A 72089-nucleotide genomic window follows, 5' to 3' on the forward strand; every position below is an offset into this window, starting at 1 on the left:
TGGGATATGCTATCCCACCACTCTGTTGAAGTATTTGGAGAAATATTTATACAGTGCTTGGTATTTGGAGTTAGACAGTGTAATATACCAGTGCCACTCCACTGGGAGTGTGACATTTACAAATTACTTAACTTCTTAAACCTCTGTTTCCTCATCTCTAAAATGGGAAATAGTAAGAGTGTCTACCTTTTAGGGTTCTTGTGAAGAATAAATACAAGTAAATGTTTAGTGCTGTACTAAAGGCTGCTGCGGCTATTCTTTCCCCCTCCTCCTCCTTGTCATTGTTATATTCACTCCACTCTACTACTTTACCAGGCACCCTTTATTTAGTAGGAGTTATCATGAAATAGAGAACAGAAGAACGACTGACTTTCTTAATTCAGTATAGCAAAATTAAAGAATAGTCAAGCTATCACTGGAAAATGTATGTAGTTCACATTTCTGAAGAATTCTCACATCTCTGCAAAAGGCTATGCTGACAGCAGGCAGATGATGTCCAGTGTGGGTCAGGTCTACAAGAGAGTGCTGCCTTGTAAATTAATAATTCTTACAAAATTACTCTTCACCCCGTTGGTCTTGGGAAGTTGCCTTGCTAAGTGGATTATTGTACAGAACCTGACGAATCTAGCCATGGCATCTTTTTTTTTTTTAAAGATTTATTTTTTTATTTATTTCTCTCCCCTTCCCCCCACCCCCACCCCGGTTGTCTGTTCTCTGTGTCTATTTGCTACATGTTCTTCTTTGTCTGCTTCTGTTGTTGTCAGTGGCACAGGAATCTGTGTTTCTTTTTGTTGTGTCATCTTGCTGTGTCAGCTCTCCGTGTGGGCGGCGCCATTCCTGGGCAGGCTGCACTTTCTTTTGCGCTGGGTGGCTCTCCTTACGGGGCACACTCCTTGCGTGTGGGGCTCCCCTGTGCGGGGACACCCCTAGGTGGCAGGGCACTCCTTGCGCGCATCAGCACTGCGCATGGGCCAGCTCCACACAGGTCAAGGAGGCCCGCGGTTTGAACCGCGGACCTCTCATGTGGTAGACGGACGCCCTAACCACTGGGCCAAGTCTGCTTCCCATAGCCATGGCATCTTGAGGCCCTCGAGCTTAGTTTAATGGTAAAAGTTTCAGGCCAGCCTGAGGAAGAGCTCCACTTTCAACCATTGGGATCCTCGGGCAATTGAAATTACACAGAAAGAGCTGCATCTAAATGAATAAATGTCCTTGGTAGGGTTTCAGAATGGCTGTCACAAAGGCTCTACATTAAAATGAACAAACTTAAGATTTAAAATAAGAGTATAATTTACCAGGAAGAGCTGCATATAATCTGTAACCAGAAAGAAAAGACAACATTTCTTGTGGCCTAATGTTATCTCAATCATAGTGCATATTAAAAATAATGATTACAGGCCAAATAGAACATCAGCTATTCATCACGTAGATGATACAGCATATCTAAAGTCCCTCTCAGAAAATCATCTTTTAAAAAATAATCTGGTAAGCAAAAGCAAAACTTTGTTATCAACATTAAGAAAACATTTGCCATAAGCAAAGCTGTTTTATGCTTGTTAATTTATAATAATAATTAGTAAAAACAATACATGAAGATAGATAAACTAATTAAATTTTACTTATGAGAATAATAATTAAACAGATCAATGGAACAAAGTTGAAGTTTGAGATGTAAATGCTAGTGTTATACCTTGTATAAGACATTAATATGTTAGATTTGGCACTTCAAGTTAATGGAAATTTTTTATTATTTAACAGTATTGAAACATTGATTTGTTAAAAAAATAAATTAGATAATTTTTTCACGATGCATCAATGAATGCCACACAGATTATAGTTACTTTTAAATGGTTCCATAATGATAGGGAAGAAAACCATGCATATTTATTGGATCTTGGTTTTGGAGATTCTTTCAAAATATGGATGGATAATATTTTGGGGTATTATCCTTCCCCCCCATCTCTGTGTTTTTATTTTTTCACTAAAAATATTATAGTCTATTTCATTATTACTGGGACAGTCTATGGTACATCAGAACATAGACGATGTCTATAACCTCTTTGTTTTTTGGCTTTTTTTTTTTTTTCCTTTTCTAAGGCCAAATCCCTAGAGAGAATACAGACAATTTATGGAAGGGGAAAAGGGAAGATGGGTTCATCGTACTCAACTGCTGCCCGTGTGACACCACTCTGGAGAGCTTGGTGAACTGTACAAAGTAGGAGAGCAGAGTATACAAGTGAATTAGGCAATTGAAGCAAACAGACACCAAAAGGAAATGAATACCATATTTCCCTAGCTAAAGTTGGGGAAAATTAAGTAAATACTTTCTTAATTATTGAATGATATTTTATCATATAATTACTATATTTTATTTAATCATATACCTATTTTTGAAATTGTAATGGGTTTCCAATTTTTATTACAGAAAGCACTACTTTAAGAAATAGTTTATATTTTTATTTAAAACACAACCTCAGTATTTACTTAAATTGAATTTCTGTCTTTGAGAATCCAGAGTAAAATGGTATACACATTTTAAGGATCTTGATATACATGGACATATTGCTTTCTGAAGAAGTTTTTCCAATTTACAATCCCACACCAAGTGTGTGAGGGTGGCTACCTCATCATGCCGTCGCTACCATTGCCTTTCCCCCATTTTTTTGCCAATGTGATAGGCAAAAGTGTATACTGTTATTTTAATTTGTGGTCTTACTACTACAGAGATGCACATTTTTAAAAGTTTATTGTTAATTTGCAATGACTTCTCTTTTTAAAGAAATGTCCATGTTTTTTCTAATGTGTTTAAGTGTTTGTAGGGCCTTGTAGGCACCTTATAGGCATGCATAGCTTTATATATGTTAAGGATGTGGTTTGTTCATCAAATTTGTTACAAAAGTTTATCTTTATTTTTAGTTTTAGCGTATCTTTTTATTTTATTTTTTTGTTTTTAATGTTTTTTATTAGAGAAGTTGTGGGCTTACAGAACAATCATGTATAAAATACAGGATTCTCACATATCACTCTATTATTAACACCTTGCCTTGATACAGTACATTTATTACAATGATGAAAGCAAATTTTTATAATTATACTATTAACTATAGTCCGTGGTTTAACGCAGGGGTCACTGTTTGTATTGTGCAGTTCCATGGACTTTTTTTAACAGTAAAATTTTTAATTGTCTTTTTTTAAAAGATACATAGATCACACAAAATGTTACATTAAAAAATATGAGGTTCCCATATACACCACTCCCTACCCCACTGCTAGTCCTCCCACATCAACATCCTCTTTCATTAGTGTGGCAAATTGTGTCTTTTTAAATGGACGTTCATTTTAAAGTTTAATGTAACCCATTCTATCTTTCTTCCCCTTGTGTTCTTTTATATTGATATGCTTTTCTGATATTTCCATAGAGAATTGTTTTAAAAGCCATATATATCTTGTTCTATTTCTTTTTCTTGTTTTCTGTTTTTAATACTAACACTAATTAATCTGGGACTTAGGTTATACAATATACAATTATGGTCTAAAATAATTTTCTTCATTTATTCAATATTTCTCTACTGACAACAATTGTGGGTCACCCAGTGTGCTGCATCCTGGAGAAAATGGTGTTTAAGATGTGGTAAATGCCTTCAAACATTTTAGTCCTTTAAGCATGTCATGAAGAAGCAAGAATGAAATTACAATATAATATAAATGCTATGATAGTGCTAAACATAGTGTGCTATTGGGAGAAGAAAGTATTGAGTGGGGTGAGGAAGTCCTTTCTGGAATCCTATATGATTCAGCTGAATCATATAAGATTGTTTTATCCTGATAAAATGACAGAGAAGAATAAATACTCATGAGAAAGCCTGAAGTTTTGCATGACATTGAGAAACCTGAAGATATATGAGAAAGCATAACCAGATCAGGAGATGGAAGTAGGGCAATATGGAGGAACAAAGACGATGAGAAGGAGAGTCAGGATAAGAGTTAGGAAAGATAATCGAAAGCCAGGTCACAAAGGACTTCGTAAGAGACATTAAGGAGATTGAACTCATTTACTAAGGGCAAGGAAGTCATGAAGCATGTTGAAGCAGAGAAAGGACATGATGAGAGTTGGCATCAACGTGAATCTTGAACAAGTGTGAAGCTAAAGTATCACATCCCGTCAGCAAGCAGTTACACCCATATTGGGTTCCCTGTGAATGAGAAACATGCTTGTTCTATTAAACCATTGAAACGTGAGGGTTTTTATTATGGAGGAAGCAGTTTGCTGTCCATATACAGTAATGAAGAATATCTTTATTGTTGAAGTACAAATTATCTATTTATAATTCGTATTTAATGTCTGATTCCAAAATAAAAATCCACATTTTAACCCTCTGCGGTTAAAATAAATAAATAAATAAGATGGTGTCTGCCTTCTAGATATATGATGGGTCCTTTAGCAATTTTTGTTGAATATGTATATCAATATATACATATTATGTATAAATACATATACATGCACATATGTAAATATAAATACAAATATAAACATACATGCATATATATATGTAATAGTTGTGTTGAATAGGTGTTTCAACTTTGTGTACACAAAAGAATAAACAGATTATAAGGATGCATGCTTATACACAGATAATGGGTTTAAATTAAAGATTTCTGAACTTACTAGGAATACTAGTTATCTAGAGTATTGGTTCAGTTTGGTGGAAATGTGAGATTGCTTAAAATCAAAAATATTTTTGACTGAATTTCTTCCACTTCTCTCTATATCTCTTCCAAAAATTGAAGGAAATCATAAAGGACCCAAACATAAAATGACACTGTTATAAAATTGCACAAAAAGTCTTAATTTATTGATGACAAGTAATCTAGATATCAACTATGTACATTTTAAAAGAAGTAGCTGAGAACATACTTAAAAAACTAAAATTCCTACTTTTCTATGTAAGTTTTTTGGTGGGGTATTAATGTTCAATGTTTGTGTTTATACCAGCTAATAAATGCAGTTATAAAAATAATTGTGTTATGAGACTAAACCCTATCTGTTATCACAATGCCTTTAATTACATGGCATGGCAATGTATTTCAATAGACTGCATTATTTTTAGAAGGTTCTTGTACAATATGTTCAGTTGTTGGTTGAATATAGAGTTTCCCTTTTTAGTGTCTAATAATAGGCAATGTAAACAGAGAAGTCAATTGAGGTTGGCAAATCGGGGGAGCAGGATTGGAGTTTATTCTATTATCTGAAGAAGCAAATTGAACAGGCAAAAGCAATCTACATAGATCAATTTAGCCTGTGGAGTTGAGTTTCTGGTAAAATGTTGCTCTACATTCCACCTCCATTTATACTTGCCCTACAGGTTATTATTTATTATTGAACGTTATTACAAATTCTTAAGGGAAAATAGTGTAATTCATTTTAAGTGAAGCTACACTATTGTGCATGCAGTATACTCAAATTCTTGCAATTACTCCTCTGACTTATAGGGTAAATGGCTGTTATTCAAGAATTACTTTTTGTGGTTACAACTTCAATGGATTCATTAATATTTGTTAACATTACTCATATTTATAATCAACTGGAAAATGCATTTAATTAAATAAACTCTAAGAATCATTACCTGTGAATAATTTGTATGTTCTTTGTAAAAGGGACTAAAGTGCTTAGCTTTATATAACATGGAAAAGTCATGAAATATTATGAGCTATTAACTGAGTGAGTTTTCATCTGGATCAGATTTCTGTAGTTACAATACACTTGAACCCATATTTTATACTTTCTTTCATGTCATACGATATGACTATTATGGGAATCGTGACCTGATATTTATTTTGTCTTACAAAATGACTTGCACATGCAAAATACATATTACTGTCATTAAATATTGTGCTATTTATGAAAATATTAACTTAAAAGTTAAAGAAACTATGGAATAGTCACTAGGAATTCACTGAATACCTATGATATAAATTACATTAAACAAGGAGTTATGGGCTATACAAGTTGGGTACAACATTTTGTTGCTTATAGTTGGGGGAAAAAGTAATGCATGAAAAATTATTACAAAGAAAAGAATTCCTAGTACAAGAACTGGAACTTGGTGAGAGGGAAATAAATAAAACAAAAGCAAATAAGAACAATAACAAACAAAACCAATACATCTCCATGGTTCATTTGTTGTCTGGCAAATGCGTAGGATAATATTTAATTGTAATTCTGCAATTAATTTGATTATTTGTTACAGGAATTACATAAAATATATCTTCTTATTAGTTGTGTTTGTACATACAGATTATTCTCTATGGATTTTAACCAAATATCACCTCTAAAGAATCACTGTTATTACCAATTGCTTTAGGCAATTAATATTGTTTTAGACAGAGAAAAATATTTTATAATGTATGGAATTATAATTCATTGTAACAGAATGGCATCTTTTTTCTTGCATTAATTTATTAAAATTAATATTCAAAAGGTATGATATTTGGCTAAGACATTATGCACAATTGCAAGAAGCATAACATTATACATCAGAAGCCTCTGGTGCCCTATGTCAAATAGCTTTCCCCTACCTGAGACTTCCTCTATAGTTGTGGTGTACAGTTCCTTGTGAGGTCAACTCATCTCTAGCTTATAAGGCATAGCACAAATTTCTTTCTGCTGTAAAGTCTTTGGCTGTTCAACTTTCACTCAAGCACATTTCCTCTTTTCCTGGCTCATCTCTTAAAACTGCAATTTGGGATTACCACTCAAATAAACTACCTGTGCAAGAATCTGTGATTCATGCTTAACTTTCTATGGAAACAAAACTAAAACAAGAACTAGAACAATTTATGAGAAAGAAAAGGTAATGGGAGTGTGTTAAAAACCACAGGATGCATTCAGAAAAATCCAGACAGTGTAGACTCTGTAAGACAACTTGTTTGCTTTTGATTTCAAAACAAAACAAAACAAAACAATTGCAAGGAAAAAAAAAAGAGGTCAAGTGGAAATATTCTTCAGAGTCATTGTATCAGTCCCTGGTGATGTCCCCTATCCAAATTCAGCACCAACTGGCTTAATTCCAACTATCTCTTTCCTTAGGGTTTTCTCTATCTGTAGGAGTGAGCTTTGCCATGCACAGCAGGTTGGAGTACCAGAAATTCATGCTTACGTGAACCAATATTTAACCAATAACTGATGAGAATTGGTGTATAAATACCCTAGCACTCTAACCCCCTTGAGTAGGATAACTCCAAGTATCTCAGAGTACCCCAGTGAGATTAAGCTCCAGATATGCCTGGTTGTAAAAGACTTGTTAGACGCCATTTATTGGTTGCCTTCTGCCTTGCAGTGTTTGCTGAAATCATCTGCAGAATAAACTTCTGATACTTAAATCCTTGTCTTGATATCTGCTTCTGGGGTAATCCAAATGAAGATTGATGTATCAGCCAATGACAATCCATAGTTCTTCACTGAATTCTGATTTCAGCAGCAGCTGTGGTAGACAGTTCTGTCAGACTTTTAACATATCTCATGATCATAGTGTCTATACTCAAGCCCCACTTCAAGCACATGTAACAAATATCTCAACTTCCTTCCCTCGGTCTTTCTCTGATTCTATAGGATCCTTCTTGGCTCCCACATAAATGCAGCCTGAAAGAGTGGGAGAGTTAATGCCTCTGAGAGTTACAGCACCAATGGGGAACAGGAGCCAGTGATAAAATGTTTTAGCCTCCCAACTTTTAAGTGAATAACTTTCATAGGCATTCTGTATATATTATTAGGAGATCTTGGTGGAATTGAACTTCTGATGCCTACAACAACAACAACAATGACCTATAACTACCATGTGGCTTTCTCTATGTATTGGTTGGGGTTTATTGCACTTTTTAGATCTGTGTTTTTTTTTTTTTGAGGTACCAGAGATTGAACCCAGGACCTCAAACATAGGAAGCAGACACTCAACCACTGACCTATTTCCACTCTTCTTACTTGTGTATTTATATTGTCTTCAAATTTAGAAAAAAATTTACACCAGCATTTCTCCCATTATTTTACTCTGTTCCAATCCTTCTCCCTTCACTTTGATAGTCATGTATACAAGGTTTTCAGGTGATTTTGTTCCACATGTCATAGAGACAGGCTTTTAATTCAACCTTTCTCTCTACTTCAGCTTGGATAGTTGTTATTGCCCTGTCTTCAAGTTCCCTGATTTTTTCTTCTCCTCTGTCTAATCTGTTGTTAAGCCCATCCAGATATATTTTTAAAATTTCAAATATTTATGTTTATGGTCTAGAAATGACATTTGTTTCCAGTTTATATTTTTGATTATTTCACTGAGATTTAGTATTTTAAGAAAATTAGTCATGTTTTCCTTAACAATAGAACACACACACATATTCTTTCATAATCTCTATCAGCTACTTCCATCATCTCTATCATTGTAGGGCCTGTTTCTAATGATTGATTTTTCCCTTCATTACAAGTCACATTTTTTATGAATCTAGTGTTCATAAAGTATCTATTAGTTCATGTATCTTTCACTGCATAATGTAATATCCCAAAACTTAGTGGCTTTGAACAATAATAATTGTATTATTTCTCATATTTTTGTGGGCCACTATTTCAGGCAAAACTCAGGTGGGTGATTCTTATTTTCTCTGTGGTATCAACTAATGTCACTCATGATTTTCAGCTGGCAACTGTGCTTATGAAGGGAGCAAGACAGCATCACTCAGAAAAATGGAATCTTTTGAGGCTGGGTCTTTGGTCCTTCTCTCTCTCCATGTATTCTCAATGCCTCTCCTCATGGTCTCTCAGGAGAATAATCAGGCTTTGATTTGACAGCTGGAGGCTTCACTAAACCAAGGCAGAGGATGGCTGTTCATTTAAAAAGAACTAATGTCCTTTTTTTATTGTTGTTGCATTCATGTTGTTGACATCAGTTGATACTTTATTTTTATCTTTTTGTATTTTGTTTTTTTATAATAGATTTTTTTATTTTTATAAAGATACATAGATCACACAAAATGTTACATTAAAAAATATAAGGATCCTATATACTCCCAGTCCCCACCCCCCACTTCTCCCACATCACCAAATTCTTTCGTCAGTGTGGCACATTCATTGCATTTGATAAATACATTTTGGAGCACTGCTACACAGCATGGATTATAGTTTACATTGTAGTTTACACTCTCTCCCAGTCCATTCAGTAGGTTATGACAGGATATATAATGTCCTGCTTCTGTCCCTGCAATATCATTCAGGACAACTCCAAGTTCTGAAAATGCCTCCGTATCACACCTCCTTTTCCCTCTCCCTGCCCTTAGCAACTCCTGTGACCACTGTCTCCACATCAAGGATACAGTTTCTTCCATTGCTAGGGTCACAATAATTCTATAGCAGACTACCAGTCAGTCCACTCTAATCCATATTTTTTTCCTCTGAGGACCCTGGGATGGTGATGCCCACTTCGCCTCTAACTTGAAGGGGGCTTAGATTCCACTTGGCTGATGGATGGAATTCTCTTGCTTGCAGTTTTAGACTCTCTTGGTTCCCTGGTGTGGTGGTTGGTCAACCCCACCTTGTTAGCTGACATGGGCAAGTCCAATACCCTGGAGAGTTGGTGCTGCAATTCTGTTGAGGCTTATGGCCCAGCTGGCACACAGTCCAGAGATTCAAGTCTCCAGAGCATACACCAACCCCAGCACCAACCACAGGTTCAGTAAAAGTGACAGAAGAGCCTTGTGTAGAGAGGTCACATCTGAGTCCAACTCCATTACACTGAGGAGCACAAATTCCAAAGTAGGATCCACTGCAAGGCACTGAACTCCAGGGCCATATGTCATGAGCATAGTACCTGGGTGTCTCCATAGCCCTCAGAGTACCACTACTTGAGGTTGTATCTCCTTTGGTTATCTCTGAGATCCTGCTGAGATGTACATAAGTGCAACCCCTCTGATGACCTCCCGACTCATTTTGAAGTCTCTTAGTCATATAAATTCATTTGTCTTAGTGTTTTCCCCTTTTATTCAAGGTCTTTTTCTAGTTGCATCACAAGCTGGTGCTTGGTAGAGATCGCTCGGGCTAGGAAGGCTCATCCTCAGGAGTCATGTCCCACACTGAGGGGAAGGTAATGCATTTACATGCTGAATTTGGCTAAGAAAGTGGCCACATTTGAGTAACATGGAGGATCTCAGGAGGTAACTCCTAGGCACCCTGCAGCTCCAGGCTTAGTCGAAATTTCCATCACACAGGCTTCTAAGCATAGTCATCAGAATCAAGGGCCCATCATTGGACCATCCTTCTTCACTGGTCTTTGCCCTTGCACTTGGGGGTTTGTTGCTGCTCCATTTGGGAGTGCAACTGAGTTCCCTGAAATGGGAATTCAGCACTCTCTCAGTTGTTTGGTGAAACTCTACCTATTATGTTAAAACCCAGTGAACATCCGAACATATCTATATACCCTATATGTATGCTGTGGAGAACCCCCCTCCCACCCGTGCATCCCCCATCAATGACACCCCCCCATCCGTGCTCCTCCCCTGACATAGTTGAGCCCCTCTGTGATCCAAAACGTCTTAAAAAATGAAGTCTAATTTATTGCCAAATTCAATTGATAGGAAAATGAAATAGTAATGGTAGTTGAAGAGTAGAAATAGAATACATAATAATTTAGAGAAAATAAAATAAAAAATAAATTGGGGTATTAAAAATATCATAATAAATTTTTAAAAATATTTTGCTTTTCATCACTGTAATAGGTGTTGCCCTGTGTGTACAGTGGCAAGGCAATCTCTTCCATTTCTTCCTCAGTGTCTAGTGTCCTTTTAAACACTAGTCTAGGACTGATATAGCCTTAATTTTGTTGTACTCTGTAGCTAAAGTAGTCAAAGGTCAACTTAGATTTAAGGAGATGGGACTGAGTCCCCCCGTTAGTGCAGGAAAGTGGATTTTGACAGAGTTTGCTTTACTCTATGGCTAGATTATCTCTGCTTATAAAGAAAGAAACATAAAGCATGGTCTTCTTTTGTCTCTCCTGAATGACCAGAATGTTCATTGAGGACTCTTCAAACTGGCTGATCAGAATATTCCTGTAGTTCCTCAGTTCCAAGTTCCTTGCTGGTGGTTTCTCTTCTGGCCCCATGGTGTTTAATCTGCAGGTGTGTTGCTTAGTAACCTACCAGATACTCTCGAGGATCCTGTGAAAATTTTGGTGATCCTCTTCAATACAGTTCCCTAATCTCCAGTACCCGATGCCACAATTACAATCATCAAAGTATCTCTGAACTTCTGTTTCTTTCTCCTCAACATAGAGTTCCAACTTCTGTTGTGGCTCTCTTCAATTGCCAGTATATGGAAAGTACCTTTGGGCAGAAAGCTGGTGAAATCAGAGCACTCACCTCATTTTTTTCACTTTTCTCAAGGATCACAGTTTTGTGCAGCCTGTTGTCCAACATCTGAAAACAGTTTAATATACATATACATATTTATATACATATTTTATATATATACATATTATATATACATGTATATAAATATGTATATGAACATACACATACACATAAAAGTGTCAAAAGAGTGGTGAAAATAAAATATGACAGATAAAACTCAAATAGTCAGATATAAACTTTACCAACAAAGCACTTGTATTCAGAAAACTGCAACTCAAAGTTAAAAGAAATAAAAAAAGGCCTAAATAATTGGAAAAACATTCCATGCTCACGAATTGGAAGACTAAATATCATTAAGATGTCAATTCTAATCAAATTGATATATAGATTCAATGCAATCCCAATACAAAGTCCACCAGCATTTTTTAAAAATTGAAAACACAATTATCAAATTTATTTGGAAGGTAAGTGTTCCTGAATAGTCAGAAACATCTTAAAAAGGAAAAGCAATCTCTCCTCTCTAGACTTTAAATTATATTACCTAGTTATAGTGGTACAAACAGCATGGTACTGGCATAAAGAGAGACACATAGAGCAATGGAACCAAATTGATGGTTCAGAAACAGACCCACTACCAACATCTTGCATTGTTGTGAAATGTTTGTTACAAATTATGAAAGAATATTGTGAAAATCTTACTACTAATTATAGTCCTTACCTTATATTTGGTGAATTTTTTTCCCTAACCCACCCTATTATTATTTTTAAATATATTTTTTATGACAGTAGATGTGAACTTATAAAACAATCATGCACATGTGCAGAATCCCCAAATAACACCCCTCCTTCAACATACCACACTGTGGGAAAATATTTTTTACAAATAATATGATATCATCCTATTGTTAACACACTCATTGTGTACATTTGGCACACAGCCATAATCTGTGGAGGATCAAGCTGCCCTCATTACCCCAGGGACTGATTTAGCTTCTCCCAACTTTTTCCTTTGCCAGGGGTAAGGACAGTGTCACATCTGTGTGGAATAGTTCAACTCGTGCAGGCCTAGACTCTAGTTACCCAGAGAGACTGATGAAGCTTCATGTCCCTTTCTCTCCTGCCTGGGGTAGGGATGGAGCTGCAGGTGTGGGCCTGTCAAGCTCAGGCAGAACAGTCCATTCAACAAATGGTGCACCACCTAATCTAGGTTGATTCAAATAGATTTTCTCATGATAAAAATTTGATCCAAGATTCATAGAGACCAATTCAGGTGATGATGATAATTGGATTAAAAGTGATGAAGAGGTGAAGTTACGACATGTTTCAAATGAAAATTATGTGGAAGCAGACAATAAAACTTTACAGAGGAAGCAAGTCCCAGGGATGAAAAAGAAGCAGATGTGGACTGAAAATCGAAGGCATGCTGAGTAGGTGTCTTTGTATGCCTGAAAATACCGTTATTAGATCCTCTTGCTTGAATAAGCATAGACTCTAGGTTCCAAATCCTTTTCTCATTGCAAGTTTTAGATTTTACATTATTTTACACCATCTCATGGTGCAGATGAAAAGCTGCAATCTAGGTAATTTTTATTCCTTTTAAGCATCTCAGTTTTTCTTAGTGGAAGCATGAAAGTTTTGTTGTTTGTTTTTGTTGTTGTTGCTGAAGGCAAATATTTCAATTAATTACTCTAACTTAGGTATGAAAAAATTACATGTTTCTTTAGTGTTGTTTGATATAACTCCGGTCTAATAATTTTCAATTCAAAAAGATATATAACAGACATAAATAATTGAAATGCATAAACTATATTGATCAGAAATAAATTAATATTTTTCCTTCTTTGCAAAAGGCCATAACAGTAAAATAATTTAAATCAAAGATTTTACTTGCCTCAAGTAAGTAGGAAAGTCACTATTATTTCCAAGGATGTTATAGACAGCTATCACGTGTGTATATTGTAAAACAATATCAATTCAGTTTATAACATTTATATACAGTGAATCTAATGCAGCTAGGTAATAATTCAAGAGTCATAGTATGAAGCCATGACTAATTTTGCATTCTCTGTTTGTAATGAATTATTTCTATAGTATTAATATGAAATATGATGGTAATTTTTGAGAATGTCTTATTGTAAAAATTCAAATAAAAATATTGAATAGGGTATCTGGAAGGGGGCATAGGATTTTTCCTCTGACATTGTAATATGGCAAGGTTAGAAACATTTTGGAAAATAGATAAAAATTTCTCTGGCCATTTTTCTCATGTGTCTGCTTTCAAAGATATTTCATGCAAAGGTAGAAAATTGCATAGAACAAGAATATTGCTTGCATGCTTTAGGGATTATTCTGCAGATGTTTTAAGATGTTTTTTTGATCCCCTTGTCCACATAGAAAGGAGGCAATTTTTCTTCTCTCTAAGCAAAATTAGCCCATAATTCAAGTGACAAGGGACTACCTATAGGAGATAGTAGAAGGCATTGGAAATAATAGCATGCTTCTATGGACCTGAAAGATTCTAGTGAATCAAATTTTTAAACCACAGTTTCTTCCCTTAACAAATATTTATTTGGAATGCCTTTTGTGTGCAAGGTACTCTTCTAGGTATATGGAATATATTAGTGAACCATCTAAACAAATATCTCTGTCTTGGTAAGCTTAGTCCTTTTCATTCATACATTTGTTTTTACCTAATTAAAATGCATTATAAATATGTGGCATCTTTCACCATGAAGGTGCAAACTTTGATGCATTCATGTTTCTTCTTTGTATCGACTTATTTATTCAGTTTTCTTGCTCTCTCAAATATTAAGTACAGAAAGCCTATAAATATCCACATTGCTCGGTGTATGGCCACTTACAAAGACAAAAGTCTACTTTATTCCAGAGAAATAAGAGACTATCATAAAAGTGTTGACCTCTGCATGGTGCTAGTTTTTTTCAAAATATAAACTACTTGTAAACTCAGGCCACTCATACAGGTTTTTTTTTTTTTTGCGTATATAATTGGGGAAGTATGAGACAATTATGGAATTCCATTTGTATACTTTACTTTCTCTGAAGGATGACAGCAGACTGCATAGTAAGATAAATGTGGGGTTGTTGTGAAAGCTCTACAAAATCTCAATCTAGAAATTGTTACTAGGTTATTGCTGATTCTACAGAGACTTGAGAAGATTTGAGAAGGCTAAGGGGATAGGAAATATCACTGCGTTAAAGAATATCAATGAACCAGCATCTACAATACAAAAGGAGTCCGAGGTAAGAATATATTGTATCATTATATGCTGTTTTTTTTTAAAAGATTTATTTATTTATTTATTTCTCTCCCCTTCCCCCCTCACCCCGGTTTTCTGTTCTCTGTGTCTATTTACTGCTTCTTCTTTGTCCGCCTCTGTTGTTGTCAGCGGCACAGGAATCTGTTTCTTTTTGTTGTGTCATCTTGTTGTGTCAGTGCTCTGTGTGTGGCGCCACTCCTGGGCAGGCTGCACTTTCTTTCGCGCTGGGCGGCTCTCCTTACGGGGTGCACTCCTTGTGTGTGGGGCTCCCCTACACAGGGGACACCCCTGCATGGCAGGTCACTCCTTGTGTGCATCAGCGCTGCACATGGACCAGGTTCACATGGGTCAAGGAGGCCTGGGGTTTGAACCGCGGACCTCCCATGTGGTAGACGGACGCCCTAACCACTGGGCCAAGTCTGCCGCCTTGATGTACTCTTAAAGGATCTGAAATAAATGCATGGCACGGTACTTTTCCCTAGAAACTACAGGCTAGAGAGGATGCAGTAAGAACTGGCATTGGACAGTCAACCCAGGGGAAATGTACTGCTTCATGTGGCTGAAGACAAGAAAAAACAAGTCCCTAAAAGTGCTATTGCTGTAATAAACTATAGGGAGTTCTCGGAAGCCACTGTCCTTGGTAAGAGAAGAGCTACAAAGAACCAGCAAGATGGTGGCAGAGTGAGGCGCTCCTAGAGTCAGCTCCTGATGCAGGGCAGTTAGCAAACACCCAGAACTCTCTGGAGCTAGCTGAAGCATCTGTTTGGGGGTCCCAGGAGACCAGAAGAGCATCCTGCAACATCCTTGAAGAAGTGGAAAGAGGAGATGCCCATCTGCAGAGAAGACTAGTAGGTAGAACGCTCCACATCCCAGAGGTTGGTGCCCATCCTCCACTGGAGGCACAAGTTGACTCCGGAGCTGTTCAGCGGCTGGAATTGAAAGCTCCAGTTCTCTAAAATGGGGGAGGAAGAGAGGGCTGGGCACCAATTTCAGCAAATGATGAGTAAATTCAGCAGGCTAAAGTACAATCCTGAGAACAACTAAAGTTTGAGCCTGTCCAGGTCAGAAAGAGGTGGGAGCCAATATCTTAACTCCCCGCCTGGCACGAGGGGAAGCGGGGCAGACTGAAAATCCCAGTGCTGGTGGGGACCAGCTTCTTCCCATCCAGATTAGATTGCAGCTCTAGCCTGCATCCCAGTGCCACCTCCAGCAGGGAGTTAGCTGCGGGGACCTGTGTCAGCCTCTCTGGGAAATTACCAGCCAAATCACAGAGGCTGGTGATTATCCTACTCTGGTGGCATGAGCCGCCCCAGGAGCGGCTCTGTGACTGGAATTGGAGGCTCCATTTCCCAGAAACAGGGGAGGAGGAGACGGCTGGCTGCCGATTTCAGCTACAGATTGGTAGACTTGGCTGGCTAAGCGATAACCCTGGGAAAGCTGGAGTGTGAACCAGCCCAAATCAGAAAGAGGCCAGTAGCTGCCATTCTGACTCCGCCCCCAGCCTGAGGGGAAGCTGGACTGACTGAAACTCTGTGTCAGCAGGAACCAGTTTCTTTCACACTGATCAGCCTACTGTAGTACACCTAGGCTTCAGCACCGCCTCTGGCAGGGAGGAGACTTCGGAGCCCTGCACCAGCCTGTACAGGTAACTGCAGGTAACTTTGGCTGGCATAGATTGAAAATCAAAAGTCTCCCAGGGCATCTGTGGTCATCTTGGACCCACACTGCATAGATTGCTGCCCATACCTGCAGCTCCATCCCCACCCCAGGCAGGGGAGAAAGGAATGTGAAGCTTCATCAGTCTGGGCAACTACAGTTTAAGCCTGCACTTGGATTATTCCATGCAGCTGTGACTCTATCCCTACCCCTGGCAAAGGAGAAAGTTGGAAGAAGCTTCATTGGTCCTTGGCACAATGAGGGCAGCTTGAGCCTCCACAGTTTACAGCACCGACTACATGCTTGGCTCCTACTGCACAACCAGCAAGGGAGAAAGGCTAGGAAGCCCTAAACTAAAGAGAAAAACTGCACCCAGAAAAAATACTCTATTAAGCCAGATGCAAAGACACCAACAAAAAGTTACAATCCACACCAAGAAACAAGAAGCTATGGCCTAGTTAAAAGAACAAAATAAGTCTCCAGATGACATAAAGGAGTTGAGACAACTTATCAAAGATATTCAAATAAATCTCCTTAATAAAGTCAATGAGATGGCTAAAAGAGATTAAGGATATTAAGAAGACATTGGATGAGCACAAAGAAGAATTTGAAAGTATGCATGGAAAAATAGCAGATCTTATGGGAATGAAAGGTACAATCAATGAAATTTAAAAAAACATTGGAATCCTACAATAGCAGATTTGAGGAGGCAGAAGAAAGGATTGGTGAGCTTGAAAAAATGGTCTCTGAGAGTGAGCATACAAAGAAAAGATGAAGAAAAGAATGAAAAAAATTGAACAAGGTCTCAGGGAACTAAATGACAGCAAAAGGTGTACATAACATACATGTCATGGGTGTCCCAGAAGGAGAAGAGAAAGGAAAAAGGGCAGAAGGAATATTTGAAGAAATAATGGTAGAAAATTTCTCAACCCTATTGAAGGACACAGATACCCCTGTCCAAGAAGCACAACGTACTCCCTTCTGAACAAATCTGGATAGACCAACTCATCAGAATGTCAAATGACAAAGACAAGGAGAGAATTCTGAGAGCAGCAAGAGAAAAACAATGCATAACATATAAGGGATATTGAGTAAGATTAAGTGCTGATTTCTCACTGGAAACCATGGAGGCAAGAAGACAGTGGTCTGATATGTTTAAGATACTACAAGAGAAAAACTTCCAGCCAAGAATCTTATATCTGCCAAGAATCTTATATCCAGCAAGACTCTCTTTCAAATATGAGGGTAAATTAGAATAGTCACAAATAAACAGAAACTGAGAATTTGTAAGCCAGAGACCAGATTTTCAGGAAATACTAATGGGTGTGTTAGGGCCTGAAAAGAAAAGACAGGAGAGAGGGGCCTGGAAGAGAGTCTAGAAATGAAGATCGTGAGTGAAAGTGTCAAAGGAGTTGTGAAAATAAAATATGACAGATAAAACTCAAATAGGAATAAACTTAACCAAAGATGTAGAGCACTTGAATTCAGAAAACTGCAAACCAATGTTAAAACAAATCAATTTTTAAAGCCCTAAATAACTGGAAGAACATTCCATGCTCATGGATTAGAAGACTAAATATCATTAAGATGTCAATTCTATTCAAATTGATATACAGATTTGGTGCAAACCTGATAAAAATTCCACTAGCATTAAAGAAAAAATTGAAAACATGATCATTAAATTTATTTGGAAGAGTAAGGAGTCCTGAATAGCCAGAAACATCATAAAAAGGAAATGTGAATCCTCATCTCCAAACTTTAAATCATAATACCTACCTATAGTGGTAAAAACAGCATGGTACTGGCCACAGACACAATAGACCAATGGAACCAAATTTATGGTTCAGAATCAGACCCTCACAGGTATGGTCAAGTGATTTTTGACCAGCCTGTCAAACCCACACAGCTCAGGCAGGTCAATCCATTCAACAATTGGTGCTGAAAGGATTGGATATCTATAGCTGAAAGAAAGAAAGAGGACCCCTCTCTCACACCTTATCCAAAAATTAACTCAAAATGGATCAAAAAACTGAAAATAAAAGCAAGAGCCATAACACTTCTAGAAGAAATTATTGGAAAATATCTTGAAGACCTGGTGGTAGGTGGTGGATTCTTAAAGGAGATAAGAGGAGGACTGAGTGGACTACTGATGTTTAATGTATGTAAAAGATTTAATTAGCTTTACTGTAAAGATGTGGAAATGTATGAAGTGGATGGTAACACACAGTAACAGCTGGTTTATAAGTGGGGATGGGACCTCACATATATATTTTTAATGTAATATTATTAGAAAGTCAATAAAAAATAAAAAAATAAAAAAAAATAAAAAAAAAATGGTAGTCTAGTTATGTAAATACCAATTGACAGAATGCTTGAGAATAGTCTAGGAGCTGGATAGTATAGTAAACGAAGATGTGGATGAGAATTGTGGTTGATGGTACAGATGCAAGTGTCCTTTGTTAGCTAGAGCAAATGTATGTCACTACTGCCGGGTATTTAGAATGTGGAAAAGCATGGGAAAAATACAGTTGGAGTGACCTATGGACTGTAGTTAGTAGTAATAATAAAATATTCTTGCATCCATGCGAAAGATGTACTGTGTTGGTACTGAGGCAGTATGGAAAATGTGAGCCAAATGTACACTATGGACATGGTAACAATCAGATGATATCATTTTATCTGTAGCAAATGACACACCACATTGTGGTGTGTTGATGGAGGGGTGTTGTTTGGGAATTCTGCACATGTGCATGATTGTTTTATAAGTTTACAAACCTCTGTCACAATAAAATATATTTTAAAAATAATAATAGGGTGGGTTGGGGGAAAAACACACCAAATGTAAGATAAGAACTATGATTAGTAGTAAGATTTTGACAATATTCTTTCATAATTTGTAACAAACATCTCATGACAATGTAAGGTGTTGGTGGAGGGTTGATGTATGGGACCCCTATATAATGTTATGCATGTTTGCTTTGTAAGTTCATAATTTTTACTATATACTTAATTGTTTATGTATGTTCATATATAAATGATATATAAAGATAATAATAGGATTGGCTAGGGGAAAACACTTTGTTTAGTAGTAGTAATATTTTGGCAATGCTCCTCAATCATTAGTTATAAAGGTTTAACAACAATGCAAGTTATTGGTGGTAGGGTGAGTTATGAAAGTCCGGTATGGTGTTATATATGTTTGTTTTGTAAGTTCACAACTATTATACACTTATTGTTTATGTATGTTTATGTGTGGGTAATACACTTCAATAGAAAAAAAAAAGAGAGAAGAGCTACAGCGTCCTGCCACCACACAACCAAAGAGCTATTGCCAACAGCTAGCCACCAGGAGCCAATGTTGCACGGAGCCATTCCTACTAAGGAATATTTTACGGAATCTGCAACTAACATGGGGAAGAGGTTGCAATATAATGGCAAATGAAAACATACAAAGCACAACATTATATAAACTATAGTACCAATATGTAAAAATATATACATTATATATGTACATATGTGGAAAACAAAGAAAGGAAATGTGTATTTTCTTCAATGAGTATGATTTAGTAATTTTATGAACAGATAAAATAATTTAATTGTCTAATTACTATCAATTTTTATATAACACAAACTCCATTTCTGATTTAAGTCCATCTTAATGCCCATATGAAAGAGTTTTTAGAGACTGGTTTTTTTCTGCATATCAAACTGGGTTATTAAAATATTAGAGTAGGAGACACATAATTTTAAAGCATGGTGAGTGGCAATTCCAAAGTCCTATATTCTTTACTTTTATAACTGATCAAAGGGAGCAATAGAGGGGGAAAGAAGCATAATTACTTGTACACTATTTTAAGAATAATTTAAAATACCAGTTACAATGTGAGTTATTACTGAGTTATTAGAAATCTCTTCACAAAGAATATGAAATTGGTTTCTTTCCAAATTAGTGACTCTTCTCTCCCTCCCTGTAATGATTTTATTGTTAATAGCTAAAATGCACTATGACTCCCCCTTTTTTCTCCCAAGACAGCTTACCCCTAGTTTCTTGCTAAGGTAATGCTACTGTTTTAATAAAGAATTCACTCCTAACAGTTTAGCTACAAATTGGGAGAGCAGGAAGGGTAGTGTCTACACGGTGTCAGGGATTGTAGCCAGGTGTAAGGGAGGGTGCCTGGGCAAGCAGGGACATGTCCCTTTAGAAAGCAGGAAGACCCTGGGTGACCGGATGTTAGGATGGCAGGGCGCAGGCATGAAATAGTATATTCTTGTCATAAATTATTAGGAAAGATTTTCATACCTACAGAAATCCACATCAGGCAGATGATCCATCAGTTGGTCAGTTTTCAGTCCAACAGTAATCATAAAGAAATATTAAAATGAGAATGAAAGTAGAAAGTCAGCAATCAAAACCAGCTCGGATTGAATTAGTCAATTAACGAAACGTATATGATGAAGTAAATTGAAATAAATCCCTTCTTATTTGTGCAAATCAACTAAGACAACTTGCTCGTTTAAACTAACATGTCAATCAATAGGATGGCAGATTTTGCAATCCAGTTCTACCACGTATACTCATTAATTTTTGGATTCAAAAACATTCGTTGAACTTCTGCGTGTTAACTTTCATGCATTCACTTTACCTTTCGACTTGCCCAGGGGTTTGTTTAATTAAATTACCAGCATACAATCAAGTTATCTTACTGCAACTACGTATAAATCAGCAAGGGCTGAGAACTTCTTAAACAGAAAATAAATCTATACAGCGAGTCCACTTGTGAAAGGCTTTTGCCCATCATTTGTGTTTATGATACAGCAGGAACACAAATATCTGAGGACTTTCATCAACAAACTGACAAATGCTAAAGAAATGAAAACAGCAACTCTGACAGCTACAATGAAACTGCATTTTCAGTGTTCAAAGAGTATACCAGGGTAATGATTTTTGAAATGAGAAGGAAAAACAACCATAACAAGAAACCAAAAATTTAGCACTTTTCTCATAGTTCCTCTGAGAACTGGGGTGATTTCGTTTTGATCATTTTATCTGATTTATCATCAGTTCAAATCAGAAAACCTCAATTCCCATCCTGCTGGAATTATTCATTACTAAATTTAATTTTGATTTATTCAATAGCTTCATTTTAACTCTTTATTTTTAGATATAGCCTCTGTATTCTGTATCTAAATACCATTTCTATCAAAACCATTTCTCAGCATTGAAAGCTTGATCCAATTCTAATCCTTTCTAGCCCCAATTGCATGCTACTGGAGCTTTTAAAATCTTTATATTCTTGTCATGACTTGGACAGTCATATCAGATACAGTAGAATAAGTTTTAAATAAAATAAGTGATACTCATACACAAGGTATATAACCTCTTTTTGGCAAGGTTCTGATCTTTTCAGTAAGCCTTAGAATTTATTGCCTATCTTTTGGCTTTAAGAGAAAACTTGATCTTGTTTCCTGCCACATATTGTTGACACTTAAGCTATAATAAAGGGGTTTCTTTTCTTTCTTATAGCTGCTTTCTTTCAAAAAATTAGATCTGAAATTGTATAAGGAACTTTCTCCCTAAGGGCATCTAATTCTTATCATTTCCTGCCATTTCTTCTTATTGTGAGAAAATATATTCTCAAGGCTTTCTCCAAAGATAATTCAGATGGAAAGCCTTTTACTTCACATAGCCATTGTGCAATTTATGTGCTCTCTGTACAATTGCAAGGAGAAACAAAATTACAGACTAAAACTTTCAAAGAAAAATTGAGTTTTTGTCAGGGGTAAAACAACTAACATACACTGAGCTCTTACTATGGACCACTTTTCTAAATTCTATACATATCTGATTTCAAATTGACACATGATGAAACTGAAGCACAGAGAAGTGAAGTAACTTGCTCTAGGTCATTCAGGAATTAGATATTGGAGCCACAAATTGAATACAGTTCTGCTACAGAGCCTGAAAAATTAATGCCCATACTGTGTTATAGTATATTACCCTATTGCTTTAAATACTGACTTTCCGTTCATGTAGAAAACAGAAGCTAGGCAAATGAAAGCCTAAAAAAAATCAAAGATATACTTCACATGAAATTCAGAAGGATTTTAATAGCATGGAACCTTGTACCATTCAGCTCTACTCATATTTTATCAAAGTTTGTTATTATATGTTGAATTTTTTCAGACTGACCATTTGTTTACCAGTGACAGTTTGTATCTCTTGCAGAGGGTATGTGTAAAGAATTAATGTCCTAGTTCTATTAAAAGATCTTTAGTTTGTAGAAATTTATAAATTTCCTTAAAGTAGTAAACCATTTATTTTTCATCATTGATGTATTGACATTTTGAAAATTAAGCATTTTCTGGTGTTTGGGGCACATACTTACTAGTGAAGTATAAAAAAAGACAATTAAAAAGCAGATTAATATATAAAGAGTTTGTTATCTAATAATCTAAATGAAATATAGGAGAGAGACACTACAGAATAACATAAAAGAGGGTTAGTAGAATAATAAAAATAATACAATTGCCCTTTACAAGCCTATCATTTTTTTTTTTTTTTTTTTTTTTTGAGATACCGTGGCTGGGGCTGGAACCTGGGACCTTGTATGTGGAAAACCAGTGCTCACCCACTGAGCCACATTGGCTCCCCTGAGTTGGTTTTTTCATTTGTTTCCTTGTTGTTTGTTTTTGTTGTTGCTGTTTTTAACAGGCACCAAGAACTGAACCTGGGACCTTACATGTGGGAAGCAGGTGCTCAACCACTTCAGCCACATCTGCTCCCCTGTCATGTTTCTTATTTTAAAAATTTTTTTTATTGCATAAATTAAAATGTCATGTTTTTTAAACCAGGAGAATAATAACATGGATATCACCATTCACCTATTGAAATTCTCAGATTTACATTTGATGTTCTTCAAACTATTGAAAATGAAAAGGTAAAACTCCATATTATTCTTTCCTGGCATATTGACATATCTTAATGATTGTCTTTGTTAAAAGATGGCTCATCTGACTATTCCCCAAGGGTATTTTCTGAAATGCCATTGTTAACTGTTGAAAATAGAGAAATTAAATCAGAGAAAAAATATCAAAATTGGTAAATAATGTTCTTATGGTCACTTTTATTTACTGTCCTAGACTTCTTTTATTACAGAAACAGACTTGATTATATATATATATATATATATATATATATATTTGTCATAAATTAGGCACAATTTAAAAGAAAACAATTTGTTAGCATATACATGATTCTGGACAATTTACTGTTCTATATTGTTACGTATCAAGAGTAATTCTAAAACAATACTAATTTTAATATAGTGCCTATGTATTTTACTTCCTTTATAAGACTGATAAAGTATAAAACATTAAATATTTATTTTTCAACAAAATTTTATTTTCTATTTTAAATGAGCCAATTGAAATAACTGAAACACGATTAAGAGAACATAGACTTTGTTTTGCTTATTTGTTTTTCTTCTCTGCCTCATATAATTTCAATGTATTAAAATTATAGGAGCAACAGGAGCAGCATCACTCATCAGGGGACTGGATTTTTTAAAAACGTTCTTATTATTACTCGTAAGTCCTGATCATATATTTTATTATAGGAAATTAGTTTACTCCACTTTCAAACTAAAAACTATTTGTTACCAGGCAGCTACTGGTGGCTATTTAGAAATAGTCTTTTAAAAAGTATTCCCATAAAAATTATAAATAGTATCTCAGAAGCCCTTCATTGCAATGAACCAAAGAAAGAAGTTGTTAAATATGCATTAAAATTTCAGGATTATCAAAAGCCCAGAATATATATGTCTGCAGTTGAGCGCCATAAAAAGCATTTGGAGAACATGAAAGAAAAAAATGCCACTTGAACTACCATCTATTCCCATGCTGGCAAAAGGCATTCAGTTTTTATTCACTAAAAACTTGCTCTATGGCATTATCTTCTGAATTCAATATATTTTTCCGACTGATAGCTTTCCTCTGTCATCCAAGTACAAAAAGCCTCTGGTAATTGTCATGACTTCTGATTCATTATCCATAGTATTTCATGTATAGTTTTAATTAAATCTGGAAAAGCTCCCTTTCACAAGTGCCAGTGGCTCAGCATTTTCAGGTTGCAATCTTGGTATCCAGACTATAATAGTGTCTCTTGCTGTGTTAAACAGCTATTCACTATGTATAGTTGTTGGGCTTGACCTTTTCATCTTCTAGTGTTCAGATTATCAGAAGGTAGAGTGGCTGAGAGTTCTCACTGATGAAATCTTTGTGCTTGATTCTTAATGCAGAATATGGTGATAATAATAGTTCTTGGTTTAAGCACAAGCCATTTTAAAAGTTCGTAATTGCTAAATTATAATAATCATAATCATGTGAGATGACTGCAAGGGAGGAGATCAGGAAATATTCTTTCCTGCTTTAAGAGGATTTTTATTTCATCTATTTCAAAGCATGCCTGCTTGAAGCAATATACAGTCAGTATTTCAATTATGCAATTTTTCAGAGGCTATCACTGCAATCAGTTACTTGGAAAAAATGACAAACATCCCTGCATTAGTCAGTCAAAGGGGTGCTGATGCAAAGTCCCAGAAATCTGTTGGCTTTTATAAAGGTATATATTTGGAGTGAAAGCTTACATTTACAAGACCTAAATAGTCCAACTCAAGGAAGATTTCTCATCAAAGTCTGCCATGTGTTGAAGCAAGATGGCCGGCAATCTCTGCCTGGTCTCGCCTTCCTTCTTCCTTTTAAGGCTCCATAAGCCCAGCTTCTTCTGATCTCAGCTGTAAACTGGCATACAGCTGTGTCTCAGGGCTTCCTATATCAGTCTGGCAAATGGCTTGTTTCTTTCCACGCTTTCTGTTTCTCAGCTGCTCAGGTGCAAACTATCTGGTAAATAGCTCAGCTCTCCCGGGCTTTAGCTGTTTGAGACTTCTCCTTTCTGTCATATGGCAGGACCGAAATTACCAAGTACTCTCCTCTTCCATGTGTCTTCTTTAGTGAGTGTCCATTAATATCAGCGCATCAAGGGGGCGGGTACACAAACTGAGTCATGCCCTACTGACATGGTAGAATCAAAAGCCCTAAATTAATTTAAACACGTAGATTTAAAACGTTAGAATTTAATACAATCAAAGGATCATACCCAGAGAAACAGACCAGTTTACAAACGTAATGTTTCTCTTTTTTGGGGAGATTCATAAATAGTATCAAACTGCCACAATCCCATTCCATCACATCTTGTAGTTTGATAGTGTGTATACCAACCTTTTAAATCTACTGACAATCAGTAATCAGGACAATAACAAATTCTATGAAATTGCTAACAAGTTCTTTGAATTGAAAAATGGATGGAAAAAAGTATATTTATTTCTATTTATCAAAAACCATATTTGAATAATTATGGGCACTTAATAAATTTTATTCTCAATTTGGAAATCATTTCTCCTTAGGGAAAATGATACTTTCATGGCTTTCTCACATTTAAGAAGCTTCCATGAGGTCTAACACTGGTTATGGTTTATAAACCTAGGGAGTTTGACTTTCCATTTATTTCACCTACTGTAGGCAAAACTAGAGACTAAATGTTTTATCTACTTAACTGTGGAATATGTACTCAAAGTTTTAAAATCATAAGTTATGTAAAAAGCTTTTAAAGGATTTTAATTATTAATATTTACAACACAATGTTCAAGAAATTATTCCTAAGTGGAAAGAGTTTTTCACTGTTTTGCCTAGCAGCAAACCTAAGTTTAAAGAGGGTTGAAGTCTGAGTATCACAACAATGTAGGCTGAGAGAGAATCATACCATGGCAGATACAAGGTAGTGAATTCCCTTTATAAGTCAATTAAAATTAGCTTAGTCTATTGAATATTGAAAAGAAATGAATATAAATTTAATAAAGCAGTAAAGTCTTGCATGTATTTCAATGGGAACACTTTTATCAACTCTCACTTTAAAAAAAAATCACAGAATTTGAAATTTAAATAAACTTTAGACATTATTCCAATCCTGCATTTTCTAGATGGTTAAACTGAAGTACATAGTTGTTAGGTGTCAAATCTAGGTAGTCACAGAACCATGAATGTCATTTATTCTTCCCTTTCCTGTATGTTTCTCAGCCAGAAAGACCCAGTTTTAAAACCCGTATCTACATACAACATTTTTGGAAACTTGTACAATTTACCTAAGCTGTATAAATCAAATATTTCCTCATTGGTAAAGGGATAAAAACGATTAGAGGTTCTGATAAATGTTTCTAAATATATGGTCATATAATATATACTAAAAATTGGTGGATAGCACTGTTAAAGTTAATTTATATAACTTTGGATAGGTGGAGTTAACCATTCTAGGCCTTATTTTTCTCATCTATATTTAAGTAGAAAAAAAAAAAAAGGAACCAAATGACCCCTATAGGTATTTCTAAATAAAGGGAATACATTTTTTTAAAAGATTTATTATTTATTTATTTAATTCCCCCCCCCCCCCAGTTGTCTGTTCTCTGTGTCTATTTGCTGTGTCTTGTTGTCTTGTTTCTTTGTCCGCTTCTGTTGTCGTCAGCGGCACGGGATATATGGGTGTGGGCGGCGCCATTCCTGGGCAGGCTGCACTTTCTTTCACGCTGGGCGGCTCTCCTTACGGGTGCACTCCTTGCAGGTGCACTCCTTGCGCGTAGGGCTCCCCTACGCGGGGGACACCCCTGCGTGGCAGGGCACTCTTGCGCGCATTGCGCATGGGCCTGCTCCACACGGGTCAGGGAGGCCCGGGGCTTGACCCGCGGACCTCCCATGTGGTAGACGGACGCCCTGACCACTGGGCCAAGTCCATTTCCCGAGAATACATTTTTTTAATGTGCTCCTTCTGTCTACAGAGACGAGAATTGTAGGAAGTCTTATCCAAGCATTTGATCATTTAAAGAAAAAATTCTACTTCAACTCTGCTGCAGTACTTGGTATTATCTAAGCATAGAAAACCTGCGTAGAGTTGTTTACTGAATTTGGGGTTTGCAACTTTGAAATTACAATTCAACTTTGGGTAAAAAATGTGGAGAGCTAAAAAGCTTCCTGTGATTGAGAAGGACATGAGTTTGAGGCCTAGATAGACAAATTAAAGTCACAGAAGGAAATGCATCCAGCAAGAAACTCTTCATGTGGGAAGTTCTAAATAATTTTCAGAACACATCTATATAATATTATTATATTTACTGTACTGAGGTATATGCATCTTGGTATACTATCACAGAAGGTAGTTTGAACTTTTGATCCTTTTATAAAAAACAAAAATTGTTATCAAAACTTAAGCTATACAGAGTTATGCTAATAAAATCAAAATGACCCTGTTAATAATGTTTTTATACATTTGTAATATTCTGAGAAAAGTGAGAGAATAATGACTAGGAATATTTGTCTCAAAATGTATAATCACTCCCCCTGAATTTTCAAAAATATTATCAGGAAAAAGACAACAGCTGCCAAGCAAGGGGCTGGGAAGGACTGACAGTAGGACTATAGAATGCTCCATTCTCTAAACCCATGGCAGCTATAGTTGAGCAGCTTGACTAAGAGAGATGCTGCCTACAAAAGCACACTTTATCCTATATGGAATAGTCCTGTTCTACTCTGTAAGAGCCTGTCCAGTGCTGATCTTCTCTGGGTCTATCATTGGGAATAGCCATTCTACATATTCAATTGAAAATAAGATTACACGTTAAAGGCCTCTTAACAAAATAATAAAATAGTTACCCAATATTAACAGGTTTATGTTGGATTTTATTCCCAGATATTTTGTTCTGTGACATTTGAAAGTGAGCATGTTTATGTGTGTGTCTCTGTGTATGTAGCATTTATATAATATATATGCATAGACTTATATATATACATATTTTTCTATGTATACAAATATACGTATGTATATTGTGTGTGTGTCCAAAATTGCCTGTTTCTCTAAGATCCAGGTTTGTAGAACCCTCTCTGCCTGTCTTGTGGCAGAAAGATAAAAAGGGAAAAGAGAAAATCACATGCTGAATATTAAAGGTTCCCTCACTCTTTGTTAGCTAGAGTAAGTCATGTGGCCAAGTCTGATCTCAATAGGACAAGGAAGAATAATTCTTCCAGAGAGAGGAGCACTAAGTGAATGCAAAAATTAATAGTCTATATCAAATTATAATTCAAAGTATTTTAATATAGCGATGTGTATACAGTTTAAGTTAAACACATAGTGAATCAAGCATTCTTTAATAGATATCATCATGTCTAAGTATATAAATTAAATGTAGTTGAAAAACAGGAAAAAGAAATAAAAATACTTCTTGACAGAAAACATGCATGATGTAAACAAATTGAGATTGTTTTACTACTTATAAAATCCCAAAATTTACTACCAAATCTAAAAATTATAAGGAAGTTTCGACCTCTCCCTTGGTCTTCGTAATTGACAAAAATTTTGAAAAGGCAACCCCAAGTACAATTAAAGTATTATTAAAGTCTACAGAATATATGAACACCAAGCTCAACAAACTAGAGTTTAGTCCGACTAAGTTTAACTATGTAAGAAGAAACAGTGACATACACTTTACTGTATAAAATAGAGAATACTTGAAAAATAGCAAGAAGTGATTTTTTTTTGCTTGTTTTCTTACCATTCCTGCCATCTGCTAACACTGAGGAGTACACTGTCTGTGCCAACTACATGAGAAAACTAGACAGATGTCTTCTTTATCTCTCTGAGAAGTGGTGATAAACAGTTGCCTCTGTCCCCAACCCTCAACTCCACTACCACTTCTTTTTTCTTCATCAGTGAATGAGGATAAATAGACCAGAAGGGGGGAAGGACAAGATCCTGATAAAAGTACATTCTGCGAGGCATATTTCCCAAACTAAAGCAAAATATGCATAGGTGGAGAGAAGATAACCCAAGTTAATCAGTCATTGTGCACATCAACTGAAAACATTCAGTTCCCATACAATGTGAAGTGCTGTATTAAGAAATAAGGAAAGAGGAGGTAGCAGGAGGGCATATATAATCTCTACTTTCTTGGATAATTAGAGAGTAAATATATGCCATTAATATTTAGGAATGACTAAGTATTTATAAGTGGGGTGGAGGAAAATCTCTGGCATTGTATGGTTTAAGCAAAGACATGTAGTGTAGAATAAGAGTTCGTTAAATGGAAAGAGGTGGAAAACATGTTATAAGAAGGGCACAATAGTGTGAGGACCAGAAGCAGGTGGCAGCATGACCTATAAAATACAGAAATCTGAGAAAGACAACATGGAAGGTGGAGTTAAATTCAGTTGAGAATGTAGATATTAATGAAATAATTCTGTATATCATGAATACTATGAGTGGGGAAGCAAGAGTGCTAGAACGCCAAACAGAAGGAAATTCATTGTAATGTGAGAAGCAAGGGAATGCCTCCATGGAAAATGACACATAAAATGAGAAGTCAGTGAGAAAAATGAGGAGTAGAATAGAATATTCTGAGGAGAGGTATCATTAGGTCTCACAAATTGTGTTCTCTGAGAAATGGACTCTACCTATAGGAGGTTCTTAGGAAGTGTTCTTCCTGAGTGGGAGGGAAGGAGCCAGTGTGTTGGCATTAATGCCTGTGGGAAGGATGTACAGAAGTCAAGCTGTGATTCAATCTCAACGAAAGTCTCATCCAACCATACTGGGAAGCTCTAAAGATGGAATGACCCTTCCCAGCTGTCTTGAATTGGGCTAAAACCTAAGCTTTTAGACCCCCTCTTCAATAAGTATTTGCATGCAGGCTGCTTCCCTCACCCCACATTCGAGAGAGCATGCCTTTTGATGAGACAGCTCTCTTCCGCTGATGCAGTGTCTGAAGAAGGCTGGCGGATGAAATGTGTCTGCTGGTGGCTCTCCCAGAAGCTGGAGTAATAAATCCTTTGTTCCTGGAGTAGGATATGGTGATATCTCACAGCATCCACCATACTGTTTAAAACATTGGGAGTTACTTGATAAGAGGAAAAAGAAGAAAATGCTGGGATAAACATGAACAACTTATTCCCTATTCTTACTCATAGATAGGTTAGAGTGGTGAGGGAAGAAAGGATCTTGGAGTGTCCCTCTATTACTTTACACTTCTCAGAAGTCAAATGGGAATTCCCTTTACTCTTTAACATTAGGAGTGGGGATAAGTGTCCTTCCAAAATTTTATAAAGTTAAAGCTCAATGCTGCTTATATATTATGACTACATAACTATCTTCTTTCAAAAACTCCTGCTAGTCAGCAGATATATCTTCACTTAAAACTTTCCTCGATTTTTTCCCCCTTGTATTAGGGAGATTTCTTTAGCTTTATATTCGAACTCTTGTAATTATTTTTTTTTAAAAATTTCTGCAATTGTGTGTTTTTAATGTGCAAGGGATTTTTCTTGCTCTATAATTATCCTCATACATCTAACTTATTAATTTTCCTTACAGTTTTCCTCTATTTACTGAATTATATGCATCTCCTTCTGTCATGGATCTTTTGTTTTGATCTTTTCCATGATGTAGGCTTTTCTCATCCAATATATAATCTGTTAAATTCCTGACTATCCATTCATATTTAATATAAGGTGATGGAAAGGAAACACAGAGATGCAGTTCCTGTGTTTGTGGACGGTATTTTCAACAGATTGTCTTCACTTTGGTATATGCAGGATATTTTACTGGGGTTATTAGGTACAAGAATTCAGAATACTTTACTCTGAGGAGCTAAAATTACCTAGTTCTCACTGTACAGTTTACTTCAAGTTGTTTTATTTTGTTTCTTTTTCAAAAGATAGCCATTACCTTGTTAGCAGGGACTTAAATGCTCTGTGGCTAGCATTTTGTTCCAGTGTCTGAGAGGGTAGTGGGATTATGGCCTCTTTCTTGATTAAATCTTCAGATAATACCTCTGTTTTCATCTCCATTTCTCCTGCTTACCCTCAGTTGGACTTGCTGTCTTTAACTCTGCAGTTTTCTCGGGAATTTACTGAGTGGACTGATCGACTCAGACGTGCTCAGTCTGCCATCTTGACTCAGACCCACGTTTAGTTTTAAATCACTTAATGTTACATGGCATGTGGATTAAAGGAGAGAAAGAATAGAGATTTGGAGGCTATTTAGATGCCTAGTCCAGATGAAGCGATACCATTTTGAAGTAGACTGGCTACTCTGGAGATAAAGAAATGTGAACTGCGGCGGCTTGCTCGGTCGGTAGAGGTGGGGTCTGGCTGCGGACGAGGGGTCGGTCCCGCTTGGGACGAGGGATCGGTCTGGCAGCAGACGAGGGGTCGGTCTCACAGGGGTTGCACGGTTCGGCTGACGGGGTCGCCCGGCGAAGCCGGCGACGAAGGGGTCGCCCGGAGAAGCAGGCGACGAACTAGGGACAAGGGAGGCCAGGCCCTTGTCGGGGGCTCTCAGGACTGGAGGGTGCACTGCAGAAGAACTACTGCAGAGACAAGGTAAAAACGCAAGTCCTCTTTATTGAGGGAGAGGCAACAGTTTTATAGGGGCTGGGGAAGGCTGATTGGTCGAAGCCACGCCCTGTTCTGATTGGTTGCCGGCGAAAGGTCAGTGGGCGGTACTGGATGGGGGAGGGGTGGTGGTTAGGGATTGGCTGTTGCTGTTGCTGGGGGAAGGGGTAGGGTTTAGTGATTGGTGGCTGCTGTTGCTGGGGTAGAGGGCAGACTTGAGTTTCCCGCCCACGCCTGGCTGGGGAGGGAAAAGGGCAGACTGGATTTTTCCGCCCACGCCTGGCTGTTGCTGCTGTTGGGGGAGGGGAAAAGGGCAGACTGGAATTTTCCGCCCTGCGTCTGCGCAGGGAGAAAGAAGAAGAAGGGTGCCGCCCCACAGGCATCATGTGGCGCCATCCGGGAGGAGGGGCGGCCGGGGAAGCATGGCTGCCGAGAAGGGGAGACCTGAGGGCACTCTGCGCCCATGCCGAGCTTCCTTCAGGGGTGGCGGTGAGTCCGACCAGCCACCCTATTATGGGGGCAGCGGCTTGGAATGCCGCGGCTGCTCCCCCGCCAGGCCAGCAAACCACACTTCAGCCCGAGGGGTGACCGCAGTGAACGAACTTAAATATTTTGAAAGTGAAACTAACATTACTTAGTAATTGATAAATAAATTCATATTAAACAATTTAGTGATTCTTCCTTGTTTTAGTAGTTCTTTCTTGGCTTTTGCTTTCCAGACTGAAAAGATGATTCTAATCTTTTAACTCTCACTTCAAAAAGCAGTAGCAATACTTATTTATATTAGTTTAGTCAATCTTCTATTGTTCTTACTGAGCTTTATATTTCTTAAAGAAGGGGAATCATAAATGCACACAGTATCTTCAAGGAAGGTTTTAGGGTAGAAGTGACTGTGAAAAACTGCCAGATTGAAAGTCCATAGATATTTTAAAATAAGGTTAAATTTCAAGGACCAGGTGAAGTGCATTTTAGAATGTAAGAGAACAGAGAATTGAGAATGACAAACTCCTACTGGAGATCTTTGAGAAGCTGTGAAAAATGGGACAAGACTTGTAGGACAGGATAATATACCTCACATTTGAAAACTCCAAGTGAGAAGAAGATAGGTAAATGAAAATATAGAACAATGTACTGGATATTATTGTTGCATATTTCATTAAAATGAATTTCCTTTTGATTGTGCATGCATACATGTATGAATAGGCATTATATTTCCTGATTTTATCAAGTCACTTGACAGATTGTAACACTTACATAGATTTATTACCAGTTATTTCACAGTTCAAATAGTGTTGACTGGTGGATTGATATCTAACAAGGTGAATGTGCTTAGTTATATTCAATAAAACCTTTATTAATTACCTGAAAGAAGAAATGGAATGCATGGTTATCAAATTTCTAAATGACATAAAATTGGAAGTAAGATTGCAGGTATTTTAGTTGTAGATTAATGATCTAAAAAGATCTTTAAATGTGAGAGGAGCTAAATATAAAAATATCTAATTTATTGTAATAATGCTAGGTCCTTCTTTTGAGCTTTAAAATGGATACAAAATAAAAAGCACCTGCACATGTAAGAATGACAGTGAATTTCACAGTAGTGTATGTGAAAATATCTAAATGCCCATTTTGACAATAAGTTTATAAGTGTTTGTAGTGGGGAATAGCCAATGAGAACTATGTATATGGTTTTATCAATAAGAAGAGAATCTGGACCAAGGGAGGATGATAATATTGCAATATTCTTTGCATATCAGATTATATATAATATATTCTGTTGTGAATTAAGAGAAAATATTTATATATTTTTTCTGAAACTTATTTCTGAAAAGAATAAACACGTAGTTGATGAAAGTAGAACTAGCAGACTATCAGGGAAGTTCATAAACCTGGAATGTTTTGTATACAGAAATAACATTTATGTTCATGAAGAGTATAGTAGATGTCTGAAAATCTTTTCTCGAGGACAAGATTTTCAATGCATATCTTTTTTCAGTTTCAGTGTAATCAATTGCTTTTAAATTAAGGGAAAAGTTATTAAACAGGAGAGAGAATTTGGGTTGATGTAGGGAAGAATTTTTTTAACAGTCAATTATATTAAAGGTATAAAAAGAGACACTGGCAAGTAAAGTGCTTCTTCTTATTTATGGTAGGAAAAAAACAGACTGATACACTAGTCAAGAGTACCATAGAGTTGGACTTAACTCTGTTAGTTGCTGCTTAGAATCAGTGAACTTTTCAAGCACTTTCAATCAGGAGATATCATAACTTAGTAACATATTCTCCTTTGTTTCCTCTTTTCTAAGTTTATACCCACCAAAAACAATAATCACTACTGAGTAGTTACTATGGATCAGCAATCCTACATATCAAGTACTACTGTGTCCTGTTGATCAATGAAACACTTTCTTATAGAGGCAGGTGTGTGGTCCATGTTCATGTAGCTAGCAAATGAAAAAGAAAGAATTCGAGCAGATTGGTCTTGCTCCCATATCCATTCTTTCTCTAGTAGACCATACTGTCTTTCCTAGCAATAACTAGTCTCTCCTTCCCTGGCCAAGCAAAACAAACAACCCAGCTTTTAAAACATCCTAAATTCCTCTTGAAAATATATCCAATCACTTTTCATTTATTTAAATACAATCTGTATGACAAGTTGCGATAGTTTGGAGTTCTTTATGAATCCCAAAAGACTATGTTCGTAAACTAACCTATTCCTGTGGGTGTGGGGTGCTTTGATTGTATTAAATTCAATAAGGGACCTTTGCTTAGATTTCTTGGTAATATCCCATTAGGACTTTTGATTGGACTACATCAGTGTGGCATGAACCAGATTGCTAGGTCTGATGTAAAGGGAGACGTGGAGAGATGAAGCTGCCGTATTGATTCTGCTATTTCAGAGAAGTCTGCAGGAAAAACAGAGAAGCCCTGAGAAGCTGAGAGATGTCACAGAGTCCGGAACCAGCAAAGCTCAGAGGCATGGAAAGAGACCCCTTAGGGGTTGGGTCCATGGAGTAGCTCAAGGCTGAGGAGATGAGCACTGCCATATGCCTGATTGCCACATGGCATGATGCCAGTAACTGACTTTGGTGAAAAAGCACACTGATGGTGCTTTGATTGGACATTTCATGGCCTCAGAAGCTTTTACCCCAAATAAATTCCCTTTAAGAAAGCCAACACATTTCTTCTACTTTGCATAGGCAGTCCTGTGGCTAACTAAGACCCAAGTAAATGAAATACATAGTCAGATACATGGGACCAAGAAGAGAGGAAAAAAGGAAAGAGAATAGACAGGAGGTGTAGAACTAGAATGATAATTGCACCAGTTTTTTTGTGTGCTGAGTTTGTGGGGCTGGGCAGGACCTTAGATTAAAAATTATTTACAAAGCATTAGAAAATACATGGGAAGAGCTTAAAATACAATTGAAAGCTGTAGATTTAGAAACTTCATTTCTTTTTTTTCATTTCTTATGTTCTTTATTTATGTTAATCTCATATATTATGCTCTACCCTTATTATCCTTTTTTTTTCAATTCAGTATGTTTTATTTATTTTCTTATTCATTTAAAAAAATTACATTAAAAAATATGAGGTCCCCATTCACCCCCACCACCCCCACTTCACCACTCCCCCCACAGCAACACTCTCCCCCATCATCATGACATATCCATTGCATTTGGTGAGTACATCTCTGGGCATCGCTGCACCTCATGGTCAATGGTCCACATCATAGCCCATACTCTCCCACGTTCCATCCAGTGGGCCATGGGAGGATCTACAATTTCCGGTAATTATCCCTGCAGCACTACCTAGGACAACACCAGGTCATGAAAATACCTCCACATCTCATCTCCTCCTCCCATTCCCCGCACCCAGCAGCCACCATGGCCACTTTTTTCACACCAATGCCACATTTTCTCGATTACTAATCACAATAGTTCATGAATAGAATATCATTAAGTCCACTCTAATCCTTACTGTATTCCTCCTTCCCATGGACCTTGGCTTGGTTGTGCCCATTCCACATCTATGTCAAGAGGGGGCTTAGATTCCACATGGACACTGGATGCAATCCTCCTGCTTTCAGTTGTAGGCACTCTAGGCTCCATGGTGTGGTGGTTGACCTTCTTCAACTCCATGTTAGCTGAGTGGGGTAAATCCAATAAACCAGAGTGTAGGAGCTGAAGTCTGTTGAGGCTCAGGGCCTGGCTATCATATTGTCAGTCCAGAGATTGAGATTCCGTAGATATATCTTAAACCCCAGCACCAACTACAATTCCAGTAAAGTAGCAGGAAAGGCTTGTGAAAAGAGATCACATCTGAGTCCAGCTCAATCATGCAGAAACACCAACTCCAGAGAAGGGCCAACTGACATGGCAGTGAACTCCATCTGCCATGACCATAAAACCTGTGGGTCTCTTTAGCCCTCAAAAGAACCAATACCTGGGGTTGTATCTACTTTATCTGTCTCTGAGACTCTGCTCAGGGGTGTATAAGGGCAATCCTTCTGACAACCTCCAGACTCTTTTTTAGAGACTCATAGCCATATAAACTCATTTGTCCTTTCCATTTCCCCCTTAACTTAGGTCAAAAAGCATTTTTAACTCCTGTTATTATACATAGACAGGGATATTCTGCTGGTCCATGTTGAACCTTTTATTCAAGGTCATTTTCTAGTTATGTCATCAGCTGGTGCTTGGTAGTGATCCCTCGGTGCCAGGGAGGCTCATCCCTGGGTGTCATGTCCCAAGCTGGGGGGAAGGCAGTGCATTTACATGCTGAATTTGGCTTTGAGACTGGCCACATTTGGAAACTCCATTTCTGAAAGCCATACATCTGTAATTAGCCAGCACAGCAGAGGAGAACAGAAAAATGATAGAAGAAAAGCAAGAAAGGTGTTTATTGGGAAACAAACAGGGGAGAAAGTTTCAGAAGAGGAATGCTATAAAAATGTTAAGAAATAAAGATTTAGAAAAATTCACCAAAATAAGCAATTTAAATTACTCATTCAAAAGAGAAAACCACTCACTGTCTTATCATCTAAAAACTTTATAGGGTGCTCCCTTTCTTTTTTTTTTTTTTGCATAGCTTTTAAAAACTCAGTTGTAACCACATTGAGTTAGAACATGTCAGTGTGCTAATTCGCCCTTAATATTGTTTGGTGTGCATTTAATATAAACAGATATATTTTGTAAACATATTTAATGGTGTAATATTTAATATGGTATAAGAAGAATAAATTATAGTTCAAGATTCCCTGAAGACATACATTTTAGTTTGTTTTCACTTTGGGCCTAATTCAATAATGATCTTGGTATATGCCAATTTTCTCTATTTAGGATTATTTACTTAAGGAAGAATCCCAAATTTAGAACTGCAATGATAAAAACTTAAAACTTTTAAAGGTTCATGATTTAGATCACTTATTGCTTTGAAAAGAGATTGTTTCCTTTATAATGCCTTTAGCAATGAACAATGGCATATTTTTAGCAATATGTTTAACAACTTTGGGGTATTTTTAAAGTTTAAAAATATTTGCTAGCTAAATGCACACCCAGGTTTTTGTTTCTCATACTTCTTAGATTCAGAATGGGGAGCAGGGCAGTTGTGCTGAAGCCTCTTCAGATGGGCTACAACAGATTGTTAGGATGTCTATAGTTGTTAAACTCTAATTGATAGGAAAAGAATTCTGAAATGTAAATATGGCATTTCCATATCTCATGAATTATTCCCCTTTTCTCCTGCACTCTGCTTCTATTTGCATAGTTATTTAAAGTTGTGGGTTGCCTTATGCAGTGAGACATTACTGAAGGAAAATATACATCTTAGGAAATTTTAGTCATCTGTATCCAAAATGTCTGCAATCACCCAGGTAGATTGTCATAGCATCACCACCTCCTCCCTGCCAGGATGGGGATGGACCCTCTGGAGTGCCAACAATCTAACCTGTGTGGGCCAAAAGTGTCTACAGTTGCCCTGAGAGGCTGAGTTAGTACTGTCCCTCCTGCCCTTTAGGGCATGGGAATGGAAACACTGGTGTCTAACCATTCAGTCTGTGTAGGCTGCAAGTGCCTGCTATTGTCAGGAGAGGCTGAGGAAACACCAGACTCTTCCATCCTATTGGAGGTGAGGGTGCCCAACTGTTCAGTCTATGCAGGCTGAAAGTGCCTGCTATTACCCGGAGAGGTTGTGGAAACATCAACCTCCTCCTATCATACTAGGGTGGGGATGGAGCTACGAGTGTCCAACTGTTCAGTCTGTGTGGGCCAAAATCACCTTCAGTTACGCAGAGAGGCTGGGGAAATACTACCCCCCTTTTGTCCTATCAGAAGTGGGAATGGAGCCACAAGCACCCAGCAGTCAAGTTCTTCCAGGTCAGAAGAGTCGGTAGTTGCCCTGAGAGTCTGAGGAAACACCAGCCCCTTCCTATCCTATAGGGGTTGGGGTGGAGATGTAATCAAAGGTACTTAACAAACCAGTTCTTGTGGGCTGAAAGCACCGCCAGTTGCCCTGAGAGAGTGAGGAAACACAGCTTCTCTCCCATCCTATTGGGGTGCAGGGATAGAGCCCCAGGGCAGCTTGTGCCCTGAGTGGAGGATGGGCACTGGCCTCTGCGTCATGGCCTGTAGTTTCCCAGAGAGGTTGGTGCAAGTCCCAGCTTTCTCCTTACCAGCGGTGCAGCACGGGTTTAGGTTAGAGCTGCAATCCTATCTGGGTGGAAAGAAGCTGGTCCCTACCAGCACTGTGATTTTCAGTCAGTCCCACTACCCCTCATCCTGGGGGTATAGTTACAATGGAGGCTACTGGTCTCTTTCTGACTTTTACAGGCTCAAACCTTAGCCATTTTCAGTATTACACATCTCTTCCTCCTCTGTTTTTGGGAAACAGCGCCTCCAACTCCATCCAAGGAACAGATCCAGAGGTGGCTCTCACTACCAGTGAAGGAAGGGCACCAGCCTCTGTGGTGTGGACTGCTCTAATCAGGAATCTTCATTGCAGATGGGCAGTCTCCTCTTCCATTCTTTCAAGGATTTTGCAGGATTCTCTTCTGGTTACCTGAGGCTTCAGGTGCTTTAGATAGCTCTGGGTGATTACTAACTGCCCGGTAGGATGAGCTGACTCTAGGAGCTCCTTACTCTGCTGCCATCTTGCCCTCCAATCAACCCTGTCAAGTTTTATTCTTAGTCTTTTTACTATTTTGTACTCTTCCTTAAAATCAATACATATTATTCATATTCTAGTACTAAATATTTATCATTTATTTACATTATCTTAGCCTTTTATAAGATGAAATAAAAAATGTTTTGCATATGGAACATTGTACTGTACAGATAACTGGAGTTTATAAAACATGAATACCCTCAGATGTGTAATTGCTACACATTTCCCACATTATTTTAAATTATTATTTATTCTGTCATCCATTTATTTATCCCATGGTTATATACTGAAATATACTATGTGGTAGGGACTGAGCTAGGAAATAAAAGTTAAATAAGATGAAGTTTCTATCTTCAATAAATATATATGGAATAAGTTCTAAGATGCTTTTTTTTTCAAAATAACAAAGATTTTCAAGGAAAATGTTGAGGATTGAATTATGTTCCCTACAAAAAGCATGTTCAAATTCCAACCCTTGATATCCTGTAGGTATGATCTCATTTATGACTAGAACCTTTGAAGGTATTATTAGTTAAGTTTGTGTCCAAACTGAATGAGGGTGGGTCTTAATCCAATATGGCTGAAGTCCTTATAAGCAAAAGAAATTTTACACAGAAAGAGAAGCCATGGAGAGCAGCCAACAAAACCTGAAAGAGTCAGGAGATATCATCATGCCACGGGAGGAAGCATTGTCCTGCTGACCCCTCAATTTTGATTTCTCCTAGCCTCAAAGCATGAGCCAATAAATTCCCATTGTTTCAACCAAAACATTGTAAGGTATTGTTTTAGCAGTCCAGAAACTAAAATAGTCTGGAGGCAAGTGGATCTTGATAAGGCCAGGAACAGCCAAACTGAGATGTAGATATTTTCTGATTAATGCATGTAGTAATTACTTTTCTAGGTACTGTTTTATCCACCCCATGATACCCTTATCTCTTTAAATGTCCAGTGCACCATCTTCACCATATTTTCCCATGTAAAACTTTTTTTTTTCAGAAGAGTCTGGTATCAATTATAAGTTACTTAGAATGAATTGATGTCTATGTATTACTTATTTGAGGTTACTAACTTTCAAGTCAAATTTCAAATTGTGAAAAATCTGTGCATTTATCACCATTGGAGAAATGTTGGTCATCCCAGTCAGGTAGGTAAGCTTTACTACAGGCCTAAATTTCACTAACTATAGCCTTTGTAAGTTATACCATGTAGGAGCTGGCCCATGCCTTATTCCCTGCTTCTCACCCCATTCCTTAAGTCATTTTCTATTCTGAATTCTTACCTTTCTCTATTTTTCCAAAAATAAATTCAAATGTAGATAAAAAAGAAACACATACACACATTTCTCCCCTAAAACATGCATCTTTTACTTGTAAATTGAAGAAAATAGGTATTCAATATCGTCATACTTCAGTGTTTCAAAAAAAAAAAATTGTTTTGAGATACAATGGCTGGCTAAATTGTATCCCTTCACCACTTCCTTCTGAATATGCACAGATAATCTAAGATGAATTCTATGCATATGAAATTATCAGACTTTTCAACTGACTTGTCTACTGATGACGTTGACTGCATAGTTGATTCAAATGAGGAAAATGTTACCAATGGCCAAAATTCCTGATGTCCAAAGCTGGAACAATTTGAGAAAAAAAGATATTTTTATTAGTTTTCTATTTCTTCTCTAACACTTTACTGCAAACCTAGTGGTTTAAAACAACCAAATTTATTATTTTACAATTCTGTAGGTCAGAAGTCTGACACAGACCTCACCAGGCTAATTTAGGTTGTGGGCAGAATTCAGTTCTTTGCTGTTGCAGAGCTGAGGTCCCCATTCTCTCGCTGGTATCATCTGAGGGTAGGTCCCAGCTACTAGGATATTCACTGGCTTGTAGCCCCTTCCTCCATCTTTAAATCCACTGATAATAGGGTCAGTCCTTCTCCCTCTGACCCATATCTCTCCCTTTCAAGTGATTAGATTGGGCCCATCGGATAATCCAGGATATTCTCCCCATCTCAAGGTCTGTCCTTAATTTACATTTCATCTGCAAATATCTTTTGGCCATGTAACATAATATATTCACAGAATCTAAGGATTAAGATGTGGATGTTATGGAAACAGATATTTACCTACCACAGTGGTCTTGAATTAAATGTCAGACAATAAAATAAATGTCCATGAGCCAATAATAATAGAAAAATATTTAATAAATAATAAATAGGGGAGAAGGGACATCTCTTCCTTACAGAAGAATTTGGATTGATCTATTTAGAAGAAAGAGGGGGAAAGAAAACACCATAACTGTAAGATATCTTGCTTGCAAGATACACCAATGAATGCTAAAATTAGTAGGCAAAATTTGAGGAGACAGTTAATATTTGCATGGCTGCCTAGTAATCTCCCTCAAAATATGTATTAATTACAAAGAGAAAAATAATAACTTTACAGAGGAGAAAACTGGCAGGCAGTACCTTAAATAATGGGTCAGATTAACTCCCCAGTAATAAGACATATATAATCATCATAGACCTCTGGTATGAGCACTGAGAAGGGCACATTACTTCTGACATGTTCCTGACAAAAATGCATAACCTCAACCTAATCATGTGAAACACTGGACAAACCAAGATTGAGGGAAAGTCTACAAAACACCTGACCAATACTTTTCAAAAGTGTCAGGGTCATAAAACATAAGTGCAAGGTGCTAAACAGCCACAGATTGAAGGAGACTAGGGAGATCTGAAAATTTACTATATGGAATCCCTGATTAGAATCTGGGGAGAAAAAAACAAAGTGAATGGAAAAATTGGTGAAATTCAAATAAGTTTATTTGATAGTATTTAATAGTATTGGGCCAATGTTAATTTTCTGAAATTAATAATTGTACTATGGTTATATAAGAGATATATATTAGAGAAAAGTAGGTGAACATTATATGGGACCTCTGTACTATTTTTGTAAATTTCTGTAAATCTAAAAAATTTTTTTTAAATGTTAAAAAAAAACAACCTGAATCAATCATGGTTGTACAATATTCCTGACACATATAGACAAGAACACTGAGGAGTTGGCTGATTCTCAAATAATCCTTGCATTATTAAGGGTTTTGGCAAAGATGCTTCTACTTCCGGTTCATAGAGGAATATTTATCCATACAGTTATATTCAAGGGCATCCTTTAAAGTAGTTTAGTATATTGGGAATAAAAGGTTGGGAGTACTGAAATCAAGGCTATTTACTACATATTGATCATCACCAGATCTTGTTCAAATTAGTTATCCTCTCTGAGGGAGATTAGTAAAACTAATCTTTTTTAATGGTGGTTGTTGCAAGGATTACATGACACCATGACACCCATGTGGAAATGAGCTCTGATAACTGTAAAATGCGACTCACTTCCTCTTTACTGTTATTGTTTTGTATCTCTGATTAACAAGTGAGCCCTTGGCAGGTAGGATTCCTTCTGATAACTGATCTGAGAATGTGAACTGAATTCAACACAAAAGCTGTGTTACCCTCCCTTAACTAAAATTTGGCTGCGGGGAAGGCTTTAGTAGAGAGGGAGATGAGTGAGCACTTTTCTCTTTTGAGCCTGCACTTAGTATGAAATATGTATGGAAATTAAGTCATTTTCAGTTCATCTTGATTTTTGTTGTTCTCCTCATACCTTGCTGACCTTCCTTTGCCCCTGAGCTTTTCCAGTGCTGAGCGATGATCATGTAGGTAGAAATCATATGGAAAGCATATCATGCGTGCAGCATGCACAGGGATGCAGGAATTTAATTTTCTTTCAGTGCAAAGTAGCCCTGCCTGTATAAAACTGATTTCCCTTTACAGCAAAATCTACAAAAGTGTATTAGGAAAAAGTTTTCCACTTTAAATAAATTCTGCTGCTTGTGCTGTACGTGAGGAGATTTATGAAGTTCATTTAAAAAATTGGCTAAGTAACGGGAGTTTTCAATCTGAAATGAAGACAAACTAAAGGAAAAAAAATCTGTAAAAATATATGGGACTCTGACTCATTCTAGCCCATTAGCTCAGCCCTAGTGCACGCATACATAATGTTAATGCAGGAACATAGTTTTAAAACCTGATTAGAGGGTAGACTGAGGGTTTAAAAAAGAATCAGCTGTAGATACACAGCAAAGAACACCCTTTGTACAGATGAGAATGAAGAGAAACAGAGGAAAATATCTTGTATTTAAACCTTGATGCTTAGGACAAATGTTTTAAGGAAAAAAATAAAAGATTAAAGCTAGAGTCATATACAAAATAAGTGAATTAAATAACTTCATAACCTGAAGAAATAAAAACCAAATTTCTTCATTCCTAATATAATAATCCAGCTAGTAATAATCTTCTAATAAAGATTAGCCTAATAAAAGCATTAATAATGAAAAAATATACGTAGCAAATTCTTAATTTTTGTTACATTCTTTTCACTTGGCTTTCTTTTTTTGAGGTACCAGGCCAGGGATTGAATCTGGGATCTCATACTTGGGAAGGCTGGGCTCAACCACTGGTCCACATTGACTCCCCAAGTTGGTGTTTTCCTTTGTTTGCAGGCACCTAACTGCTTGAGCCACATCTGCTTCCTCCTCACTTGGTTTAGAATTTGTAATTACAGAACTCCCTCACAATTCAGCCCTTCCAGCAAAGTCAAGATAAAACATTTTTATTTTTAAAAAGTCATATTCATTTCTTTCTCTTAGTTGCACAAGAGCAATAATAAGGCAGATTCCTAGCAGAGGAAAAGAGAATGATGGTGCAACAAATGGATGCATCTGCATAATATGATTAGCATATCTTTGCAGGTAGACTTTTTTTCCCGTGTGAGAGGAAAACATTTCCTACCTTTGTCACATTGCTCAATTTATATAGAGAAAAATGAGTTATTAGGAATGGGTTATTGTCTGTGGATGAGAGAGTCCACACATCTTCTGGTCGTATGCATTATCATTTTAGATTCTGTATTGCTCTGAGTTACCATGCATTGCCTAAAGAAATTAAGTGCCATTCTTCAGACCAAGAAACAAATCCAGAGAAGCTCATTTTCTTTTGCTGAAAAGGAGAATTACCACACAGGTAGGAAAAGAATTATTCTTAATATAGATGGAAAATATTTCCCCCAAAGTATTGAAAATTCCCTGTTAGTCTAAGCATAGTGGCTCTTCAAGAGAGACTAGCACAAACTTAGCACCAATTTATGTAGGAGGTAATTTGAGAAGACTTTTAGAAAGCCTGGGAAGTCAAGAATATAACATATCTGTTCATTAGCTCTTAGTTTAACTACCATACAGCCATTCACCCTCACCTTCCTGAATCGATGTTGCTATTAAATGGAGGATGTCCTCCTGTGGTCTCTGAAGAATTCAGCCTTGCAGAGACTTAGCGCACACACAAGTAGCCCTATGGTTGAGGTCATATATCTGATCTAGCCTCCAAGAGAGTCATAAGGGTATTGTTCAGTATTAATGACTAGAAGGATTGAACCCAATAATTAAAATTTTAAGTAGGATTTGAAGTTGTAAATGTCACAAGAACAGAAAGTAATGGATTCAGCTTGTGATCTAATTCCACAAAGTTGTTGATAAGCCAGATCAGGCAGTGTTTATGGAGATCCTCTTTGATAAGTTAAGAATAACTGAATACTATAGTTTCAACAGCACATATAAACCTTCACAGTAGCAAACTAGTAACATGCAAGCTCAAAGGCAGTTCTAGGAGGTTATCTGAAAAAAAAATGTATATTCAAGTGATGTTGTGTTTACTAAAGCTAAGGGTTGGTAAAGTTTACAGCCTCTTAAAGCCTCAATTCATATAATGCATAGATTCAGGTTCTAAAAATATTGGGCAAATTAGAGGGTGCTGGGCAGATGGAGAGTGAAGGTGTCATATCTGTGCAAGAGGGGTCTGGAATTTATTCACTTAAACAAGAAAGTAAAATTATTTCAATTGATTTTAAATTAGCAAGTCTAAAGCATGAAATTAATGAAGATAAAGGTAAAGCAATATTAGGAGCTGACTACTGAATGCTATTTTAAAGCATAAAAATATCTGGAAGTATCTCAAGTGGCCCTTGAAACAATCTTACAAGAATTACAAAAATTCTCTAATTTCAAAGGTGATTTGCCCCAGATAGAAATGGGGATAAAATGCATGGTTATTCCACTCCCTCTTTCTGGAAGTAACAAGGACTTTTACTGTGAAAGTAGGTCTTAAAATTGGTTTGGGTTTCAGAAGTGCAGGCTGAAGAAAACCAAGGATTGGGCCACAATTCCAGACCTCTCTTTTTCCTCCCAGTTTGTATGATAGCTATAAATAGAATGTTCTTCTGCTACAAAGGCTCTGAACCAAGCATGTACTCAATAATCTGACTTTAAATATTTCCAAATGTGTCATAAAAGGATTCAAATAATGGGAAGCTAAACCAAGTTAGACCTCTGAAGTCAATTAAGTAGAGTTTTGTGAAAGATTACTTATTTTGTTCATGGTTTTAAATGAATAGTTTAATATTTTGGTTATAATTTGAGATGAAGAAAAGCTAAACCACTCCAACCCTACTTTGTGTTCCTGTTTCTATTTACAAAAAGAAAAATGGTTACAATTTGTGCCAAAACAGGATGTCAGCAATTATGGGCAATTATCAAATATACGTTTACCATATACAGCTGCTACACCTCTTATAAGCTATGCATCTAAATAAATACACAGAAACACATACCAAGGATAGAAAATGTAGAATTGTCCCCGTCACCCACTTTCCGATGAGGCAGGCTGGATCACATGGAAAGATTCTATTTACTAAACTCAGTGCATGAGGAAGACCAAGAGGAGGCCTTGCGCCAGAGGGGACTTATTTATTTCTACTTATTGCAAGGAACTGATTTATGTGATTGTGGGGGCTAGCAAGGCGAGTCTGCAATCTGTAGGGCATTTTGTCAGCAAGGGTAGGCTGGAAATTCTCCAGGAGGAGCTGAAGCTATATCCACAAGTGGATTTTCTTCCTCCTTAGGGAAACCTCAATAACTGCGGTTAAAGTCTTTTGACTGATTGGCTTAGTTACCAAAATGTTACATGCCTTAATAGATATCAGCTTTCTCTCTGTCACAGAGTATCAATATTGGATGATGGCAATATCGGAAACCTAACTATTTAAAAAATGACATGATTGTAATGGATTTTTGAAACTGTGAGTAGAAGTACCAAATTTTGATGATAGTAGGTTTGAGGTTTATTCTTGGTGATAGCAAGATTAATTTAATGTTTTTGATCAATTACTTTTATATATACATAATTAGAGAAGTTGTAGATTTACAGAAAAATCATGGAGAGTATAGAATTCCCATTTACCAGTTCCCCCACCACTTACACAGCTTTCTCCATCATTAACATTTTGCATTAGTGTGGTACTTTTGTTACAATTGATGAGACAATGTTATTATAGTTCTATTATTAACTATACTCCATAGTTACATTAGGTTTCACTGTTTATGTTGTAGTGCTCTTTGGTTTTTTTAAAACCATATTCTGATAACAAATCTACAACCTAAAATTGCTCTACAACCAATTTCAAATATGAATTCAGTGATTTTGAGAGTTACAAGTTTGTGCTACCATCTCCACCATCCATTACCAAAACTTTTCTATCACCCAAACAGAAATTCTGCACCAACTAAACATTAACCTCCCATTCCCGACCTCATCCTGGCCCCTAGTAACCTGTATTCTAGTTTCTAACTCAATGTTTTACATATTCTAATTATTTCATAAAAGTGAGATAATCCAATATCTGTCTAATTGAATCTGGCTTATTTCACTCAATATGAAATGTTCAAGGTTTATCCGTCTTGTAACATGCATCAGAACTTATTCCTTTTCATGGCCTTTCATTTATCCACTCATCCAGACACTTGGGTTGCTTCCATCTTTCAGCAATTGTGAATAATGTAGCTGTGGGCATCAATGTGAAAATATCTGTTGGAGTTCCTGCTTTTAATTCTTGTGGGTATATACCTAGAAGTAGGATTGTCAGTTGCCAGTTCTTATGGTAATTATATATTTAACTTATAAAGAACAGCCAAACTGTTTTCCACAATGGCTGCACCATTTCACATTTCCACCAACAAAATTTCAGTGTTCCTATTTTTCCACATCCTCTCCAATGCTTGCTATTTTACATTTTTTAAAATAGTAGTATAAAATGTTTATAAAATATCTAATTATGGTTTGATTTGCATTTCCCTAATGGCTAATGGTCTTGAGCAACTTTTCATGGGCTTATTGGCCCTTTGTATTTTTTCTTTGGGGAAATATCTATTCAAGTCTTTTGCCCATTATTTAACTTGGTTGTTTGTCTTGTTGAGTTGTAGGATTTATATATATAATCTTCATATTAAACCCTTATCAGATATTTATTTTCTAAATATTTTCTTACATTCTGTAGGTTCTCTTTACAATTGGCATGAGGTCCCATTTATTTAATTTTTCTTTTGTTGCTTGTGCTTTGTGTATAAATTCTAAGAAATCTTTGCCTAACAAAAGGTCTGAAGATGCTTACTTATGTTTTCTTCTAGGAGTTTGTAGTTTTGTTTCTTATATTTAGAAACAAATATATTTCTTGTATTTGATGCATTTTGAGTTAATTTTTTTATAAGATATGAGATAGGGATCCACCCTCATTCTTTTGCATATGGATATACAGTTTTCCCAGCACCATTGCTGAAAAGACTATTCTTTCCCCATTGAGTGGACTTGGCACCCTTGTTAAAGATCAGTTGGCCATAGATATGAGGGTTTATTTCTGAATTTACAATTCTATTTCATTGGTCTATATGTCTGTCCTTGGGCTAGTGCTATGCTGTTTTGATTACTTTACCTTTCTAATAAATTTTAAAATTGTGAAGTATAAGTTCTCCAACTTCATTCTTTTTTAAGATGGTTCTGGCTTTTAGGGGCTCCTTGTAAATTTGATGATTGGCTTTTCCATTTCTACAAAGTAGGCTGTTGGAATTTAGATTGGGATTGCATTAAATCTGTAAATTGCCTTTGGGTAGAATTGACATTTTAACAACATGTGGTCTTCCAATCCATAAACTCTGAATGTCCTTCCATTTATTTAAGCCATCTTTGGTTTCTTTCTGCAGTGTATTTTAGTTTTTCATGTACAAGTTCTTTATACCTTTGGTTAAATTTATTTCTAGATATTTGATACTTTTTATTACTAATTTACTGTAACTTTTTCTTGATTGCCTCTTCAGATTGTTCATTACTAATGTATACAAACACTACTGATTTTTGCATGTTGACCTTGTACCCTGACACTGATGAATTTGTTCATTAGCTCTAGTAACATTGTCGTGGACTTTTCAGGATTTTCTATACGAAGAATAATGTTAGCTACAAATAGGAACAATTTACTTCTTCCTGTCCAATTTGGATGCCTTTTCTTTCTTTTTCTTGTCAAATTGCTCTGGTTAGAACTTCCAGTACAATGTTGAACAACAGGGATAGCAGTGAGCATCCTTGTGTTGTTTCTGATTTTAGAGGGAAAGCATTCAGTCTTTCATCATTGACTATGATAGCTGTGGGTTTTTTCACATATACCTTTAACACGTTGAGGAAGTTTCCTTTTATTCCTAGCTTTCTAAGTGTTTTTATCAAGAAAGTCTGCTGGATTTTGACAATTTCTTTTTGTGCATCAATTGAGATTATCATGTATTTTTCCCTTGATTACATGGATTGATTTTCTATCTTGAACCACTGTGGCATATCTGGATAAATCCCACTTAATCTGGTGTATAATTCTTTCATTGTACTGCTGGATTCAATTTGCTAGTATTTTGTTGAGAATTTTTGAATCAATGTTCATAAGAGATATTGGTCTGTAATTTTCTTTTCTTGTGATACATTTTTCTGGTTTTGTATGAGAGTGATATAGCCTCATAGAGTCAATTAGAAAGTGTTCTCTTCACATTTTTGGAGAAGTTTGAGAAGAATGGGTGTAATTTTTCTTGGAATGTTTGGCAAAAGTGATCTATGAAGTTATCTCCTGCCAGGCTTATCTTTTGGGGGAAGGTGTTTTTTTTTAATTTTTTTTATTACTGATTCAATCTCTTGTTACTGGTCAATTGCAATCTTACATTTTTTCTTTAGTTAGTGTAGGTAGTTTGGATTTCTAAGAATTTGTCCTTTTTGTCCAAGTTATCTAGTTGGTTGGAACACAATTGTTCAAAGTACCCTTGTACACTTTTTATTTCTGTGGGATCAGTAGTAATGTTCCCTCTTTCATTTCTGGTTTAATTATTTGTCTCTTTCAAGGAATCACCTTTTGGTTTCATTGATTCTATTATTTTTTTAATATTCTATTTATCTTTGCTCTAATCTTTGTTGTTTTCTTCCTTCTTCTTTAGTTTTCTCTTCTTTTTATAGTTTCTTCCAGCTGTGAGGTTAAGCCTCTGATGTGAATCTTTCTTTTTTTTCAGTATAAGTGTGTCGAGCTAAATGTTTCCCTCTCAGCACTGCCTTTGCTGTATCCTGTCTGTTTTGGTATATTGTATTTTCATTTTTATTCATGTCAAGATATTTCTTAATTTCCCCTGTGATTTCTTTCTGAATTCATTGGTTTGAGTGCATTGTTTAATTTCCACATTTGTGAATTCTCCAGTTTCTTCTCTGTTATTCATTTCTAAATTCATTCCATTGTGGGAAGAGAATATTGTATGATTTCAATAATTTTGAACTAAACTAGAGAAGTTGTGTATTCAACTGCTGTTGAAGTGTTTTATATATGTTTTTTAGGTCTTCTTTAAGTCTTCTATTTCTTTATGATTTTCTTTCTAGATGTTCTATCCATTACTGAAAGTAGTTTATGTACACTTCAATATTTTAATATTTTAATTAATTAAGTCTTGGATTTAGTCCCTGAACTATCTATCCTTTATGTTTGTATCTGGCTAGTGATTGAGAGAGATTCCTTTGAATATCAGGGACTAACAAAAATAGAACAAACCAATACATAAAACACCTTTCACAGTCTTTGCAAATTTGCTGTGGGTTAGCTTGTGCTCTCTTTCAGAGTTTAGCACTATGGAATAGAGCAGCCTGAGGGATCGTCTCTATCTTAACTGAGCCTGCATCTTGTCCTGTGCCTGCTCTCCTGGTCTTAGGATTTCTCCCAGTTAGAGGAATCTGAATACACTTTCTAGTCCTTATGAAATGGACTTCCCCTACCGTGGTGGTCTATTGTATTGCCTAAAGCAATAAGCACCTTATTAGGCACACAGGGGCCACTCTACTCCCTCCAGCACAGAGCCAGGGAACAGGATCATGGACCCACAATAAGAGTGTTGGTTAGCTCCACACCTTGGTGGAAAGGTAATCAATGAGGTGTAGCAGGGCACAGGCGACTAACCTAAAGGTTTTAAACTGCATTTTCTAGATTTGACAGTCACCCTGTTGCTGCAATCCTCTACCTCTTTCCCAAAGTTGAAGAAGATGACTCTGTTGGTTGTTGCTAGTTGTTCAAAGGTTCTGTGGGGAACAGAACCCAGGATTGCCTTATGCTGTCCTCTTGGTTGACTGGAATTCCCTTTTCCTTGATCAATCACTTTTTTACTCAAATTGGTTATTCACTGTGAAGACAGAATTACCCTTTATCAAATATTACTGCTTTGAAACTTGTCAAACTTTCTAGCAGAGGTAATCTTTTGGTCTAGTGATATGTACAACTAAAAGAATTAGGCAATTTCACTGCAGAGATATTATATTTAAAGGAAATCAAGAGAAATTGACAGGTTAGTTGGTCTTATCTCTCATAGTTTATCTTTGGGTATGAAGATTCTTCTTATTTGAAGTGTTTCATATAAAATAAACATTTTTTTCTGGTGAAGTGGAAAAGAAAGAGCAAATTAGAGATAAAGATCATCTGCAATGACATTGCATTGTTTAAAATATCTTTTTCTCTCTTTTTTGGCATTAGTCACTTACCTTTCCTGATAGTAACTTTTGTAAGATGAATTACATCATTTTTTGACACAGTTGTATTAATTCAAATTAGATCTTAAGTTATTTGAGAAGTGATTAAAATATATTTTATATTCTTTCAAATCAGTCCAGTGGTACAATATTCTGCACATAATAGTTTTCCAAGAAATGTTCACATATTGAACTGAGTGACAAATTGATACTTTTACTTGGGTGATGAAAGAGCTTTCGATGATTTACAAGAGTCAAAACTGAGTTGGTCTTAATGCTTTGTCTCCTGCATTCCGTCAATGCCTGGCATACGAACAGGAATCTACAGTCACCTGGCATGCTGAATTCAGGCTCCCAGAGGCATATTTTAGGAACAGTGGATGTTGATATCAGGATGTGTAGGTACATGTTAAAATGTGTTTAAAGCACCTCTGTAAACTGATATTATCAGTAAACCATGTTTCCATTTCTCAAGTCCATTATAATAATAAGGAATCATCATTGGACATTTGTTATGTAGTAGACAATATTCTATATTCTTTACATGTGTTTACTTATTTAATTCCCAAATAGCACTTTGAGATGGGAGCTATCATATCCCAATTTTATACGTGAAGAAATAGGCACTGAGTGGTTAAGTGATTTCCAAGGTTATACATCTAATTAATCGGTGAATCTGGGATTCACCAACAGGTAGCCTTGTTCCAGAGCTCATATTGGGGGAAAAAAGACAATTATTGTCTTATATATCTACAAATATTATCTACCAGTGTTGATATTAAAACTTTCCAAAATGTTCATGTAGAAACACTAAAAAAGCCATACCCAAAGATGTCAGACTGAAGGTTGACACTGAAACGATCTATTTATACCAATTTACTGAGAGTAAATTTTTAGTTAAAATCCAATTGTCTTAGTCCAGTAATTTCAGCTACTCAATTAAATCCAATGATTTTTAAAAATTGATGATATCATTACCGTTTCAGTCAAGCTTCACTCTCACTATTCAAGTGTCAGTTTACTGGGAGTGGAGTGAAATTCCTGAATTCAAGCTATTGAGACAATATAGAGCAGGTGAGAAGTTTTATTAGAATACCTATACAATGAATTTAACAAGAAACAAACTTGCAAATTTTTTAATGTGTTCTAACTGCTAAATGGAGTAAGTTCTTTGAAAAACACATCATGATTGTTGTTGAAAAGAAACTAGAATATTCTTTTCACAAGGCTTTAAAAAGGAAAGTAAGTGTTATACTGATTCTTTCAATAAGATCTGATACTCTTATATACGCCAGGCATTGTTCTCTGTGTTTGGGATACAACAATGAATAAAACAGTGAAGATATCCTGTCTTCAAGCTTACTTCCAAATGCTTATGGACCTATGAGATCTTCTACAAGAAGGAACAAAACTGCAAATTTTAATAGGGGCTATTGAAGATTGAGTTATAAAACCTACCAAAAAAAGCCCCATGTACTTAATCAGAATTCTATACCTGTGTGTATAAACCTGTTTGTAAATAGGATCTTTTGAAGATGCTATTTTTAGTTTAGGTGTGGCCAGTTGAGTTAAGATGGGTCTTAATCCAATTACTAGAAAATCGTGGGAAGGAAATAGAAGCTGGAAGTCAGAGCACACCTGAAAGAGAAAAGAGGGCATTGCTGTGTGATAGGAAAACAAGGAACCCAAGCATGGTGTGCCAGGCAGATTGCTACCAGCACTGAAAGAAGCCAGACTTCTGGCTTCTGAAACCCTGAGCCAGTAAATCCCTTTGGTGAAGCTAATTTGTGCAGTATTTGTCATAGCAGACTGGAAACTAAGAAAGGCATTAAGCAGCTAACATAAATAGGTAAATTTCACAGGATTAAGACATTATAGAATGTTGGGGCTTATGGTGAATTACAGTCTTCAATTCAGTCCAGAAGTTTTTTTTTTTCGTTTAAATGATTTTTCCGGCCAATTAAAATTTTTAGCTTTAAGGTAGGCAGATTTCTGCTTTCTCCCATTGTCTCAAGTATTAAATGAGAATTTGCAAGTTATCTATTCCATCCTTCTACGTACATTTCTTTGTTAATAATCATATTATTTCTCATGTTAATCTTTTAAACATAGCATGTATTTATGTTTATTTGATTTTAGGTTGCAAAAATAACACAGGTTAAATGTAGAAAATCTGGGAACACAGAAAACCCATAAAGGAAGACATAAATGACCAATAAGACATTGACCAGTAAAAAAAATACCATCAGTATTTTATTTACCAAATATTCAATTTCTTTTGTATGTATAAATACATATGACATGTTTGGTGCTACAAGCACAAAATAAATTTATGATAATATATAATTTAATATACATTTAAAATTGAGTTGATTTTATTAACATCTAGAACACTTCAGGGTTTATTATTCTGCTCATGAATTACAATACTTTTTTAAAAAATTCTTGAACTATATATAATTTACTACTGCTTAAAGTTAGGGAATTAATTGATGGAGTTTATTAAGATGTTACTTTCAAATGTATTAAATTTTTGAAAATTTGTTTTTCTATAATATGTTGTTTCTAAAAGTAAATAAGTTCCCAATAACAATAAGAGTTTGAACTAACCATTTTATCCAATAAAAGTATAACAGAAAAGTCACTATTTTAAAATCATTTATAACATATCAGCTAGCACCAAGATATAGGCACTATTTTGTATTTCCAATATAAGTATTGAGTTCTACATTGGGTAGCAGACTATAGAAATATGAAAAACTGGCTGAATGTTACTGAGTCAAAATTTCCTCAGATAAACTGCTATTCAGACATGCAAAGTGATGTTTGACACTCTTTCTTATAACTGATCAAACTTCTTATGACTGCATTACAATGAACACCAGAGAAATAAACCTACTATTTATTATCTAGGTCTTTTTTAGTTGAAATGACTTCCTTTCTGTTTATAGCAGTCCTTTCAGGTTAATGATCAATTTTTTTATTATCCCTCCTATTTTACGTTCCTATAAAATTTGGGTATATGAGGACTTATGCAAGGAAGGCTTATGCAGTGCTGGGAGGGGCCTCAGATCTGTGGAGCTGTCATCAGGAAACTCCCTGGGTCTTCTCTCTGTTTTAAAAATACCAGTGTTTGTCTGCCTGGTCAGATCCCTCCCTGCTGATGTTTACAGTCTATGCATGGAATTCAAACCCTCTCCCTCCCTCCTTTCCACCCTGTGCATCCTCCCCAATAACTCAGCCTCATCACTCTTTCCCTGGGACTTCATATTCACTTTAAACTTGACTCTCATTTGATCTTCAGTCTGGGGAGTCAAGCTTCAGCTCTTATCTCTATGTTTCTGTGTTCCAGCAGTGGCAATCCTGGGCAACTTGATGGCCAGCATATTTATTACCTTCCTGCAGATTTTTTGAGAAGTGGCCCTCTTTTGGGTCATCCACTTCTTTAGATCACAAATGGGAAATGTAGCAAAAATCCCCGTTTATAGCTCTCTCTTGAAGCAATCCAGGAAAATCTCCAATGGGAATCATGGCATGGTCAGTGAGGTCAGGACACAATTCCTCTTTCTCTCTCTTTTTCCCATTATCAATCATCCAAACAGGGTTTTCCCCATCTCTTTCTGTCTTTTTTTACATACTTCTTTCTGAAATGACAATTTACATGCCACCTTCTTAGTGATCATGATGGCATACACAGAGAGTGGAGAAAAACAGAATGAGGCTTAAAGAATAAGGTTACAAAGCACATTATGCCTTTTTACATCGAACTGTCATAATATGAATTGATAAAACAAGGCAGGAAATAAGCCTTGTCAAGATCCCAGACATTTGTGAATATAGAATTTCAATAATTTTCATTTTAAAATTTGCTACAATAAGCTTTTAGCTGTCTAAATGGATTAGAAGTTAGGGAAATTTCACTGAAATTCCTTGAAATTATCTTATTTGTTTACCTGATTATTTTTATCCTCTGTGTGTAAAACATTTTCAAGAGCAGAAATTGTATAATCATAATACACGTAAGACATCAAGCTCCTAATCCAGTCATTGGGAACTGTAGACACCCCAATATTGGTGGACAAAAAAAACAAGTTAAGGATATTTGAGAGGACTGTCCAACACATCCACAATCATCTTTCACATGAAAGACTTCTACAGTTAGGAAGAAAAAAAAATGATGTAGAACTTTTGTTTTCTTTCAAAATGTTCTGAATTAATCTCTTAAAAGGCTAAAGGCATCCTGCTAAACTCCAGAAGCAGCTTTTTCAGAACATTGTAAATACAAATAAGTTCAACACATTGAATCCAGAACACGTTTCCACCAAAATCTTCCTAAGATAGTTACTTCTGAGCTCGTTTCTTCATTTGTAAAATTTGGATATTTATTGCTCCTCTATGAAGTGTTTTCATATAGTTTTTTTATGTAGGTAAAGGCCTGTACTGGTTCCTACATAAATAAGAGTAATTTATATTATCACTAATGGAGAGAATTTATCTGCCTTTATTTGCAATCTTATTCTAACAGATATCATTGTACATAGTAGTTCCCTAATACCTATAGAATATGCATTACAGATATTACATAGCATTTTTACACATACTATCTCATTTGTCACTCACTATAACTCACATATTATTCACTATCCTTGAAATTAAAAAGAAATACATAAATAAATAAATAAATATAATTTTGCTACCATCAAATTCCTTGGTGGTTGATCAAAACATACTACCCAAACACCTAAATGTAAGAAGAATTTAAGTAAATAAATAAATCATGTACTGACATACTGAAGAAGAGTTGTGGTGCTGGAAATTAAGGGTTGTTTAAAATACATATAGATATAGGGAAGCAGATGTGACTCAATTGGCTGGACTTCCATCTACCATATGGGAGGCCCTGGGTTCGCTTCCCAGGACCTCCTTGTGAAGGCAAGGTTGCCTGTGCCTGCAGAGAGCTGATGGCCTGTGCCCATGGAGAGCTGGTGTAGCAAGATGATACAACAAAAGGAGACAAGCAGACACAGGAGAACTTGCAGCAAGTGGACACAGAAAGCAGATAGCAAGCAAGCAGCAAGGGAGCGGAATAAAATAAATTAAATAAAAAAATATATATATATACCACTCAGGCATATAATAATTTAGAAACCATTGATTCTTAACTTTGTAGGTAGCAAATAAATATATGTAGGATCCAAACTGGAAATTATACTTTGTTCAATAAATATCAAGTATAAAATAAAATCCTAATCAAACCCAGACCAGATTCCTGGTGAGGACTTGTAGTTGATATTTAAAATAATTCTACTATATGTGTACTCCTAACTAATTAGTTCCTTCAGCATTTTCAAATAAGTTCATCTTCAAATAAATAGATAAGTTATATTCCCTGGTTGACAATATTTTAAAAAATTAAAAAGCATTGCAAGACATTCTTTTAGTTTTTCTTAAAATTGCAACCACTTTAGGTTTCTAAATATGTTTACCTCTAACACTATGAATTGCAAAACATGTAGTCTCATTACTAAACAGGTCAGCAATGAATGAATCAAGACATAGAGTCTCAGTGTACTGATGTGTGTTACAGATTTCAGGAGTGTTTAGGAGAAGCTGTGCTTTCTTTATAGCTCTCTATTGAGCCTCTTCTTTTTAAAATTGGCTGTTAGTTTGAGGCTCATTATTTATTAATATTAATCTTAGTCACTCATGGCAAATAATCTTCAGAGTTGCCATGTTCTGTATATGGTGCATTTCCACTTTTCATCTTCTTTTTCATTAATTTGGTGATAGTGTAGGCTTTGTTTCACTTTCATTGTAAATACCCAGGTAATACTCATTTTTGTGAGGGTGTGCCCCTCACTTAAAATGTACATCGTGGAAAATAGGAAAATGGTAATAATGAGGTGAAAGTGAAAGATATGACAGTATTGTTTTTCAATTCTAGCATGAAATCATTGACTGACACTGGACTTTCTTTCTCCTAGATTATAACACAGTCTGTCAGTTAAAGACTGATTTGTTGTTGTCAGAAATGCATGAATGACTAAAGTATGACTATAAAGATAGAACATTTTATCATGCAAGTATAAATGGAAACCTCTGACTGCCAGTATCATATTATTCTCTGAGGCTCAATAAATGTAGAAAGGTGGAAAAAAGGAGAAGGACCAGATGGAAGATTTATGATAAAATATAGAAAAATTATATATCCATGCTTTGGTCAAACTTGAAGTAGTGTGGGAAGTGAGTAGAAATGGGTCATATATTTTATTCCTTTTAGTGCCAACTCAAATTTTCATATTGAAATTGCTTGGGGAATTGCAGAACGTGTGCTCCAAAGCTGCAATAAGTACGATCACATTGCTATCATATTTGACAATGCAACGGTAAGTGATATTGTGCCACTGATTTTAGATGTGCTTTTCCTCTAATTTTTAAACATTGAAACAAGTGTTTTCCCTTTGTCTGACTGTATAACTTATCTTTAAATTCTTTTATAACTTACTTTAAACATTCCCCCAATTTTTTTTTTTAATTCAATTCCAATAAGGGTCAGGCACAACAGATTTTCAGCGGGTAGCTCCTGGATTATGTAAACACCACAAAGTGTCAAAAAGAGCAAGGAAAGAGATCCCATCATGGCTGATCCTCAGGGAGGCCAACTGCTAGACAGCATTGCATGCCTCTCTTTACATTCAAGATGAGGGACATCTGCACTGCCTGAATGCTGAGCTTTTATACACTGTGGGGGTGGGGGTGGGTAGGTTTCCAATGAGCAACGTTTGTGTACTGGCAGTCAGCTGAGGCTGTTAAGATTTATGGGTCAAGTGTTCAAAAAAAATAAAAAATGTACATGTCTGAAATACTATGAACAGAGAATCTTTTTATAAATTTAGAGAGCTTAAAATAGGATTATCATTTCTGATTATTGTACTTTTGTTTTACTGTTAATATTACCTTCAGAACTTTTTAATCAATGCTTACAGAAGGTTGAAATTATTGTACTTTATTTTTCAAATCCTTCCTAGGGGTCTACTGAAGTTTTCTATGTTTATGAAGGACCCTCATTTTTCTGATTATTGTCTGTGGTTCAAGGAGTTAAAGATATTTTATCTTCTCAAATAATAGTTACTTTGAGGAAATAGATAAAAAGATAAGCTTAGAAACAGTGAGAGGGAGGATGGATGGAAGGAGAGAGCAAAAGTCTGTGTCTGTGTATATTAATGTCTTAAGATTTGCTTTTTTGACAAAGAGATTTCACAATTAATTCCTTTTTTTTAAGATTTATGTATTTATTATCTCCCCCCCCCCCCCCAGTCGTCTGCTCTCTATGTCCATTCGCTGTGTGTTCGTCTGTGACCACTTCTATCCTTATCAGCGGTATGGGAATCTGTGTTTCTTTTTGTTGCGTCATCTTGCTGTGTCAGCCCTCTGTGTGCAGCACCATTCCTGGGCAGGCTGCACTTTCTTTCGCGCTGGGTGGCTCTCCTTATGGGGTGCGCTACTTTCGCATGGGGCTCCCCTACGTGGGGGACACCCCTGCGTGGCACGGCACTCCTTGAGCGCATCAGCACTGTGCATGGGCCAGCTCCACATGGGTCAAGGAGGCCGGGGGTTCAAACTGAGGACCTCCTATGTGGTAGGCGGACACCCTATCCACTGGGCCAAGTCCACTTCCCAACAATTAATTCTTTAAAACAGGGGATAAGTGTAGAAATAATTTACAGGGCAGGGAAACAAAGGAAAAGCTTAAATAGACCCACACATTATTTTTTAAAGTTACATATTTAAGATGGATAATGAACATTAAGAAAAAGAGAACACAATATTTAAATAAAGGAAACATGTCAGTTATAGAGAGCAAAGTGCTTTAAACATGAAGCTGAGAGGTTTCTCCCATCATTGGGATGCATTTGAACACTGAAAAATATATTTGATAACTGAATAAATGAATGATTGCATAAAGGGAAGATGGTTGTGGTAATACACTTTAATTATATTCACTGGGGGCAAACTTGGCACAGACTCTTTTCCCTTTAAATTTGGGAAATTAGAGGGAAAGCTCAGAGAACAATAAAGAAATTTTGTGTAGTAAATTTTATCCTTGGCTGCATACCAGAGTCTCCTAGGGAAGATATAAAATAGATTGGCACCTGAGCCTCACCCAGGAGGAATTAAAGCAGAATCTCTGAGGCTAGGTCCCAAGTGTGGCAGCGACTTACAACTCCTCAGTTGACGTTAATATGTTGGCATTGTTGAGGACCACTGCTTCAGAGAAGCAAAGCATGTGCGTTTAATCTTAAATCAGATTATTTCAGGAAGAGTTACTCAAAAGTTTCTATTTATTTAAAGAACTGCTGTTTCAATGTGGATAAATACCCTAAGAAAGTCTTGCCTTAGTGACTTTTGCAGCTCTCACCCAGTGGTAACTGAGGAGATAAAAATGTGGCAATAAGAAAATAGATTTAGACTATTATGGGCTCTGAAAGACAATGCTCCAATTTTTCCTAGCCCTTTGTATAGTCCAATAACTTAAATTGCTTTAAAATCAGATGAGAACAGATGTGGTTTTCCCAAGTCACTGGAAGGACATTTCCTCTTTTTTCCTGGTTGCAATGACATCCTTTCTCTGCTCTTATTGATCTTCCTTACAGCTTTCAAATGTCTCCTGAAAATGTTCTTTTCAACTAACTTATATTTCACTTATCCATTACCTCACTTATTTCAGTTTGGAAACTTATAATTAGATTCTGTAAGTTACTGGGGAATGCAATTTCTGGGAACCACTCCATGGAAAATAACACAATACCATTTACTACTGCCTCTGTGTGTTGAATAAAAGCTGTAAAATATTTAAGTTTATCTTCCCCAAAATAATGAAATATAATAAGATTTTAAGAGATGGTAGGTAAGGATGCTTCTTTTCCTTGCTCCTTCTACTTTGCTAATCTGAGGGAAGAAAACAAACAGAAAATGGAATTTTCTATTTTAAATCACCATTTATTATTGTTCCACCTGTGATTATAATCATAACACTCTTTTAGATTCTCAGATGTGCAATGCACATTTGAGAAGCTTGTTTTTAACTTTAATATTTTCAGGAAGGCATCCTTTGTGGAAGGAATGAAAAGTCTAGCCAAGGTGATTCCAAGTACCTGGATAATTACATTTTAGTTCTCCAAGGTGAAGAGAACTGGTTAGATTTTTTTTTTTAATCTAGGAAGATTTTAACCCTAATATTAATGTTAGCTATGGGCAATTATTGCTTGTCAGTCTCAGACAAAGCAAGTTCCTAGAGAGGAAATGATTTAACCTTCCTTTTGAAGCACTACAAATTCCCTCCTTCTTCCCCCTTTTAGTCTTCCTCCTCTTCCTTCTCTCCTTCTTTTCTTTCTCCTCTTTCTTCTTCCTTTTCCTCCTCTTCTTTTTTCTCATTATCATCATGATCATCACCACCATCATTGTTAATTTTTTGTGAATAAATCAATGTAAGCTATGATAAACAGGGCACCTCAAAGCTAGCCTCATGGGAAGATTTTATAAGCCCATAGAGGGAGGGGGATGTCTTGTCTGACTAGGTATTGTAGAAGGTCACACTAGGAAGGATGAATTAGTGAGACATTGCCCAAGAGAGTCTGAGCAAGAAAAAAAAAATCCTCATTGGATTTCCAAACTTTAAAATCTTGGATTTAAAGATTGTAAAATCAATCAAAATGATGGTTCCACCCACCCCAATGGGAAGGGCAATACGTCTTATCACTGGAATGGAAAATATGCTAACAAGGAGAGTGGATCTTTGAAGAAATTTTGAATTTGAGTTATTTTGGGACATTCCACAATTGATATTTTATCTGGAGGAGATACAGAGCATTAGATAAAATTTGTGTGAAGACATGGTAATGCATTTTGAATGGGTACTTATATTCATATTAGTATTTGTTTATTCGTACACTAAAATTCAAAAGTTTACAATTCTTTTAGTTAATATGCCACACATGAATATTCACAAACTGGTTCCCCTACCGAGCTCTCTGGCAAAGCTCCTGCCACTTCTGTACATGGTATCTGTAAATGTCAATCTAATAAATTCTTGCAGGTTTTAGCCTATCAATTCTTCATCAGTCAATTCTCACCTTTGGCTCTCCACCCTTTTGTTTGTTTTAATCTCAGTACCATTAATCACTTTTTAAATTTAAACAATATCACCGTCTGGCTGACTCCACCTTCGCCTGGTTTTCCTCTTACTTCATTGTCCACTTCTGTCACTTCTGTGGGCTCCTCCTCATTTCCTAACCTCTAACTATTGGAGACCCTAAGATATAACCCACGTTCCTTTTATCTCTTTTATTTACCATTACTCTGTAGGTGACAGCATCTAGTCCCACCACTTAAAAGCTATCTATACTCTGATATTCAAAGCTTATATTTGGAAGATTTAGAAAGACTCTTATCTATCTCCTAAACTCCAAACTTGAAGATCCAATTTTCCTGTTAATATTAGTTTTTTTATCAAATAGTCATTTTAAAATTTCTAAACCTGAACTCTTGATTTTCGTGAACCAACTTGCTCCCTTTTCATCTTCCTCATTTCAGTAAGTGTTACCACTATTTACTTGGTCCCTAATATAATTCTTCCTTTCTATTATCCAACTCTTCAACAAGTACGTTTAAAATATAACTAGTAACCAACCACTTCTCACCACCTCCACCAATAATACTATAATCCGGGCCACCATAACTGATTGGCTAAGCAGGAAATTTATCTTTTTTGTCCAATGCTCTAACTTCAACAATGCCTAGAATAATTCTTGACATATAATAGGTGTTCAATAAATAAAAGAACTCAGGCAAGCATTCATTTATTTGACACAGCTATACTAAGCATCTACTATGTTACAGGAAGAGTGGTGGGCCCCAGCATTATAGGGAATGAATAAGACAAATACATTCTGTGTCATCATGGAACTTAAAATCCATTGCATGAGGAAGTTTCTCTCCACTGGGCCTTTGTATATGCTGTTTATCCTACATAAAATGTCTTTTGCCTCCTTCTTCTCCCACATAACATCAACTCATCTTTAAAATTCAGCTAAAGCATCAACATTTTGTATACAACCTGTTCCTCAACCATTCCAATTTTAAATGTTTCATTTAAATGCACACATTCCGTGCAATCATAGTAATCTGAGTTCTTTCTTCCCAATAGACTATTAGTTCATTGAATGCAGGAGTGATCTTTTTTCTTGTTACATCCTTGAAATCAAAAATTTTTGCCTGACCCAGCAGATTGTACATAATTGAACACTGAAAAAAATGTTTGTGCACGTTGCATATAAGAAAAGTATAGTGCTCTTTCAAATAAACTAATCTGCACTACTTAAATTTTTATCCATTTGATGGCAGAAATAAGTAAAGCAAAATAACTTTTTACTACTCATCTATACATGAAAAGATACAGTAGTAATGCTTTTTAAAAAACATAGTAGTATTTTCTTAGTAAAGAAGAATATTTTAATGTAATGATATTCAAAATACTGTCCTATGGTCAATAATATAAATTTATTTCAGTTTGAATAAATGTTAATTAGGAAGTTCAATGTTCAAAATTATAATACTTCGAGATTACATTTTACACTAACTGTGTAGAGTTAAGCATATCCATACAAATTTTGACAATCTGAAATGATTCAAATATGTACATTTAAAATTATTCAAAATCTCATGAAAATAAAACAATTAAGGTATTACATTTTTGATAGTACATGAGTAGGGACTTTTCATTTTCTGGTTGTGAGAGAAATGAAAATATTTATTTTTGATAAAATATGATGCTCCTTATCTTTATATCAATGTACCCGCCAAAATGTTGGAATTCTGAAATCAAGAAATATATAGAAAAAGCAAAGACAAAAATCTTATTATGATAGCAAATTATTCTTATAGCTTCATATTATTTTAACTTAATTATATAGATTCTCTGGGTAGTCTTCTTACATAGGATTGGAATATTATCTTTGGAAATATATATTCTTTGACAAGATTAATTTGTAGCATGGTTGATAAGACTGAAGCAAAACAAAATATTTTATTTTAATCATTTTTCTCTGTCCTATACTTAAGTTTTTGTCTTTTCTTTCTCTCGAGATGTTTTCAAATATGTTGGTGTATTTTTCCAAAGGATGGAATTTTGCCTTTTGTTTGTGGAATTTTCCAATTAAATAGAAACTCTTAACAAAAAGATGACTGCTAAGATGATAATGTCAAAGCCTAACCTTCAGCCACATTTATACTCTTCTTTGGGGAAGGCTCTTCCCCCTCCTCTCTGCAGTTCTTTGTTATTCCAAATGGGGGAAAAAAAGGTGGCTACAATTTATACTGATAAAAATAATAAATATGCATTATAATTTCAGTATGCTATATTGCTAGTAAGTCAAATCCCCACATTTATTACATAATATTTATAATATCTCTGCAAGGTAAGGAGAGACAGGAAAGGAATATCTGCTGTATACCTGGCTTTAGGCTAGGATTTCAATACAGGATGTCATTTAATTCTAGCAACAACAGAATGAAATTGATATGATTTACCCATATTACAAGGAGATATCTGAGCCAAGAGATAGTCTGGATAACCTGTTTAAAGTTAAACAGCTGAAAGGAATGGAATTGGGTTAATCAAAATTTTCAGGTATTAAATAGTAGAGTTTGACCTCAAACAAATTTTCTTAACTCATATTTAATGTTTTTCATAAAATCGCTACCCTTAGTACACATTCACTTTATGAATTTCTGACAGAATATTTCCATTATTTCCATTATATCCTTGCCAAAAGAAAGTCTGCTCTACACAAACACACAACACAAGTATACACACATATGTGCACACACATGCATACTGTTCAACGCCACTGTCCTGGACTGTTGAAAGAATGGATAATTTAGCTCTCCTTGGCATCAGAGTGTAGAATCCTTTGCTTAACAAGGGGATTGAAAAACTTCTCAGACTTGGCCAGTATTTATAGTATGTGGGGATGCAACTTGTCAAAGAGGTTTGAAAAACTATTCCCTCTAGAGGCAAAGTTAAGGAGTCGAAATGATTTTCCATGTCAACTATCTAAAAGATATGATGGAGGCCATTCTGTGACCAGCTACTTCTCTTTCCAGGAAAATGGCAGCTAGCCTACAACTCATTCTAATTTTGCAGAGTGATATTTATAATTTGGATTTAAGTTTCTTTACTAGTTGATAATGAGTCTTTATTAATAATAGTTGAGATTCAATAGGCTGTGAATTTCTTAAGGGAAAACACCATCTTTAGATAACCTTTTTATTTATTATATTTTGTGCATAGCCAGTATATATTTGTATATATATCCAGTATGTATTTGTTTTAAACAGAATTTAAGCCTGATTAAAACTAAGTCCTATTGACTATGGAGTCTTATTTTCTTATGTCATACAAATATGTTGCCATCTAAGCTTCATATGAGTATGTTTTATAATAGTAGCATAAAGCAGATTCAAGCTCGGTTTGAAGCATTTTTGTTGCCAAAATTCGTACTAAAGTTCTATTATTTGCTCTCCCAGGGATTACTAATTTTCTCTGTTTTCAACTGATTACCCCGGTGACAGTGGAAGTTAAAATATATTTTCCTATATCAAAACTGTAATATATCCTTTTTAGGACAGAAAATATCCAAAACAGATTTTGGAAAGGGGGAGAGTTAGTTAAACTGCATGTAAATGTATATTTAATAGATATGTAGAGACATTATAGCTGGGATAATTTTTTCTATAAAGGATATAAAAATATAGAACTGATATTCTTCCCAGTCTACCACTTGAAGTAAATGGATAAGATAATCTTAAAATTATAGTAGATACCATTTCTTGGGAATGTTCAATATGCCCTGTACTTATATATATAATGTTTAGTCTACTTGACAATCTGATATAGGATTGTAATTATCCCCACTTTATGTAGATAGAATATGAGACTCATAAAAGTTCCACAACTTGTCCAAGTTCATATAATAAGCAAATGACTAGACAGTGGAATAAACCAAGATCTGTTTGCCTCCAAATCCTATGCTCTGCTATTATATCACACTACCTCTAAAAAGCTATTTGTTTCTTTGAGTGATTCACTACTTTTCTGCTGATGAGTTAAGAACTCTGGACTCAAAACTCAGTAGTTTGACTTGTGATTTGTGAATGAATCTCAACTGTCTACTTATAAATTAATTTTTTATGTGTTGTTAGAATTGAAAATATATTTTAATGGGAGCTGCATGAATAGAATCCACTCTTTAATTATTGGTCTCATTTTACTTTGAGAGCACTTTTTGAATAAACAGGATTTTGTACAAATATAAATTTGAATAACATTTTAGAGAGAGGTAGGAAAAAACATTTTAATTATCATAAAACAAACAAAAAATCTTGAAAACATAATGGAGTGTTTGGAAATTAATAGGCAACCTCCTTGATCATAAAAGCATAATTTATTTCAAATGGGAAGTGCTAAAGTTCTCCTCAGCTATTGTTAATTTTTGCATATAAACCACAAGAGAGGTTACAATGCACCTTTAATTTATCTCTAAGACTTTCTCAAGCTAGGTATAGTGGATTGCCTACTCTACACTCTTCCCTGCCAATCTTCCTCCATTAATTACTCATTTGAACAAGAATGGGCAATAATATTTTCATGGTTGGTGGGCATCATTAAAATTCAGGTGATGAACAATAACTGATCTAATTCAATTGGAGTAATTTCATTTCCTTTTAGTAGGGAAATTTAGAGATGAACATATGATTTGAGTCAGTTCAATGGGGTCTTAGGGAAAATCTATTGTGTGGTCTTGTGGAGAAATTTATGACAGTAAGTGCTCAGAGAACAAAAGAAAGTTTTCACATCAATAACTAAGCACATACTTTAAGATGCAAGTAAAAAGGAAATCATGTTAAACCCAAAGACAGCAGAGAGAAGAAAATAACCTGAATACTATAATAACTAATGAAAAAATGAATTCATAGTTAAATATCTTCCAACAAAGAAAATTCCAGGCCCAGAGGGCTTCTCTCGGAAATTCTACTAAACATTTAAGGAAGAAATAATAGCAGTTGTACATAAACATCATAAAATAGAAGACAGGGAACACTTACCAACTCATTTCATGAGGATAGTATTACCCTGATTCCAAACTGATAAAATTTTTTACAAATAAGGAAAACTATAGACTAATAGAATCATGAGCATAGTCACAAATTTCATTACAAAATATTAAATTAAATCCAGCAGCAAGAAATACAATGTTGCATGATGACCAAATATTAATGCTTATCCTATGATTGCAAGATGAGTTCAACCAAAATTCCATCAATATAATTTACCATGTAAATACAAAAGAAAGAAATATCATATGATCATTTCAATAGATGGGAATAATTATTTTAAAACAGTTCATCATTCATTCATGCTAAAAAAATAAAATCTCAGCTAAATTCGAGTAGAAGGGATAAGGACATCCATGCAAAATTTACAACTAATATCATACTTAGTTTTCTAAATCGAATTACTTTACCCCTAAAATCATGAACAAGGCTTGGATATCTACATTCAGAACTGTTAGTGTACAATATTTTGGAGATCCAAGCCAGTACAATAACTCAAGAAAATAGATAAATGCCATATAGAATGGAATGTGATTAGCTAAATTTTCTTTATTTGCAGATGATCTAATTGGCTATGTAAGAAATCATAAATATACATAAAGATGCTAAAGCAAATATATATGTTTGGGAAAGTTACAAGATTCAAGGCAAATATACAAAGAATTCATCGTACTTTTATATTTTGCTGATGAACAATTGGGAATTGCAATTTAATGATTGGCAACATTTATAATAGGATCAAAAACATGAAAGGCAGGGATCAATCTCACAAAATATGAGTAAGATTTGTATGTTAAAAACTACAAAGCAGAAATCAAAGAAGACATAAATAGAAAGCTATACTCTATTCATGAATTGGAAGACAATATTGTTATTATATCTATTTTGAGAAAATTGATCTATAGATTTAATGCAACAGCAATTAAATTTCCAGCAGATAATTTTTTAGAAATTGACAGACTGATTCCAAAATTTATTTAGAAAGATAAAGCACCTATAACAGCTAAAACAATTTAGAAAAGTTGAACAATTTTAAATGATATACATTATCTGATTTCAAGAGTTCCTACAACTGAAAGCAGGAGGAGTGTATCCAGTATCCATGTGGAATCTAAGCCCCCACTTGACACAGATGTGCAATGGACACAACCAATCCAATGTTCACAGAGAAAATGTGGCATTGGTGTGGGAAGGGTGGCCATGGTGGCTGCTGGGTGCGGGGAATGGGAGGAAGAGATGAGATGGGGAGGCGTTGTCCTGGGTGAGGTGGAATTGTCCTGGGTGGTGCTTCACGGACAACTACGGGACATTGTAGATCCTCCCAGGGCCCACTGGATGGAACGTGGGAGAGTGTGGGCTACGATGTGGACCATTGACTATGGAGTGCAGCAATGCTCAGAGATGTACTTACCAGGTGCAATGGATGTGTCATGATGATGGGGCAGAGTGTTGCTGTGGGGGGAGTGGGGGTGGGGGCAGTGGGGTTGAATGGGACCTCATATTTTTTGAATGTAATATAATTTTTAAAAAAAAGAGTTCCTATAAACCATAGTAATCAAAACAAACAGTGTGGTATATAGATTAATGATATAGCTAGAAAGTCATGATACATAGCTACATACATATGGTCAATAGATTTCTGAAAATGTTTCCAAAGTAATTTAATGAAGAAAGGATAGTTTTCAACTACCATTCATATGCAAAAACTGATCCAAATCTTGCATCACATTAACTTGAAATGAATTAGAGAACTAAATGTGAAACTTACATTTATATTGTTTTTAGAAAAAAATCTTAAGAGAAAGCTTTGTGTCATTGGGCTAGGCAAATATTTCTAAAGACAAGAAATCCTCCATTATGAAAGAAATAAACCATTAAACTTCATCAAAATTAATAATTTATATTCCTCACAGAAATGGTTAAGAAAATGAATAGATAAGGCACAGAGTGGAATAAACTATTTGTAAAATAAATATCTGATGAGGGTATTCTATATAAATATACCAAAAAAAAAAAAGAGAGAGAGAGAGAAGCTAAACAATCTAAGTAATATTATTAGCAAGAAGTTTGAACAGATGCTTAAGCAGGAAGAGATATGAATAGCATATAAACCTTATGAAAAGCTGCTCAATGTTATTAGACCTTAGGGAAATTTAATTGCTATCACAATAAGATACCTTTGAACATGGATTGAAATTCAAGTATTAAAAACAAAATCTAGAAAGATATAGAATCTCTGGCACTTTTCTACATTACTGGTAGGGATGCAAATAATGCCACCTCTTTGGAAAACAGTTTGGTGGTCTTTAAAGTTAGACATACACTAACCACATGATCAAACCAATCTTACTTCTAGGTAGTTAGCTAAAGAACTGAACACATATGGCTACCCCAATAAGAGAAGTTAGATCTATTTTAATATAGCATATGTATTCATAATCTCTAAGAACTGGAAATTACACCTGTGCCCATCAACCAGTGGCTGGGTAAACAAAGTGTGGTATGTCCCTATAATGGAACACTACTCAGCAATAAAATGGAACAAATTCCTAGTAAATGCAATGGTGTGGAGAAATTTCAACTTTTTGGATAAGAGGGCAAGCTAATTCAGTGGAATAATGGACTTTTGTTTTTCAATAAATGATACTGAAACAATTGCATATACTTATAATAAAAATTTAAACTTCATCATTATATCATACCATACACAATGTTAAGTGGGTTATAGATATAAATATAAAATCTAAAAATTTAAAAGTCTAGGAGAAAAACTTCACAATTTAAGTAAGATAGTTATAGATTTCCAAGATAGGAAGATAAAAATTACCAAATGAAACAAAAGATAAATTAGACTTTATTAAAACTAAAAATATTTCTTCTTCAAAAGAAATCATTAATAAAATAAAAAGCTAAGCCTAAGACTAGGAGAACATTTTTGCAATACACATATATGACACAAACACAAAAAACTTGTATCAAGAATACATGAAGAGTTATGACAATGCAATAATAAGAAGATTACAAATCCAATTAAACTTAGACAAAAGATTTGAAATTAATTTCATAAAGGAAATCTACAGATGGCATATAATAAGCCCATGAGAAGAAGGTGAACATCATTAACTATCAGGAAAACAAATGGAAATAAAATGGGATATCTACATACCCACTAGAATGGCTAAAATTATAAAGAATGACAATTCCAACATTGCCGAAAATGTAGATCAGCTGGAATTCTTATACATTCCTTTACTGAATTCAAAATGATAAACCACTTTAAACATACTCTATATGACCCAGTCTTTATGCAAAGCAAATCAAAGCACATGTATTGAAAGATTTGTAAAAGAATCTCCATAGTAGCATTATTCATAATAGACCCAAATGGGAAACAAACCAAAGCAGATTAATGCATAAATTTTTGGCATATACAGACCATGAAAATCTACTCAGCAACAAATGAATGAACTAGTGCTATATACAACATATATCTTTTTAAAAAACAGTTATGCTGATCAAAATAAGCTAGACAAAAAGCAAACTAATCCACAATGAATGAAAACAAACCAGTGGTTCCCTGAGGCCTAGTTGTTGCTGATGGTGAGAAGACTGGTGGTAAAGGAGAATGAAGAAACTCATTTGCGTGATGGGAATGTCATGTCTTCAATAGGGTAGTGGTTACACAACTATAAATTCATTGTCAAAATTCATTGATTTGTGTACTTAAAAACTAATGTTTGTTATTTTATATAAATTGCACTTTACTGAATTTGAATTTTAGGAAGATATATCTGCTTGAGTTATGGAGAATTACTGGTTTGATTGAACCTTTTGTTGATGTGCCATCATTTTTGTCTTGTTACCAATGACAAGACTAATAGCATAGTATTGCTGTCAATAAAAGAGAGGACAAAAAGCTCAAGGTCACATTCCCAGTTGGTCAATATGTATCTTCTTATGGACCCTAAAATAAAAGAGCTTATTTTTTGCTCACATACGTAGTAATCATTTGACTCTTCTGTGGTCAAATTTCTTGCTTCTGATTAAACTAATCCAATTGATAATGAGTATAATGTTTGCAGTTCTGTTATTTCAATTGCTTTAATGACCAAATAAAAACTTGATAATGCAATTGTTTGATTAATACTCAATCTGCAAACGGAAAAGATCCATTCTAATATAGACATGGGAGAACACATGGTCAGCAAAGAAAATTTATCTTTTCATATTGAACAAGAGGAATTAATAATACTAATGCATTGTGACAAAATATTTTTTTATGCGTGAAATGCAAAGTATTCAGTGTTGTATAAGTACTCACTTTGAGAAACTGCAGTGACTTTTAAAATGTTCAGTGAACGTTGATACTAAATCTTAAGAAGAATATGTTATTATGGGTCCTTTTTGAACCCTATCCATATATCAACTCAAGAGAGGGTAGTAAAGAGAAATCTTTTGTAAACATGTAATGTTTGACAATTTAATGTAGAAATCACAAAGATGTGTGAGTGTGTGTGTTCCTCTATTTGTAATGAAGAGTCTGGATATCTCACGAATAACTACTGACTTTTTTTTAACCACTGAAAAGACTGTCTAGACAGTTTCCTCATAGCTACATCCTAAGTTTTCCTTGTTCTTAGGAATTAACTTTAAAAAAAAATGTAGGTCAATCTATAATGATTTCATTGGATTTTTCCTGGCAGAGGATGGAGATGGAGGTGGGAAAGGGAGGTTCCAAGGGAATAGAGATAATACTAGGGGACGGACAGGATAAGAGTCACGTGCACTCATCGATAGCACATAGAAAGGAGACAAAAACAAACCAACAATTTTTTAAAAACCCTCTAATGGAGGTTGCTGAATGTATACAGGGTCACTAAATGCTGCAGCCCTGGGAGCCAAGCCCAAACTTCCCAGTGCCAAACTTAATCTGGAGAGATAGGATAATGTGGCCTGGAAAATCACCATATCAGAAATGAACAAGATCTTGCAAGATCAGAGTTTGTTCCCTGTTTCCTGGTTTGGGTGAGCCTAAGTATTGAATAATTGTAAATTGGAAGGGTTGAGCACCTCAATAATACCTGATTGGATTATCATTCACTCTGATGAGTAAGTTTGTAGAATGCATGAAACAAAACAGAACATAAATCCCTGTCTACCCAATAAACAACAACAACAAAACTGTTTTCAGAAGGATATCAATGATTTACAAAAATGAGGAGCAGCTGGAGGATCAGGCTTAGAAAATAGGCAGGTACCAAAATAGGCAGTCGTTGAAGACTGGCATTGAAGAGAAAAACAACTGTATTGCCTTTAGTGGGACCAGTCCAGCCAAAATGCTTCTACAGTGCCCCAGATCTTGTTGGAACAATGGAAGAGCCATAACTTGTCTTGTTTGATTAGGCAAGCATTGGCCTATGCCCAGGGGTGGTGAGAGAACTCTTTCACAATGGAAACGACTACCAAAAGGAAAGGAGATTAGATGCAGAGAAACTTAAAAAGAGACAGAGAGTGTGCTAAAGAAAGGGTTATCTGCATTTCTATAACTTGTTCTTTCAGCTCTAGAAAGTCCAGGGTACTTTTCTGTCACTTTAACTCCTTGTACATCTTGAATGAAGAGATAAACTAGACAGACAAAACATAAAAGCCCATAGGGGTTTGCTATGTACTTTCTACTAATTTGAGAAATGTTTGTAGCAGAATATACTGTCTGAATTGTTTGTAGTTAATAAATTGGCAATTTATTGATTTTTGAGTATACTGAAGAATGGACATTAGGCACATCGTTCTGCCTCCATGACTGGTGAGGTATAGAAACAGAAAGATCCCCCTAGAAGTAGCCCTTCTATGCTACCTTGTCTACATGTGGACTGATGCTCATTATTCCCAACACAAAATGTGCCTTAGTGCAAAAGAAAGCTGCATCTGGCAGACTGGGCAATATTGAAGTGGTGTTTGCTATGGTTCCTTTCAAAGTGAGATTGGTTT

Source organism: Dasypus novemcinctus, chromosome 14 (assembly GCF_030445035.2).
Source record: "Dasypus novemcinctus isolate mDasNov1 chromosome 14, mDasNov1.1.hap2, whole genome shotgun sequence".
In the NCBI taxonomy this organism is placed as follows: Eukaryota; Metazoa; Chordata; class Mammalia; order Cingulata; family Dasypodidae; genus Dasypus; species Dasypus novemcinctus.